We start from the raw sequence: 72,089 nt of genomic DNA, 5'->3' as shown, positions 1-72,089 counted from the left end.
CATATACTCATCCATGTGAGCATGCTTAGTTGGTTCATGTGAGGTATATGTCATTTAAGAAAGTCTAGTAGTTCATGATCTCTCATGATTAGCTCCAACTTATTAATATGAGTAGCATGTCATAAATATTTGCTTGCATTGCTTTATTCATAGATAGGTATGACATTGTGGTATCCTCCTCTGAATAATTCTCTTGAATCAACTTGGCACATGCTCACGCATGCATATGACTGAACAAAATGTCAATTAAGCCTCGATGATTTACTTTACCTTAGAGTTCTTGTATCACTTTTATGCCTCGGTTAATTTATTTTGTCGCAAGCATGATTATGATAGTTATTGCTCTCTTGATTGTCGCTTCCCAGTCTATTGCTAGCATTCACTTGTACTGAGCGGGAACGCTGCTTGTGCTTCCAAACACATGAAAACCAAGTTATTCCAGAGTGTCCACCATAAATACCTAAGCATGGCATTTCAAACCATTCCAAGTAAATTCTCATGTGCTACCTTTAAACCTTCAAAATGCTTCTCAATTTGTGTTAATGTTTCATAGCTCATGAGGAAGTATGTGGTGTTTATCTTTCAATCTTGTCATTTACTCTTGATAGACTTTCATAATGGACTAGTGGCACATCCGTTTATCCAATAATTTTGCAAAAAGAGCTGGCAACGGGGTTCCCAGCCCCAATTAATCAACTTTCATTAATAATTCTCTTCACATGTTTTGCCCAGATTCATCAATAAGCAACTTAAATCGCAAATAGACACTCCTCCATGGTATGTGATTGATGGAAGGCACCCGAGGATTCGGTTAGCCATGGCTTGTGTAAGCAAAGGTTGGGGGAGTGTCATCCATAATGAAACTAAAATACGTGTGTAAACAAAAGAGAAGAGGGATGATTTACCTTGCTGGTAGAGATAACGTCCTTCATGGGAGCCGCTCTTGAAAGTCTGGTTGACGAGGTAGTTAGAGTACCCACTATCATTCGTTGACAACAACGAACACCTCTCAAAATAACTTTACTCATGTTTTACAAATGAAAAGCTCTAGCACATGTTAATCCCTGCTTCCCTCTGCGAAGGGTCAATCTTTTACTTTTACATTGAGTCTCCATCCTTTCTTTGAGCACTTTCTTGAGAGCACAACCTGTCATTCTTAGTATAATATGCTTGTCCCAAAATGTGATTAATTGTGGTATAACTTTGATGCTTTTATCTTTGATAATCTCTATTTCCAGTCTTCTCATGAACCTCAAAGGTGCCCAAGCATTTATGTTTTGTCTGTACAATTACGGGCAAGCGAGATACCACTTTATCATATCATTCTATGAACATTGCAATCCTGCTGATAGATATGATTCATGATGCTCATTATTAATTTGTTGGTACCTTTTCCATGATTGACATAGCTATTAGATGATTTTATTTGCATGTATCTTATTATGAACTGCTTAAGTACTTGCCATATCATGAGAATATTTACATCATATGAACAAATGTGTTCGTGAAAGTTCTTTTATCGCACTCGCTTGTCAATCGAATTGCTTGAGGACAAGCAATAAGCTAAGCTTGGGGGAGTTGATACGTCCAAAACGTATCTACTTTCCCGAACACTTTTGCTATTGTTTTGCCTCTAATTTGTGTATTTTGGATGCAACTAACACGGACTAACGCTGTTTTCAGCAGAACTGCTCTGGTGTCTCGTTTTTGTGCAGAAATCCAACTTTCAGGAAAATCCTCGGAATTTATGCGGAAAGTCCTATTTTCCCAGAATATTGGCGGAGCCAGAAGGGCGAGCCAGGTGGGGGCCCGAGGGCCCCACACACTAGGCCGGCGCGGCCCAGGAGGGGGGCGCGCGGCCCTAGTGTGTGGCGGCCTCGGCTGGCCCCCGACGCCCTCCTTCGGACTACTTATTGCCTTCGACCTAAAAACGCACGGGGAGAAGTTGGAAATCGCCAGAAGCCATCCAGTACGCCGCCACCGTCGCGAAACTCCGTCTCGGGACTAGAAACTCCGTTCTGGCACTCCGCCGGGACGGGGAATTGGAGGAGATCATCGCCATCATCATCACCGACGCCTCTCCATCGACCAGCCATGTTTCCCCCATCCATGTGTGAGTAATTCCCCCGCTGTAGGATGAGGGGGATGGTAGGGATTGGATGAGATTGGTCATGTAATAGCATAAGATTGTTAGGGCATAGTGCCTAGTGTCCGTAATTGGTACTTTTATGATATTGTTGCAATTTGTTATGCTTAATGCTTGTCACTAGGGCCCGAGTGCCATGATCTCAGATCTGAACATGTTATCGATTCATTATGATATTCATTGCTTTATGATCTTACCTGCAAGTTGTATACACGTGTTTCTGTCCGGAACCCGAGGCCCCAAAGTGACAGAAATTGGGACAACCGAAGGGGATGGCGGTGATATGAGGATCACATGTGTTCACGGAGTGTTAATGCTTTGCTCCAGTGCTCTATTAAAAGGAGTGCCTTAATTTCCGAGTAGATTCCCTAGAGGCCCGGCTGCCACCGGCTGGTAGGACAAAAGATGTTGTGCAAGTTTCTCATTGCGAGCACGTACGACTATATATGGAACACATGCCTATTGATTGATTAGTACTTGGACACCGTTTTATTATTATCTCGCAAATGCCCTCGCTTTGATTGTTACATGAGTTTCTCTCATCCATGCAACGCCCGTTCATCCATCCCCTGTGCCTACGATATTTTAATCCTGCTGTTTACTATAATCACTACTGCTGTCTTTGTTACTCTGTTCGTTGTTATTTCACTATCGCTACTGCTATAAAGCTGTTACTAATGATAAACTCTTGCGAGCAAGTCTTTTTCCAGGTGCAGCTGAATTGACAACTTCGCTGTTAAGGCTTTCAAGTATTCTTTGTCTCCCCTTGTGTCGAATCAATAAATTGGGTTTTACTTCCCGCGAAGACTGTTGCGATCCCCTATACTTGTGGGTTATCAAAGACCAGGCGTTGCTTCGTGACTGTAGGGGGACGACCAAGTAGATCGCCGTGAGTGCGGAAGGCTTGTTCATCCATAGGAGGCATGTACATATCTTGGCTGTAGGCGCCAGTGTTGATGTAGGCATCGATGTCATCATCATCAGCTACATCGTTGCCATCAAGTGGCGCCATGTCCTGGACCTTAGGTGGTGGTGGTTGCGATGCCGCCGCTTGGCGTACCCTGTGTCTAGTTGACGGTCGTTGCGGTAGCGCTCCCAACAACTGTTTGTGGTGTGTGGTGGTGGCGGCGATCGTCGGTTCCTTCCGGGTGGCGGCGGCGACCGCCGGTTCCTTCAGGGTAGTGGGGGCGGCGACCGCTGTTTCCTTAAGGGTGTCGTCGGCGCTGGCGATCTTGGGCCGGATGATAGGGGAGGTGGCGCCGGTGCTTCTTAGCACTCGGAAGACCCCCCCCCCCAGACGAATCTGGTTCTTCGGCCATTTCATAAGCCATGAGGTGCAATCCCCAAGGGCCAAAACGTCGCCCTCATCTGTGCCCGGAGGTTGAAAGGTGGGGATGGCGTAGCGGTACTCCGACACTACCATTACCAACTTGACCTTCGCCACGTCTTCCGCCAATCTAGCGTCGTGCATAACGCGGGAAGCCATGACAAGGCCGCTAGCAACTTCCACCAACTTGCCGCCGGGCTCCACCGTTTGCAGAAGTATGCACTGTTCATCCTGAGTCAGGGGCGCCATGTTGGGCATCGTGAGATGGCAGTCACGAAAGGCATATATAGTTAAAGAAGATGACGCGAAGGAGTAACTAATGAGTCTACCTCCTTGATGGCGTCGATCTCACCTACTGTCGATACAAGGGCGGCGGTTGGGGGCGTCGATGCGACCAGGTGGAGCTGCGGCGTCGGGTGGAGCGGTGGCGTCAGGTGGAGCCCCGACGCCGGCGTCGGGTGGAGCGGCACCGTCGGCGACACGTGGAAGCTTGAGTTGCTGCCGCTGATGCTGGGCACATGTATCGGCCCCACTTGACCTCCCGCATTCCAAGCAGCTAACCCCTCCATCAACCCAGGGGGGATGATCTGCCGGATCTTCTTGTCCAATAACTTGTTCATCATCTCCGTGTTCTCCACAGGCTTTTTGGCCACCAGCTTCTCTAGTGACTCCACCTTCTTCTTCAGCTCCTGAACCTCGGATTTATCCTTACCCGATGACCTCCTCTCCAGCTTTCTCGTCTTGGCATCCGATCCGTAGTACTCGGATAGCTTCATACTTGTGCCAAAGCCGGACACACGGCCACCCGACGTCGGTGGCTTGTCCAGCTCCCTATCCTTGTATTTGTTCGTCGCACTGTTGAAAGGCGTGTCCCACGGTTCCGTCTACCCCTGGGACGACGGGCCAGCCGTACAACTAGCCTTCGTCAACTCTTCATCCTTCAGATAAAGGAACTTAAGGTTAGCCCATTTGGCTTCATTGCCTAATAAGATGAGCGAAATAATATAGACTATCCTTACCAGGTACTTATCGAAATCCCTCACGTCTTTGTAATCCGTAATAAATTCCCCCGTCTTCCAGTCTAAGTAGTAGCGGGACCGGACAAAGTTCCTAGCCTGTACATCCTCGATTTTGTGCCAGGGGTTTTCTTTCTCCAGACGTACCATCTCGGCATCCTCCTTGTCCCAAGTGGGCTGTTTTCCTCGGTAACCGCCGCTTCCGCAATGGTGGGTCCCTAAGTTCAATTCCCGCATTTTCTTCCCCCAGGCGGTCCATTTTTTAACACTCGTCGATCCGTAAGTAAGACATGAATGCATTAAAGTCTTCTAAGGAGATCGACGGGTCTTTGCTACTTATCCTCTCCCAGATTTCACCGGCCTCGATCTTTCTCTTCAGCCGGTTCTTCCAGCTGCTCAAGGCGGTGCTCATCTTCGTGAGAGCTAAAGAGTCCACCTTCTTATTGAACGACTCCGGGAACGTGTATCGTTGGTGAAGCTTCTGGAGGAGGGATTGGGCGATAGCCGCGTTCTCCTTGCTTCTGAGGTCCTGAGTTAGGATCGGCACGGTTTCACGGACGATGCACCCTAGTTGCATGCCGTACCCTTTGGCAACCCACGAAGGCTCCATCGGTAGGCCACTTTCGGAGACTACCGTGACAGCATTGGTGACGTTGGGGAGCACTTGCGGCCTCCGATCCCTCCTTGTCCTCCTCGCCGTCCTCTTCTTCTTACCCTCCTGAGGGTTGCCGCCGCTATCACCTTCCGTGCGGTTGGCCGCGTTCTCTTCACCGGTCTCTTCACCGGTCTCGGCGGCGTCGTCCCAGGTATCGTCATCGTCGCCGGTGTCGGCGGTTGTCCCCCGGCCCTCTCCCTCGGAGGCGGCGTCCCGGTCCTCGTCGGTGTCGTCGGCGGCCCCCCGGCCCTCTCCCTCGGAGGCGGCGTCCCGGCCCTCTTCCTCATCGCCGGGCGACTCGGCGGCGGCCTTCCGGGGCCGCTCGTAGCCGTCCGAGAAGTCCTTGTTGGCCTCTCTCGCTTCTTCGTTCTGGCTCCTGGGCTTAGAAGTGCTGCCCGACATGTTTATTTGCACTTCATTAAAAAGAGGCAAAAAGTTAGTACCAAAGTCAACCAAAAAATTCGGCATGACCTTTGCTTATTTTTCTACGTAGGAGTGCCCATTTCTCAACCGAAACGTAAGTTAATCGACGCTTCGGGAGAAATGGGCAACTCAATGAAATCCCTGCAAAAATATCCACCATATACACCATATATCCAACATAACCACCATATATCCACCATACAAAGTTGCCCACCATCTACAATACATCAAACAAAAGCCAACATAAACCTGGAGCATCTATTTCAGCATATTTTTTAACCTGGAGGAGTACAACAACAATGACCTTCTTAACCTGGAGCATCTATTTCAGCTTATTCACCATATATCCAACATATCCACTACAACCTGGAGCACTACACAACCTGGAGTACATTAAAAACATTATGAAAGCTAGCACTTCAAACCAGAGAACTGCACTTCAAGTTTTTAACTAACATGAATTCATTATATATGGGCAGTAGCATTGGTACAGCATATAGAGAACTGCACAAAAGCATATACAAGATAATGAGCATGATCATTTCATAAATGAATTCAAACAGTAGCATACAAGCATAAACAAGCATACAGGCTTATAGAGCAAGCCAACCAGTAGCTACTGCCAACATGTGACCATGAGCATCATTTATTTCCTAGCATCTGCATAGAAGCATCACATAAACCCTTTTATTCATCATTGCATGGAAGCATTACATCAACCCTTACATTACATCATTATTCAGACAAACTGCATAAATTAGTCACTTAACTAAATTAGCCACTGCATAAATTAGCCACTTAACTAAATTAGCCACTGCATAAATTAGCCACTTTATTCATGAAAGCATCATCCACTGCATTATTTTGGTGAAGCAAAATTGGGCTGCTATAGGATCATAGGCATTCATAGGTTTGGGAAGTGGCCCCTAGCATCACCAAGCTATTAAACCACAACCAAAGCATCAATCATCATAATCTTCTAAGATTCAGATTATAATGGATATTTACCAACAATTGCTTGGCTTCCATTCATTCTATGCAAACAAATTGAATCATTATGAATACACAGTTCATCAATAAATAGTTCCAGTAATTCATACTGACTCTCTATTAACCCTCTTTTAAACATTGTCAAAATTCTTATCATCTGTCTAAATCAAAATTCATACTGACCATCAAATTTCTATTTGACTAACACATCAAAATTCATAAATTTAATGTCCACACAAGCTACAGCAGCACTACATCAAAATTCATACTGACCATCAAAATTCTATTTGACTATATGTATATGCAACATTGGCAATTGCTTAATCAAAATTAACTACATCACCAGCAAGAAGTTAAGCAAATTGAGAACCAAATTGAGAGGCATAGGGGAGAGGGAGGGAGGCATAGGGGAGAGGGAGGGGCCGGGGCACAGGGGAGAGGGAGGGAGGCACAGGGGAGAGGGAGTGATCTCACCGAAGGTGGCGCTAGGCGGTGATGGCGAGCGCAGGCGATGGTCCTCCTCCTCCTGCTGCTCGCGGCGCGGGCGGGGTGGTCCTCCTCCTCCTTCTCGCGGCGTGGGCGGGGTGGTCCTCCTCCTCCTGCTCGCGGCGTGGGCGGGGTGGTCCTCCTCCTCCTCTTCCTCCTGCTCGGCGGTGCTAGGCGGCGGTGGCGAGTGCAGGGAAGCGACGACGGCGAGCGCTGGGAAGATCGAGCTAGGGTTCGTCACGCGATACGAATGGGGAAGAGAGAGATGGGGGGAAGAGCGAACCGCTCATTTCACCAAGTCAGTAAATTCTGTGGCGCACCTAGTGGCGCATGCGCCATAGAATTCCTTAATTCTGTGGCGCACCACGTGGGACATGCGCCACAGAATTAAGGAATTCTATGGCGCATGCACAACTAGGTGCGCCACAGAATTTACTGACTTAGTAAACAAATTGGGCTAATGCTGTGTTCTGTCAGAAACACAACATTAGCCCAGTGGTTAAGCCCAGTGTTAGGCTTGGGTAACCCAGGTTCGAACCCTGGTTGCCCCTACTTTTTCCCTTTTTAAAAATGTTTTTGTTACATTTTCAAGAAACAACACAACATTTAATAATAATTACTAGAGATTTTCAATTACAAATTACTTGTCTCACACACACATGTTCTTGTCTCTCTCACACACACATGCATGTACTTGTCAAACACACATACACCAAAAAAGATCTTCGTCCCGACTCCGAGCTCTAGCATCTGTTCGCAATGTTCTTGCCCATTCCACACACACATGCATGTACTTTTCTCATTCAAACATTATTTAGTAATTAGTAGAGAATTATAAATTACTTGTCTCTTACAAACATGTTCTTGTTTCTCTCACACACACATGCATGTACTTGTCTAACACACACACTCACACACATCTGATAGACCAAAAAAAGATCTTCTTCGTCCTGGCTCCGAGCTCTAGCGTCTCTTCGCAATCTTCTTGCCCTTTCGGTTGTTGGAGGTTGAATACTTTATGCCGGCCACCTTGAGATTTCTTCGCGTGAACGGACAACCTTTATAGGGTAGGGAGGTCTTCCTTCTTACTTTACTAGTAGTAGGCATGTCGAAGTGCCTGTCGAATTCCTCCTCGATCTTCGGGTCACCGTTCTTGTCCAAGTCTTCCTCGTTGGCGTCTCCTTGCATTCCTATGATGCTCCTCTTGCCTCTCCTCAAGACAACACGGCTAGGTCTCGACGGATCGGTGATGAAGAAGCATTGGTCAACTTGGCTACCGAGTACCCATGGCTCTTTTTTCGCAGATGCGTTCTTCGATTTTGCATCGGGTATAACCATGGTTGTGAAATATCGGCCTTCTTTTTCGAACTTCTTGGCCCATCTCACACGAAACATTGGCACCGTCTCTCCACAGTAATTGAGCTCCCATATCTCCTCGATCCTTCCAAAAAATATTTCCTTGACATTAGTCTCGTCATCGGCGTATGATAGCATAGTTACTCCTGAGTTTTGATTTTCACTATTTCTCTCCTTTTCCTCGGTGTAGAATCTGAAACCGTTGATGTCGTACCCCTGATAGGTCCTTACGTTATGCCCGGGGCCATGTGATAAGGTGTATATGAGTTTTTCATCTTCGGTAAGAGGCCTTTTTCTCTGTGCTTCAACCAGTTGAGTTTGCTTGAACCAACGCGTGAAGCTGGAGTTGTGCTTTTTGGTTACGTCTCCCATCTTCCTCGGCCAGCCCATATCGATGTAATTCTGCTCGACCATGCTTTTGTGCTCTTGCACGAAAGGTTCGATCAGTTTTAAGTGTTGTAGCACGACCCGGTGAGCCCTGTGAAAGTCGTCGCGTCGATTGTCAATGCTGACCTGGACTGAGCGGTAGCCCTCGCGGTGACCGACTCCAGCGAGCCTGCCGAGGTGCGTCCTGGGGGGTAGACCAACATGATCCTCGTCGTCCTCGGTGCTTAGATAATTCTGGCAGAAGGAGATGCACTCGTAGGTTAGAAACCCCTTGGCCATGCTTGCGTCTGGATGTGCCCTATTGCGAACGTATCCTTTCATGACACCGTTCTGCCTTTCGAAAGGCATCATGTTGTGGAGGAACGTCGGGCCGAGCTGCTTGATGTCTTCAATGACATGGAGAAGGAGATCGACGCATATATCACAGAATGCGGGCGGGAAGTAAATCTCGAGCTCACATAGTATCACCACGATCTCATCCTGTAGCATCTTGAGCTGCCTCACGCCGATCGACTTCCTGGTGATAACGTCAAAAAAGTTGCAAAGGCCAAACAACGTATCACGGATGTGCTCGTCCATTATGCCTCGGATCGCAACGAGAAGTATCTGCGTCATGAGCACGTGGCAATCGTGAGACTTCATCCCTGTGAACCTCTTCTTCGCTACGTCCAGATATCTGCTTATATTCCCCGAGTAACCGTGAGGAACATTCACTCCTAGGAGGCACCTGAAAAACTGCTCGAGCTCCTCCGGACTCGTTGTGAAGCAAGGCAGCGGGAAGCGACACCGCGTTCTTCTTAGCCCTTTTGCGGAGACGTTGAGTCCCTTCCGTCGATCATCATCATCATCATCATCATCGTCGTCGGTATCGGGGCTTGAAGATCTTTCCCGATGCCAAAATGTTTCGGATCGTATCTTGCTTTCGGTCCATCCTTGGACTTTTCCGAGTTGCAAAGAGTGCCAAGCGGACTCTCGGTAACGTTCTTCGTAATGTGCATGACATCGAGGTTGTGGGGCGTGTGGAGGACCATCCGAGTACTCAAAGTCGTGGAAAACAGACCTCGCTTTCCATACACCGAGCAGCGGCTCGGCTTCGGTCGCTTCTTTCCCGGCGCTAGGCACTCCTTCCAATTTTTCAGAAGATCATCGATTTCTGCGCCGCTCCTCGGGCGTGGGGGTCCATCGGGCTCATCTTTACCATTGAATAGATCACCGCATTTTCTCCACGGGTGATCCAAGCGAAGTCACCTTCGAACACCTGGGTACACGGTTTTCGAGGACCCGGGATCCCTTGGTAGCTGTAGATGCGGGGTCTCGTCCATGCACTTCTGTTGACGTGGGAGTTGAAAATCTTTGTGGTGTAACTTTTCTTCGTTCCCTGGCAACAGCGCTAGAAAAAGTCTTGCTGGCGTGTAGTTGACACACGTCTGTTGGGAACCCCAAGAGGAAGGTGTGATGCGTACAGCAGCAAGTTTTCACTCAGTAAGAAACCAAGGTTATCGAACCAGTAGGAGTCAAGGAACACGTGAAGGTTGTTGGTGGCGGAGTGTAGTGCGGCGCAACACCAGAGATTCCGGCGCCAACGTGGAACCTGCACAACACAATCACAATACTTTGCCCCAACTTAACATTGAGGTTGTCAATCTCACCGGCTTGCTGTAAACAAAGGATTAAATGTATAGCGTGGAAGATGATGTTTGTTTGCGAAGAACAGTAAAGAACAGAGTTTGCAGTAGATTGTATTTCAGATGTAAAGAATGGACCGGGGTCCACAGTTCACTAGTGGTGTCTCTCCGATAAGAAATAGCATGTTGGGTGAACAAATTACAGTTGGGCAATTGACAAATAGAGAGGACATAACAATGCACATACATATCACGATGACTACTATGAGATTTAATCAGGGCATTACGACAAAGTACATAGACCGCTATCCAGCATGCATCTATGCCTAAAAAGTCCACCTTCAGGTTAGCATCCGCACCCCTTCCAGTATTAAGTTGCAAACAACAGACAATGGCATTAAGTATGGTGTGTAATGTAATCAACACAAATATCCTTAGACAAAGCATTGATGTTTTATCCCTAGTGGCAATAGCACATCCACAACCTTAGAACTTTCTGTCACTGTCCCAGATTCAATGGAGGCATGAACCCACTATCGAGCATAAATACTCCCTCTTGGAGTCACAAGTATCAACTTGGCCAGAGCCTCTACTAGCAATGGAGAGCATGCAAGAACATAAACAACATATATGATAGATTGATAATCAACTTGACATAGTATTTCATATTCATCGGATCCCAACAAACACAACATGTAGCATTACAAATAGATGATCCTGATCATGATAGGAAGCTCACAAGATCTAACATGATAGCACAATGAGGAGAAGACAACCATCTAGCTACTGCTATGGACCCATAGTCCAGGGGTGAACTACTCACACATCAATCCGGAGGCGATCATGGTGATGAAGAGTCCTCCGGGAGATGATTCCCCTCTCGCGGCAGGGTGCCGGAGGCGATCTCCTGAATCCCCCGAGATGGGATTGGCGGCGGCGTCTCTGGAAGGTTTTCCGTATCGTGGCTCTCGGTACTGGGGTTTTCGCGACGAAGGCTTTAAGTAGGCGGAAGGGCAGCGTTGGAGGGCTGACGTGGAGCCCACACCATAGGGCGGCGCAGGCCCCCCTCTGGCCGCGCGACCCTATGGTGGCGGCGCCTCGTCGCCCAACTTCGTATCCCTTTCGGTCTTCTGGAAGCTTCGTGGAAAAATAAGACCCTGGGCGTTGATTTCGTCCAATTCTGAGAATATTTCCTTTGTAGGATTTCTGAAACCAAAAACAGCAGAACGAAGCTGGCTCTTCGGCATCTCGTCAATAGGTTAGTGCCGGAAAATGCATAATAATGACATAAAGTGCGTATAAAACATGTGAGTAATATCATAAAAGTAGCATGGAACATAAGAAATTATAGATATGTTTGGGACGTATCAAGCATCCCCAAGCTTAGTTCCTACTCGCCCTCGAGTAGGTAAACGATAACAAGGATAATTTCTGAAGTGACATGCTATCATAATCTTGATCAATACTATTGTAAAGCATATGAGATGAATGCAGCGATTCGAAGCAATGGTAAAGACAATGAATAAAAAACTGAATCATATAGCAAAGACTTTTCATGAATAGTACTTTCAAGACAAGCATCAATAAGACTTGCATAAGAGTTGACTCATAAAGCAATAAATTCTTAGTAGAAAGCTTTGAAGCAACACAAAGGAAGATATAAGTTTCAGTAGTTGCTTTCCACTTCAACATGTTTATCTCATGGATAATTGTCAACACAAAGTAATATAACAAGTGCAATAGGTAAACATGTAAGAATCAATGCACACAGTTCACACAAGTGTTTGCTTCTAAGATAGAAAGAAGTAGGTAAACTAACTCAACATAAAGTAAAAGATAGGCCCTTTGCAGAGGGAAGCATGGATTACTATTTTTGTGCTAGAGCTTTTCATTTTGAAAACATAGAAACAATTTTGTCAACGGTAGTAATAAATCATATGTGTTATGCATAAGATATCTTATAAGTTGCAAGCCTCATGCATAGATTACCAATAGTGCTCGCACCTTGTCCTAATTAGCTTGGATTTACATGGATTATCGTTGCATAACATATGTTTCAACCAAGTGTCACAAAGGGGTACCTCTATGTCGCCTGTACAAAGGTCTAAGGAGAAAGATCGCATTTGATTTCTCGTTTTTGATTATTCTCAACTTAGACATCCATATCGGGACAACATAGATAACAGATAATGGACTCATCTTTAATGCATAAGCATTCAACAAAAGATAATATTCTCATAAGAGATTGATGATTAATTGTCCAAACTGAAACTTCCACCATGATTCATGGCTTTAGTTAGCAGCCCAATGTTCTTCTCTAACAATATGGATACTCAAACCATTTGATCATGATAAATCACCCTTACTTCAGACAAGACGAACATGCATAGCAACTCACATGATATTCAACAAAGGTGTAATAGTTGGTGGCGTCCCCAGAAGCATGGTTACCGCTCAACAAGCAACTTATAAGAAATAAGATACATAGCTACATATTCTTTAGCACAATAGTTTTTAAGGCTATTTTCCCATGAGCTATATATTGCAAAGACAAGGAATGGAGTTTTAAAGGTAGCACTCAAGTAATTTACTTTGGAATGGCAGAGAAATACCATGTAGTAGGTAGGTATGGTGGACACAAATGGCATAGTTTTTGGCTCAAGGATTTGGATGCACGAGAAGTAATCCCTCTCAATACAAGGTTTAGGCTAGCAAGGTTGTTTGAAGCAAACTCAAGTATAAAACGGTACAACAAAACTTACATAAGAACATATTGCAAGCATTATAAGACTCCACATCGTCTTCCTTGTTGTTCAAACACCTTAACCAGAAAATATCTAGACTCTAGAGAGACCAATCATGCAAACCAAATTTTAACAAGCTCTATGTAATTCTTCATTAATAGGTACAAAGTACATGATGCAAGAGCTTAAACATGATCTATATGGGCACAACAATTTCCAAGTATCAAATTATTCAAGACATTATACCAATTACCACATGAAGCATTTTCTGTTTCCAACCATATAACAATGAACGAAGTAGTTTCAACTTTCGCCATGAACATTAAAAGTAAAGCTAAGAACACATGTGTTCATACGAAACAGCGGAGCGTGTCTCTCTCCCAAACAAGGAATACTAGGATCCGATTTTATTCAAACAAAAACAAAAACAAACAGACGCTCCAAGTAAAGCACATAAGATGTGATGGAATAAAAATATAGTTTCACTAGAGGTGACCTGATAAGTTGTCGATGAAGAAGGGATGCCTTGGGCATCCCCAAGCTTAGATGCTTCAGTCTTCTTAAAATATGCAGGGATGAACCACGTGGGCATCCCCAAGCTTAGACTTTTCACTCTTCTTGATCATATTGTATCATCCTCCTCTCTTGACCCTTGAAAACTTCCTCCACACCAAACTCAAAACAAACTCATTAGAGGGTTACTGCATAATCGAAAATTCACATATTCAGAGGTTACATAATCATTCTTAACATTTCTGGACATTGCACAAAGCTACTGAAAGTTAATGGAACAAAGAAATCCATCAAACATAGCAAAACAGGCAATGCGAAATAAAAGGCAGAATCTGTCAAAACAGAACGATCCGTAAAGACGAATTTTTCTGGGGCACTTAACTTGCTCAGATCAAAATACTCAAATTGAATGAAAGTTGCGTACACATCTGAGAATCACGCACGTAAATTGGCAGATTTTTCGAGTTACCTACGAAGGGGCTGCTCAATTTCGTGACGAGTAAGAAATCTGTTTACTGCGCGATAATCCAAATCTAGTATTGACTTTACTATCAAAGACTTTACTTGGCACAACAATGCAATAAAATAAAGATCAGGAGAGGTTGCTACAGTAGTAACAACTTCCAAGACTCAAATATAAAACAAAAGTGCAGAAGTAAAATAATGGGTTGTCTCCCATAAGCGCTTTTCTTTAACGCCTTTCAGCCTAGGCGCGAAAGTGTGAATCAAGTATTATCGAGAGATGAAGCATCAACATCATAATTTGTTCTAATAATAGAATCATAAGATAACTTCATTCTCTTTCTAGGGAAGTGTTCCATACCTTTCTTGAGAGGAAATTGATACTTAATATTCCCTTCCTTCATATCAATAATAGCACCAACGAGTTCGAAGAAAAGGTCTTCCCAATATAATGGGACAAGATGCATTGCATTCAATATCCAAGACAACAAAATCAACGGGGACAAGGTTATTGTTAACCATAATGCGAACATTATCAATCCTCCCCAAAGGTTTCTTTATAGCATTATCGAGCAAGATTAACATCCAAATAACAATTTTTCAATGGTGGCAAGTCAAGCATATCATAGATTTTCTTAGGCATAACAGAAATACTTGCACCAAGATCACATAAAGCATTACAATCAAAATCATTGACCTTCATCTTAATGATGGGCTCCCAACCATATTCTAACTTCCTAGAAATAGAAGTTTCAAGTTTTAGTTTCTCCTCTCTAGCTTTTATGAGAGCATTTGTAATATGTTTTAAAAAGGCCAAATTTATAGCACTAGCATTGGGACTTTTAGCAAGTTTTTGTAAGAACTTTATAACTTCAGAGATATGAAAATCATCAAAATCTAAACCATTATGATCTACAGAAATGGGATCATTGTCCCCAATATTTTGAAAAATTTCAGCAGTTTTATCACAAACAGTTTCAGCGAGTTTAGCAGTTTCAGGCAATTTTGCACGCTTTGCACTAGGAGTAGAAACATTGCCAACACCAATTATTTTATCATTGATAGTATGAGGTTTAGCAACATGTGAAGCATTAACATTTCTAGTGGTGGTAATAGTCCAAACTTTAGCTACATTATTCTCTTTAGCAAGTTTTTCGTTTTCTTTTCTTTCCCACCTAGCATGCAATTCAACCATCAATCTAATATTTTCATTAATTCAAACTTGGATGGCGTTTGCTGTAGCAAATGACTTAATATCTTTATCTTCATTAGGCATAACTTTCAATTTTAAAAGATCAACATCAGAGGCAAGACTATCAACCTTAGAAGCAAGAACATCAATTTTATCAAGCTTTTCTTCAACAGATTTGTTAAAAGCAGTTTGTGTACTAATAAATTCTTTAAGCATGGCTTCAAGACCAGGGGGTACACTCCTATTATTGTTGTAAGAATTACCATAAGAATTACCATAACAATTACCATTAGCAGAAGGATATGGCCTATAGTTGTTACCAGAATTATTCCTATAAGCATTGTTGTTGAAATTATTATTTTTAATGAAGTTCACATCAACATGCTCTTCTTGAGCAACCAATGAAGCTAAAGGAACATTATTAGGATCAATATTAGATCTACCATTCACAAGCATAGACATAATAGCATCAATCTTATCGCTCAAGGAGGAGGTTTCTTCAACAGAATTTACCTTCTTACCTTGTGGAGCCCTTTCCGTGTGCCATTCAGAGTAATTTATCATCATATTATCAAGAATCTTTGTTTCCGCGCCTAAGGTGATGGACATAAAAGTACCTCCAGCAGCTGAATCCAATAGGTTCCGCGAAGAAAAATTCAGTCCTGCATAGAAGGTTTGGATGATCATCCAAGTAGTCAGTTCATGGGTAGGGCAATTCTTCACCAAAGATTTCATTCTTTCCCATGCTTGAGCAACATGCTCATTATCCAATTGCTTAAAATTCATTATGCTACTTCTCAAAGATATAATTTTAGCGGGAGGATAATATCTACCAATGAAAGCATCCTTACATTTAGTCCATGAATCAATACTATTTTTAGGCAAAGATAGCAACCAATCTTTAGCTCTTCCTCTTAAGGAGAAAGGAAACAATTTTAATTTTATAATGTCACCATCTACATCCTTATACTTTTGCATTTCACAAAGTTCAACAAAATTATTAAGATGGGCAGCAGCATCATCGGAACTAACACCGAGAAAATTGCTCTCTCATAACAAGATTTAGTAAAGCGGGTTTAATTTCAAAAAATTCTGTCTGTAGTAGCAGGTGGAGCAATAGGTGTGCATAGGAAATCATTATTATTTGTGCTAGTGAAGTCACACAACTTAGTATTCTCAGGGGTATTCATTTTAGCAGTAGTAAATAAAGCAAACTAAATAAAGTAAATGCAAGTAACTAATTTTTTTGTGTTTTTAATATAGAGAATGCAAACAAGACAGTAAATAAAGTAAATCTAGCAACTAATTTTTTTGTATTTTTTATATAGAGAACAAACAAAGCAGTAAATAAAGTAAAGTAAAGCAAGACAAAAACAAAGTAAAGAGATTGGATGTGGGAGAGTCCCCTTGCAGCGTGTCTTGATCTCCCCGGCAACGCGGCGCCAGAAAAAGTGATGTTGACATGGGAGTTGAAAATCTTTGTGGTGTAACTTTTCTTCGTTCCCCGGCAACGGCGCCAGAAAAAGTCTTGCTGGCGTGTAGTTGACACACGTCTGTTGGGAACCCCAAGAGGAAGGTGTGATGCGTACAGCAGCAAGTTTTCCCTCAGTAAGAAACCAAGGTTATCGAACCAGTAGGAGTCAAGGAACACGTGAAGGTTGTTGGTGGCGGAGTGTAGTGCGGCGTAACACCGGGGATTCGGCGCCAACGTGGAACCTGCACAACACAATCACAATACTTTGCCCCAACTTAACGGTGAGGTTGTCAATCTCACCGGCTTGCTGTAAACAAAGGATTAAATGTATAGTGTGGAAGATGATGTTTGTTTGCGAAGAACGAGTAAAGAACGAGTTTGCGATGGATTGTATTTCAGATGTAAAGAATGGACCGGGGTCCACAGTTCACTAGTGGTGTCTCTCCGATAAGAAATAGCATGTTGGGTGAACAAATTACAGTTGGGCAATTGACAAATACAGAGGGCATAACAATGCACATACATATCACGATGACTAATATGAGATTTAATCGGGGCATTACGACAAAGTACATAGACCGCTATCCGAGCATGCATCTATGCCTAAAAAGTCCACCTTCGGGTTAGCATCCACACCCCTTCCGGTATTAAGTTACAAACAACGAGACAATTGCATTAAGTATGGTGCGTAATGTAATCAACACAAATATCCTTAGACAAAGCATTGATGTTTTATCCCTAGTGGCAACAGCACATCCACAACCTTAGAACTTTCTGTCACTGTCCTAGATTCAATGGAGGCATGAACCCACTATCGAGCATAAATACTCCCTCTTGGAGTCACAAGTATCAACTTGGACAAAGCCTCTACTAGCAACGGAGAGCATGCAAGAACATAAACAACATATATGATAGATTGATAATCAAATTGACATAGTATTCCATATTCATCGGATACCAACAAACACAACATGTAGCATTACAAATAGATGATCCTGATCATGATAGGCAGCTCACAAAATCTAACATGATAGCACAATGAGGAGAAGACAACCATCTAGCTACTGCTATGGACCCATAGTCCAGGGGTGAACTACTCACACATCAATCCGGAGGCGATCATGGTGATGAAGAGTCCTCCGGGAGATGATTCCCCTCTCCGGCAGGGTGCCGGAGGCGATCTCCTGAATCCCCCGAGATGGGATTGGCGGCGGCGGCGTCTGTGGAAGGTTTTCCGTATCGTGGCTCTCGGTGCTCGGGGTTTTCGCGACGAAGGCTTTAAGTAGGCGGAAGGGCAGCTTTGGAGGGCTGACGAGGGGCCCACACCATAGGGCGGCGCGGGCCCCCCTCTGGCTGCGCGGCCCTATGGTGGCGGCGCCTCGTCGCCCCACTTCGTATCCCTTTCGGTCTTCTGGAAGCTTCGTGGAAAAATAAGACCCTGGGCGTTGATTTCGTCCAATTCCGAGAATATTTCCTTTGTAGGATTTCTGAAACCAAAAACAGTAGAAAACAACAACTGGCTCTTCGGCATCTCGTCAATAGGTTAGTGCCGGAAAAATGCATAATAATGACATAAAGTGCGTATAAAACATGTGAGTATCATCATAAAAGTAGCATGGAACATAAGAAATTATAGATACGTTTGGGACGTATCAACTTCACACAGCCGTTGAATCCGTGGCCGACCTGGGCAGATACATATGCGTAACCAGGATAGTCCGTGACCGTCGTGATCAACGCGGCTCTCATATCGAAATAAGTTCTAGTGTAGGCGTCCCACGTACGGGGTGGCGTCTTCCACAACGTGTCTAACTCCTCTTTCAGCAGCCCGAGATACAAATGCATGTCGACACCTGGTTGTTTCGGCCCTTGAATGAGAATACTCAGGTGTATGTACCTTTGCTTGGTGCACAGCCACGGGGGTAGGTTGTAAGGCCATACAAACACAGGCCAGGTGCTATGCGTGCTACTCTGGTTGCCGAACGGATTGAGTCCATCGGTGCTCATACCAAGCCTGATGTTCCTTGCGTCGCCCCCGAACCTAGGGAAGGCGATGTCCAATGCTTGCCCCTGTCCAGCGTCTGATGGGTGTGTCAGCATATATCCCATCTCCCGATCTTCTTCGGGCTTCTGCCTTTCCGTGTGCCATTACATGAGCTTTGCTTCCTTAGGGTCCACGAAATACCGCTGCAGACGGGGAGTGATAGGAAAGTACCATACCACTTTTCGAGGTACCTTCTTGTTCCCAACCTTGTACCATCCGTGGCCGCACACCGGACATGTGGTTCTGTCCTTGTACTCGCACCTATAAATCACACAATCATTAATGCAGGCGTGGTATTTTTCGTGCGGTAGGTCAAGGGGGCACACGACTTTCTTGGCCTCCTCGATACTACTCGTGCGGTACGATCGTGCCAGAATTTCAAGTTCTTGTTGAAGCTGGAATCGGTCCACTTGTTCTGCATCTTCATCTGCAGGTAATCAAGCGTTACATGCAAGCGCGTATCCTGCGGACGGCACCCAGGAAAGATCGGAGTCATCCCGTCTTTCTCCATTTGCGACAGCTTGGCTCTCTCTCTAGCTGCAACTCTATCGTTGCTCGTCTCCTGGAGGAGAAGATCTTGAACATGAGAGTCCCGCAAGGCCGAAATTAGCGGGGTCGTGCCGGAATTTTCTTCTTCATCATGATGATCTTCTCCGCCGGCATCTTCTTCTTCATGATGATCTTCTCCGCCGACTTCTTCTTCATGATGATAGTCCCCGTTGGCATGATTATAGTCTTCTTCATGATGATAGTCATCTCGCTCGACATGGTCTTCATGCGCACCATTTGATGGGGCCGGCCACGCCTGGTTGTCTTGCATGAAACCGCGCCTCGGCGAGTGCTCCTCCGGTTGTCCGGAATCGGGGTTGATCCAGCGCTCGAGTTTGCATGATCGACACGGACATCTTATCTGGCGCCTATTGTTCCGAATCATGTCCTCCTTCGCGTCTATCTTGTATCTAGAGATTCGAGCGGAACTCATCGAGTGGACCATGCTTGCCTGCAAATGGTATACATAGAACAGGAAATTAGAACCGCAACAAATGCACACACATGCATGGGCCGTACCTCTCCTCAAGGTATTACATGGAGCGGAAAAATTCGGCATGACCTCTCCTCAAGGTAGGACATATGGGTAGTGCAAAATTTGCCGAAACGGAAATGAATCAACATTTCGGCAAACATCCATGCACCACACCGGCACACACACAAGCGCTTCACCCGCAACAAGCATCCATACACACGACGGCCACACAAGATCTACAAGCATATGCATGTCTCCTCCAAGCATATGTATGTCTCCTCCAACTACTCACCTTGTAGATTCGATACCGAGACGAGACCGCGATCGATGAGTTCGAGAGGAGGAGAGAGTATGGAGAGCCTTCTCCTCAACTCCAATTATGTATCAACCAAAGTAAGTGCAATAAATACCCAAGCAAGTGAAAAGTATAGCCAAAATGGTATGAGAGAGAAGGGGGGACGAGCTAGATGGAGGAAGAAGAATGGCTTGGGTAGTGTGGTAGGTGGGAGGTTGGCTCTACTTTTGTATATCTGGTTCGCTAATTCTGTGGCGCACCGAGAACAGTGTGCCACAGAATACGTTATTTTTGTGGCGCACCAGACACAGTGCGCCACAGAATAACTTATTTTTGTGGCGCACTGCGGTGCTGCGCCACAGAATAACTTATTTCTGTGGCGCACCAGGAGAAGTGCGCCATAGGAATAGTGAAACCAATGATTGGGGGTGGCAGGGTGTGGGCCCCACCATGTTTTTGTGGCGCATTGGTACCCGGTGCGCCATAAAATTAAGCTATTTCTGTGGCGCACCTAGCATGGTGCGCCACCAAATAACATTCTGTGGCGGATTTTTAGGGGTGCGCCACAGAACTAAGCTCCGCCTATAAGCGTTTTCCTACTAGTGCGTGGCTCTCGCCGTCGCAGTGGCGAGCTCCTGTGCGTGTGGAGGAGGAGACGAAGACGAAGACGTTCGTCTCGTCTTTATCCAAGCGAAGAGGTACGGGCTTGTTTTGGGCTGCGGTTTGGAGTTGGGCCTTGGGCTGCTCGGTGGGCTGCAGCGTGGGCTGTCTGGCCAGGTGAGGTAGGTAAGGTTTTTCTCTCTTTTTCTTTTCTGTTTTTATTTTCTGTTTTCAATTTTCTATTTTGTATTTCTCTCCAATTTGAATCTGATTTGAATTCAAATTTTATTTGCAGGTTTCTGATTGTGTTCATTTCATTAAGTTGTAGAACAATGATTATTACACCATTCTTTCTGTTTAGAACAAGTATTTTATTTTTGAGTATATTGCATACTTTTGGGCTTATTCAAAATATCAATTAAGCATGAATTATATTTTCACTTTGATTTCCTTTTTATTATGAATTCAATTTAATTTAGGAGTATAAGAGTTGATACTTTACTCTCAAGGTATTTGTGAAGTTGTTGTTATGTCTTAGTTCCTATTTGAGGAATTAATCACTTGCATGTTATTTCATGTGAGCAACATTTTATTAGTGCTTTGTAGGTTTGAAGATAACCCATATCAAAATTAACATTAGTGTTATGGTCTATTAACACTTTGAAATACCTAGAGTAGATATTACTCTCCTCAAGGTTGGGTCTTAATTATATAGATAAGTGGTTGATAATCACACTTATGGTTTTAATTATAAGGTGTATCACAAGAGTTTTCCGTTCTAATGATATTTACCTAATGGCAATTGGTTTGAATCTCAATTATGGCCTAGGTTTATATTATGATCACCATAGTGATGCATAATCTAGGGTTGAGATAAACTTCTAGTTTGTAGAGTTGAGATGACATCATATTGTACTTGCTAGTTTTTAATTTCCCCTAACCAAGGTAATATGATTACTTGCTTAATTGTTCATGTTCTCCTTTAATTATCAAGGACTTGAGAATTGGTTTTATCTTATACCAATAGATTTCTATTATATCCTTAATCTATTGTTAAAGTAACTAAAGTAACTATATTTCTTTTTATAGTTAACTTTGGTTATAATGCTGAAGGTTTTCTCACCATATAAATTATGGGCTTTAACTCGAAGCTTTTCTTATGTGTTTATATCCTCTACTTCAAGTTCTTAGGGTTTATGATCACTACCCAATTTATAATGATCAAGGTTTGGCTTCCTAAGTTATCTCTCAAGAATTAGGTTTCTCACTCCCAAGATTAAGTATTGTCTTGATCAACTAGATATAACACTTCTATTATACTTTCTAGGATAGGCATACTATGGTTGTCTCAATAATTTATATCCCAGGAGAATGCATGAGATATTCACTTAGAGTTCTTCTCATGAATGATGATATAAGCATCTAGGTATATGGATAGTTCTCTCCCTCAAGTCCAAGTGTTGTCTCACTAAATTGAGTGTAACACCATAACTTGAGCTCCCTCATAAATGAATAGTTATTCTAGGGTTTAGGGTGTACTCTTAATATCTCCTTAGGTATCTAGGCTTAGACTCCACTTGGCTATCTTGGTTGAATTAATCTCCTCTTTACTTTATCAATTCATGGATATGGTATTATTCCATGTGATATTAGGTTATCTCACCACTACAAGGGAAATGGTTTACAACCTAATACCCTAGTTCAAAGGTTGTCCTTTATTCTTAAATAGGTAAAACTAGAATTGGTATGAATTGTCTCTCTCTCAATTGGGAATGACTTGAATACTATCCCAAGGTTAAGTTCTTAAGATGATGTTTTGATTACATGGATGTATATCCAGGGTTTAGCTCAAGGTTTGTTATTGCTTTTCTAATAAACAATATAGAACTCTCATCTCTCTAGGTTTGATGTATAATATATTTAGAATAGAGAGAATATATATTTCTTGAGTTGATCTTCTTGTCATGTTTCCAAGAATTAAGGGGAATGAATACAATGAGGTTCATGGTAGGAACATGGATTAGTTTAAGACATGAAAAAGATAAGTTAGGAATAGTTTCTCCAACTATTGTTACTTGATTTCCAATTAAATGGATGTTCATATGTTATGGCAAAGAATACCATGTTATGATCTTTAATAAGATCAAATAGTTGATCCTTGATCCATATGTTCTTGTGTTGGTTTTAATTCCATTTGATCTAACCCCTTAGATCAAATCATCTCTACCCAAAACAAGGTTTTAACAAAGTCACATTGAGGTATGTAGCACTGAACTTGATGAGCTACTTCAGTTCCACCAAGGTCAAGTGAAACTTCAGTTACTGTGACTGTTTTACTTTAAAGCGCGAAAATTCCCCGGATTTTCTATGCATGAATGCAATGCACACATTTGTTTCCTCTATTTTTGTAACCCCAAATACTGGGATAATACAGGGGACGAAGAGGCACACCAGGGCGCCCAGACCACCCGTAGGCGCAGCCTAGGCCTGGCCCGCGCCTAGGGTAGGTGTGTGGCCACCATGCGCCCCACCGACCTAATTCCTCCGCCTATTTATACATCTTCTCGGGAAAACCCTGGATACCCGAGCCTCCATCCACGAAAAGTTCCGTTGCGGCTGCCATCGCCAAACCCATCTCAGGGGGTTTTGAAGCTCTTCCCGGCACCCTGCCGGAGGGGGAAATCATCGCCGTAGGCATCTACATCGCCATGCCCGCCTCCAAAGTGATGCGTGAGTAGTTCATCCATGGACTATGGGTCCATAGCAGTAGCTAGATGGTTGTATTCTCCACTTTGTGCTTCATGTATCTATCTTGTGAGCTGCCCTACATGATCAAGATTATCTTTATGTAATCCTATATGTTTGGTTTGCTAGGATCCGATGAATATTGAATACTATGTTGAGATTGATTATATATTCATGTCATATGTTATTTGTAATCTTGCATGCTCTTCGTTGCTAGTATAAACTCTAGCAAGGTGGATACTTGTGACTCCAAGAGGGGGTATTTATGTTCAATAGTTGGTTCATGCCTCTAGTTTTCTGGGAGAGTGACTTTATAACTTCTAAGATTGTAGATGTGATGTTGCTATTATGGAGAAACAACAATGTTTGATCCGAGGGTAATTCTGTTGTTTACTTTACACACATTGCTTAATGTGTTAGTCTGTTGCTTGCAACTAGGGTGTGGACGCTAACCTGAAGGTAGATTATTATCCATAGATGCAGTTCGATTACGGTCTATGTATTATGTTGTAATGCCCAATACCAAATATCATAGTAATCATCTTGTCATGTATGGTCGATATTCTGTCAATTGCCCAGCTGTAATTTGTTCACCCAACATGCTATTTCTTTATGGAGAGACACCTCTACTGAACTGTGGACCCTGGTCCTATTTCCTTTACTGATAAATTCAACTGCAATCTTCTTCTGTTTACTTTCTGCAAACATCTCCTTCCATTCGATACGTCTAATCCTTCGTGTTCAGCAAACCGGTGAGTTGATAACCTCACTGTAAGTTGGCGCAAAGTACTTTGGTTGAGTTATGTGCAGGTTCCACGTTGTTGCTGACGCTGGTAGTGCGCCCTGCCACTAGTCAACCAGCAACACCTTCAGAAGTCACGCATTTCTCCTACTTGTCGATTAAACCGTGGTTTCGTACTGAGAGAAAACTTGCTGCTGTGCTCATCACACCTTCCTCTTGGGGTTCCCCAACAACGTGTCTGCGTACGACGAGCACACGCCATCAAGCTGTTTTCTGGCGCCATTGTCGGGGAGAAAGAGGATTTCTGCAAGGGGAGTCTCTCATCTCCAATCTCTTTACTTTGTTATAGTTTGCTTAGTTTACTTTATTTTTGTTTTGTTTGCTTTCATTATATTAAAAACACAAAAAAATTAGTTTACTTTTATAGTTGTCTTTATATCAAAAACACACAAAAAATTAGTTTCTATTATAGCTCTTATTTCCGTTGCTTAGTTTTAATTTCGGTAAAATGGGTTCCGCTGAAAATAATAAGTTGTGTGACATTACTATCACCAACAATAATGATTTTTATTTGTACACCTATTGCTCCACCTTCTCCCGAAGCAGCCTTCTATGAAATTAAACCTGCTTTATTAAATCTTGTCATGAAAAAGTAACTTTCTGGTATTAGTACTGAAGATGCCGCTTCTCACCTTAATAATTTTGTTGAACTTTATGAGATGCAAAAATATAAGGATATAGGTGGTGATATTATAAAACAGAAATTGTTTCATTTCTCTTTGAGAGGGAGAGCTAAAGATTGATTGCTATCTTTGCCTAGAAATAGTATTGATTCATGGGTTAAATGCAATGATGTTTTTATTGGAAAATATTATCCTCCTGCTAAGATTATATCTTTGAGATGCGACATAATGAAATTTAGATAGTTTGATAATGAACATGTTGCTCAATTTTGGGAAAAATGAAATCTTTGATAAAGAATTGTCCCACTCATGGACTGACTACTTGGATGATCATCCAAACTTTTTATGCAGGACTAAATTTTTCTTCAAAAAATCTCCTGAATTCAGCTGCTGGAGGTACCTTTATGTCCATTACTTTGGGGGCTGCAACTAAATTACTTGATGATATGATGATAAATTATTCTGAATGGCACACCGAGAGAGCTCCACAAGGTAAGAAGGTAAATTCGGTCGAAGAATCCTCCTCCTTGAGTGATAAGATTGATACTATTATGTCTATGCTTATTAATGGTAAAGCACATGTTGATCCAAATAATATTCTGTTAGCTTCTTTGGTTGCACAAGAAGAGCATGTTGATGTGGATTTTGTTAAAAGCAACAATCTTCTCTTTCTTAATAGATGGCCCCATTTTGCTGGTCTCACAGCGAGCCACGTCACCTGATTAATAATTTTCACATTTATCTCATTGTTCCTAGCCGTAGGTCATGTTTTTTATGCCCAGACCAACACGGCGGGAGCCGAACGACAGCAGCTTTATTATAAAAAAACGGAAGCAGCCGCAGAACCGCTGTTCATCTTCCAATCACCACGACCGCCCGTCCTCTTTCCCATGGATGTTCCAGCCATGACCTAAGGCCTCCTCCTCACAAATTCTCATGAAAACACCTAATTAATCCCAACATTCAATCGCTGCAAACTGCTGTAGATGGAACTCATCCGCCGCTTCGAGGTTATAAGAATGGCCATGCCGCCATCCGCATCAGGCCATCAACCACGCAAGCCTGCTCGAGGCTACACCACTGATGGCGGCCACCACGCTGGTACCTCGCCGCTCCCGTTTCTAATCCGGCCACCATGCTGGTACGTCGTCGCTCCCCATTCTAATCCCTCTGTTTTTTTCAATCTCTAAATATGTATTCCTAATCTGTATTCCTAATCTACTAGGTTGACCTCCGGCCGGATATCCACTTCACGATTTGATCTTGGATCTGATTATATTAGTTTCTGCGAGCTGCTGCCTCAGACCCCCTCAAATTCTTTGAATATTTTGGTTTCTCACTCTGGTCGCTCAAGCTGGAAGACGCTGGCCATCAGCTCCTGACCCCCCTCAATTTATTTGGATATTTCGGAGCTAGAAGACGCTAGCCATCATCTCCTATCACTAGTAGAAACAAGGGCTTTGGTTTTTTGCCCCAGATGTCATTTGCACCGGATTTGGCACGAACCGGTGCTAAAAGGGGTCATTAGCACCGGTTCGAGGGGAGCAGCCGGCCAAGGGACCTTTTGCACCGGTTCGTGTTACGAACCGGTGCAAATGATCTATCTTTGCACCGGTTCGTAACACAAACCGGTGCAAAAGGTTCGTGGCCGAGCACGTGTCAGCCGAGGAACCTTTAGCACCGGTTCGTGTTACGAACCGGTGCAAAGATAGATCATTTGCACCGGTTCGTAACACGAACCGGTGCTAAAGGTCCCCAGCCCTATTTCAGCTCAGCTACATCGCCAAACAGCCCACTCACTTCATTTTTGCTAGGAGAAGGTGTGTGTGTTGAGTGCTAAGTTGCTTCTCTTTGGCATGCACATAAGGTGCTCGATGAAATGTGTGAGAGAGTGATGCCGCTTGATTTTACACCCAACAAAAATGAGATGAGGTGCCTGAGCGACACTTAAGCTTTCTCCTCTTTCTTTCCTCCTCGATCAAGGTTTAAGCAACAACTTAACCCTTTCATTTGTACGGTGCTAATTTCCACTATTTATAAATATTATGATGTTTTGTAATTGTTTATTGATAAACTTAATTAATTATTTGATGTAGATGAACCGGCGGCAATGGATGTACGTTGACCGACGTCTACCCGAGTTCGGATCGGGCTCGGAAGAATTTATCCGTGTGGCTCGGAAAACCCACGGACGGATGGTTTTATGTGTTGTCCATGTGTTGATTGCCATAACTTGAAGCAATACCCTGAATGGCAAGTCATTCACTCACACCTGCTTTGGAAAGGTTTCATGCCCAGCTATAATTGTTGGACCAAGCATGGAGAAAGAGGGTTATGATGGAAGACGACGAAGAAGAAGAAGAGGATGATGATATGTACCCTAACTACGGTGATACGCAACAGGGCATGATGAAGATGAAGATGCGGGAGGAGGTGATCAAGACGAAGAGGCATCGGATGAGCCCGTTGATGATGATCTTCGTCGGGCCATCGCCGATGCACACGAGAGATGCGAAAACGGAAAACGAGAAGCGAAAGTTAAAGGGCATGTTAGATGATCACAAAAAGAAGTTATACCCAAATTGCGAAGATGGCAACACAAAGCTCGGTGCCACCCCGGAGTTGCTTGCAATGGAAGGCAGAGGCTGGTATATGTGACAAGCCATTTGAGAAGTTACTGAAAATAATGAAGAGGAGGTTTCCAAAGAATAACGAATTGCTCGACAAGTACGTACGAAGCAAAGAAGGTTCTCTCGCCCTCTAGGATTAGAGGTGCTGAAGATACATGCATGCATTAATGACTGCATCCTCTACCGCGCTGAGTACGAAAATTTGGAAAAATGCCCGTATGCACTGCACTACGGTATAAGATCGAGCGAGATGACCCCGGTGATGTTGAGGGCGAGCCCCCTAGGAAGAGGGTTCCTGCCAAGGTTATGTGGTATGCTCCTATAATACCACGGTTGAAACGTTTGTTCAGAAATAAAGAGCATGCCGGGTTGTTGCGATGGCACAAAGAAGACCGTAAGAAAGACGAGATCGCTGAGACACCCCGCCGATGGGTCGCAGTGGAGGAAAATCGATAGAGAGTTCCCGGACTTTGCGAGATGACGCAAGGAACTTAAGGTTTGGTCTAAGTACGAGATGGAATGAATCCTTTTGGGGAGCAGAGCTGCAGCTCATAGCACCTGGCCTATAACTCTATGTATCTATAACCTTCCGCCTTGGTTGTGCATGAAGCGGAAGTTCATTATGATGCCAGTGCTCATCCAAGGCCCAAAGCAACCCGGCAACGACATTGATGTGTACCTACATCCATTATTTGAAGAACTCTTACAGTTGTGGAGCAAACCAGGTGTACATGCATGGGATGAGTACAAACGAGAGTCATTTAACCTACGAGCGTTGCTTTTCGTGACCATCAATGATTGGCTCGCTCTTAGTAACCTTTCGAGACGAGACAAACAAGGGATACAATGCATGCACGCACTGTTTAGATGAGACCGAAGGTGTCTATTTGCATAAATGTAAGAAGGTTGTGTACACGGGGCATCGTCGATTTCTTCCAAAGAGGCACCCCGTCGAAAGAAAGGCAATCATTTCGGAGGTGAGGCGGATCACCGGGTGAAGCTCGAACTCCGTACCGGTGATGCTTTACTTGATATGGTCAAGGACCTAAAAGTAATCTTTGGAAAGGGTCTCGGCGGTCAATCTGTTCCGAATGACGACGTTACCGGACACGCACCCATGTGGAAGAAAAAATCTATATTTTGGGATCTACCCTATTGGAAAGTCCTAGAGGTCCGCTCTTCAATCGACGTGATGCACGTGACGAAGAATCTTTGCGTGAACCTGCTAGGTTTCTTAGGCATGTATGGGAAGACAAAAGATACACCGAAGCACGGGAGGACCAGTATCGTATGAAAGTCCCAAAAGACAAGCAAGAACGAGGATTACAAGGATACATGGAGTCGCTTAAGTCCTGCCGGCTACGCTCTTACCAAAGCGAGAGAAGGATATCTTTTTTGAAGTCCTTTACGGTATCAAGGTCCCGTCCGGCTTCTCCTCCAATATAAAGGGAATTATAAATATGGAGAAGAAAACATTCCAGAACTCGAAGTCGCATGATCGCCACATTATTATGACGCAAGTTGCTTCCGGTTGCACCGAGGGGGCTTCGCCGGAAAATGTTCGAATACCCATTGTGAAGCTATGTGCATTCCTTAATGCGATATCTCAGAAGGTAATCGATCCAGCTAGTCTTCCAAGGTTACAGAAGGAGGTGGTGCAATGTCTTGTTAGCTTTGAGTTGGTGTTTCCACCATCTTACTTCAATATTATGACACATCTCCTAGTTCACCTTGTCGAAGAGATTGCCATCCTCGGTCCTGTCTTTCTACACAATATGTTCCCCTTCGAGAGGTTCATGGGGGTCTTAAAGAAATATGTTCATAACCGTGCTAGGCCGAAGGAAGCATCTCCAAGGGCTATGGAACGAGAGGAGGTCATCGAGTTACGTGTTGACTTCATTCCCGACCTTAAGTCGATTGGTGTTCTCGAATCGCGACATGAGGGGCGACTAAGAGGAAAAGGCACGCTAGGAAGGAAATCAATGATATGTAGGGACGGCATTTCTTTCACTCAAGCACACTACACGGTTCTACAAAGTTCCACCTTGGTGGCCCCGTATATCACCGATCACAAGAATATTCGCGCTCGTAACATACAGGGCGATCCGAAGACTGGATTACGCATAAACATATGCGGACATTCGGCGGTTGGCTCCGAGAACATCTCATTAATAACAACAATATTGTAGATCGAGTTGTACATGTTGGCTGGGTCACCATCTTCGACTATAGTGACTTTCCGAGAGTACGAGATAAATGGAAATACCTTCTACACGTTCGCCCAAGATAAAAAGAGCACCAACCAAAACAGTGGTGTCCGCATTGATGCAACAAACACTAGCAGTGGCAAAAGGACACATATTATGGTTACATAGAGGAGATATGGGAACTTGACTATGGACCTTCTTTTAAGGTCCCTTTATTTCGGTGCAAATGGTTCAAGCTGGATGGAAAAGGGGTAAAGGTAGACCAGCTGTACGGAATGACAACAGTGGATACCAACAATCTTGGTTACAGAGACGAACCATTCGTCCTAGCCAATGATGTGGCTCAGGTTTTCTATGTGAAGGACATGTCCTCTAGACCGAATAAAAGAAAACATAAGGAAACGAGCTCATCCGATGAGCCAAAGCGTCACATAGTTCTTTCGGGAAAAGAACCATCGTGGGAGTCGAGGACAAGACAGACATGTCGGAAGATTATAATAAGTTTGCTGAAATTCCGCCCTTCACAGTGAACATTGATCCAACCATCGCGTTAAATGCTGAAGATACTCCATGGTTACGGTCGAAGCGATCATAATGTATTAATTATTATCATGTACCTTGAGCTCATATTGTGAAGCGTTTGTTGTGATATGTATCTGTAACATTGGTCGTTTTAACTAAATGCAATTATCGATCCAAGTTTATTATTTTTCTAGATACACATGTTTGGAAATTTATCCTCACCTACTGGTTGTTGGGTGTATAGTAGCAGCTTCCGAGCGGGACTTGCGGGAAGAGTTACTCGGGCGGAGCTTCCGAAGATGTCTAAGACGGCCGTCCATCTAAGACATCTTCGAGAAACTCCGCCGGAGAGGCTCTTTCCTTCGAGGTCGCCGTCGTCGGGTTATATACCAGCTCCCTGGAAGCTCTCTATGCTCTCCCCTCCTTACCCTGAGCTACTGTGTTTGTTGGGTGTGTACTAGCAGCTTGCGGGAAGAGTTCTCGGGCGAAGTTTCGAAGATGTCTAAGACGGCCAGCCATCTAAGACATCTTCGAGAAACTTCGCCGGAGAGGCTCTTTCCTTCTTGGTCGTTGCATATCTTCTCTCTTTGTTCTCTCTACTCTCCCCGGAGGGGCTTCATATATAGCGGTGTGTGCCTCCAGATAATCCCCTCCCCCCAGATGAAACCACCCCAGATAAGGCAAATAACAGATAAGCCTCCCCCAGATTTAGCCCCCCCATCTTTAGCACCGGTTCCAGCCGGGAACCGGGATAAAAGGGGTATATAAACTAATCCACCATCTTTATCACCGGTTCCAGCCGATGACTAGGGATAAAAGGGTATATAAACTAATCAACCGTCTTTAGCATTGGTTCCAGCCATTAACCGGGATAAAACGACAACGACTTTATTGAAATTTAACAAGATACGTTAACTAAACTTAAACTAAAACAACGACAACACTGCTTTATTGAAATTCAACAATAACAACTTCTACTAGTTCTTCCGCGCATCTGCTGCTGCCCTCCTGGCTGTCGCCTCCTGCCGCAACTCCTCCTCACGACGACGCTTATGCATCTCCTCACTATCCAGATCCGCCACACGCGGCCGCTTATGCAGCTCCTGGAGACTCTGCCTCTCAAACGCTTCTATGGTAGCCGCTAGCGCCGCCTCCTCCCACTCCTCTATCTCTGCGAGCTGCGGGTCCACCTCATCCGCTGCTGCCCTCCTGGCTGCCGCCTCCTGCCGCAGGCTGCTGCCGCAGCTCCTCCCACTCCTCTATCTCCGCGAGCTGCGGGTCCACCTCCACCGGCGGTGGGTGCGGCTTTGGAGGCATTGTGCAATGGGCTAGGGTTCAGTGATGAGTGAAATGGGAGACACGGGGGAGTACTATTTATAGAGGGCGTTTAGGCGGGAAATCTCCGCGCTGCGCGTCGTGGTGGGAACATATCCCGCGCAGCGTCGTGGCGGGAAAATATCCCGCGCGGCGTCTTGGCGGAAACCCGCGCAGCGTCGTGGCGGGAAATGTCCAGCGCGGCGTCGTGGCGGGAACATATCCCGCGCGGCGTCGTGGCGGAAACCCGCGCAGCGTCGTGGCGGAACTCGATCCGCGCGAAACGAGAGAAAAAGGCGGGAAGAACGCAAAATTTTCAGCCTAAATTTGGGTCTTTTGCACCGGTTCGTGGTCGGAACCGGTGCAAAGAGTCTTTGCACCGGTTCCAGCCCACGAACCGGTGCAAAAGACCCTGCTACTTAACTGCCCGCGCCCTCCTTCTTCCCCATTCGCGCGAGGAGATTTCGGACGCTGGCGAGGCTGCCAAATTTTTGCGCGCCTACCGCCATCGCCCGCCGCCTCGCACCGTCGCTCGCCAGCCGTCGCCCGCCGTCGCCACGCGCCCGCTCGCCGTCGCCCGCGCCCGCCCGCCGCCGCCCGCCGCGCCGTCGCCCGCCACCGTCCGCGTCGTCGCCCGCGCCCAGCGCCGTCGCCCGCCGTCGCCCGCGCCCGCTCGCCGTCGCCCGCCCGCGCCCGCCGCCCGCCCGCGCCGCGCCCTGCTCCTCCTCTTCCTCCTCCACACCGCGCCGCGCCGGCCTGCTCCTCTTCCTCTCGTCCGCGTCGTCGCCCGCGCGCCGCCGCCCGCCCGCGCCGCCCTGCTCCTCCCTCCACGCCGGCCGCCGCGCCGCACACGCGCCCTCGAGGTGAGTTGCGCCGCCCGCCCCTGCCCCCTCCTTTTTTTTGTTTTAGTTAGTTTTTAGTTAGGAAATTTTAGTTAGAAATTTTAGTTAGAAATTGTTAGAAATTTTAGTTAGAAATTGTTAGAAATTTTAGTTAGAAATTGTTAGAAATTTTAGTTAGAAATTGTTAGAAATTTTAGTTAGGAAATTGTTAGAAAGTTTAGTTAGTAAATTGTTAGAAATTTTAGTTAGGAAATTGTTAGAAATTTTAGTTAGAAAAAATTAAGTGTGTTAGAAAAAAGTTAGTGGTGTTACATGTGTTAGGAAATTTTAGTTAGAAAAAATTTAGTGTGTTAGATGTGTTAGAAATTTTAGTATGTGTTAGATTTTAAATAGTATGTGTTAGAAAAAATTAGATGAAATATGTAAGTACTTTATTTTTGTTAGTTTGCATAAGTACTTTATTCATAAGTTTGCATACGATATTTGTTAGTTTGCATAAGTATTCAAAAATTTAGTATGTGTTAGATCATATTCATAAGTACTTTATTCAAATTCAATATTATATTTGTTAGTTTGCATACGATGCCGCGGCCTCCGCGTCCCGGAGCTAGGACAGTTTTAGAGGAGATGCAGCAGATGGGGGAAGTCCGGGACCGGGCTCCGCCGGGTGGCACTCGGGAGGTGTTATCTTCCGGGCGCGCACCTTGGTGCGGAATCCGGGTCCCGTCGTCGACCCGGATATTCTCTCGGTGGACGTCTTATGGGCCACGTTCGTTTCGAGAGGAGCCGGCCCCGCCGGAGGAGGTAGCTCAGCGCATTGAAGCGGAGGACCAGCACGTTCGCCGTTACATGTATGCGTTAGACAACATGTATAGGACCGGATGGAGCGTTATGCAGGGATCTCATGTTACCTATGCTCCCGTTGTTGTTCCGTGGCTTTGGGGGTACACCCGACGCGGCTCGGGACCCGGTCGGCGCCCTCTAGGACCCGGTCCGCGCGGTTGAGTGGTTGAGTGTTTGTAGTAGTGATTGATGTATTATCGATCTATGTATGCATGTAATCGCACTATCTGCTTTCAGCACTATTATTGATCATGTATTGAGCATTATTCTTAATTACTTGTAAGTCTTTGCAGAAACTTGTAAGTCTTTGCAGAATCTAGCTTCGTTGTGTTTATAGCATTAGAATAACTTGTAAGTCTTTGCAGAAACTATGGAAAGAGACCTAGAACAAGAATACCTCGTCGAGGAGATTATCCGTGATGATGACGATATCACCTCTCTTTACCTAAACCAATCCGGCGAGGGAGACGAGCGAACCCGAGGAGACGGCTCCGATGAGGAAGATGATCAAGACCACCGTGGAGACGGCTCCGGTGAGGGAGAAGGTGACGACTGCGAGGGAGAAGCTCACCACGTCGAGGTGTATATATATTAATTAACCAAGCCTACAGATATGTGCATGTGCATATATGAACAGCACAAGCAACAAATGTTGAAACTTAAAAAGCGCCAGCTTGAGCCGGAGCCAGCTATATCTCTGGAAAAGAAGTTGAAACTGCTGAAGAACCTTCATCAACCTGAGCCAAGTCTTTCATCGAACTATGACCGGTCTATTCGCAAGTCAAATGTGTTAGCAAAAGAGCGGTGGGAAAAAGTAAGGTAGATGGGAAACCAGTTCCCCGGCTTGGAGCCCGTAAAAACTCGTGCCCCCCGCTCCAAGTGTATCCCGATGTCCTAGCGTGCCTTGATCCAACGATGGTAAAACTATACAAAGATGAGGCAGATGCGGCCGGTATGAGTATTCCCGAGTACTTAAGCCGCATCGAATTCATGGCCACGGACGATGTCCAATTAGCATACCATTACACATACGGGGAACCTCTTGTCGAGCTGCGGAGTTGCCTAATCTATCAACACAGCTGCGAAGACTACATAATTGGTACTTGGATGCATGTAAGGACGGCCGAACTGGATCATGGTGGCAATAAGAGATGAGCACTACGGGCGAACCGACGTGATGAACATCGAATTTTGTGAATTATTTCAGTTATTCAACCAAGACGCCCTCGACAAATCTCTGCTGAGTGCATACCGCCTCGTAAGTATTATTTATGTAATTAAGTCTCTACCGCGGCTCGTCCATTATTGCATGCATATAACCATACTCTCACTGTATTATGCAGAATGAAGATTCGCGAATGCCGCAAGGGGCAAATCTATGATCTTGGGTTCGTTGACCCATACACCGTGAATGGGTATACTGTCGACAACTCTCCCAAGGACACAGAGAATAACTTGGTACATGTCTTAAGGAAAAACTCATACAAAAGGGCAATACTATTTCCTTACAACTTCGCGTGAGTGTTACTCTCTTCACACATTAAATCTTTTTCGCTTACTCCATGTGTTAAGTGTAATTGATGAGTTATGCATATATATATATATATATGTGTGTCCGCAGGTTTCACTATATCCTGCTAGTCATTGAACCCGACACCGGGATAGTAGAAGTCATGGACTCGAAGAGTAAACCCCTTGAGGCGTGGGGGAACATGGGTGATATCCTCCACAAGGCTTGGAAACGGTTCACCAACAAAGCTCCGGGTTTAAAGAATAAAGAACTTCGAATAAAACATGTACCTGTAAGTACTAATGGCTAGGCCGCGCATCTCTTTGATTCTAGTTTCAATACAATTATTATCATCCTTGATTATATATATATTATTTTGATTGAACTTTGTTCTCGTAAAGTGCTTGAGGCAAGAGGACGGGAATAATTTATGCGGGTTCTACGTTTGCGAGTTCATCCGCCGGAATACCCATCATGTGAGGGACATTTTGGAACAACTTGATGTAAGTAATTAAACAACATTCGTGGCTTTATTTTATCACCTTGTGTTTCATTCACATACACACACATATATATATTGACCACCGTAGCTTCTTCAAATTATTAGATCCAACGGTTGCGGAACGGTCTTCTAGCAACGGAGCGTGTACGAGCAATTCAAGAAGAAGCGGCGGGGTTCTTACTTGAGCAAGTCATAGCTCCAGGATGGAGAACACTATGTGGACAACCGCCAATATCAAAGTTGATGTAAACATATATATATATGCATGAACGTGTGTCACTTTGATCGATATATGTAATACAATGGTTTCCTATATATATATTTGAATTGTTTGCATTAATATTATACCGTGTTTCGAATGGAGGCAGAGTCTGCCGCGGCAGCGTTTTAGTGAAAATTCCTGCCGCGGCAGAGTCTTCCGCGGCAGGGAATGGCACCAAAACCCTGCCGCGGCACAACCCTTTTGCACCGGTTCGTATTACGAACCGGTGCAAAAGGTCCCCGCCGGACTCTCCACAGACGGCCACGTGGTGCCCCCTTTAGCACCGGTTTGTAACAGAACCGGTGCAAAAGGGGGGGGCCTTTTGCACCGGATGGTTTGCTCCGGTTGGCCATCCGGTGCATATGGGCCTTTTGAACCGGTGCAAAAGAGCAGTTTTCCACTAGTGTATACTGCCTGACTCTGCACTACACCTACTTCTGTTGGTAACACAATCCTCGAATCTAATCCTCTTAAATTTTAGTTTGCATTGCGTAAGCACACGTACCCTCTCCTCAATTAATTAATTTGTTACATCCTAATTTGCTCTCCAACAATCTTCCGTCAGTGCATGTGTTCAGAAAATTTGGCTACAGACCACAACAACAGCTGGTAGGCATTGTGTGCGTTTTAAAGATGGATATCTCTGAAGATTCTACAAGCCATCCTGGTAGGCATTACGAGCATTCCGTCTCACGCTTATTAAGTATTTGCTTCTTTGTGGTGCATAGGTGGTACGTGAAGTTGAGAAACATCTAAAGGTGTATATGATGCCCCCCATAGGGGGCCTCACAGCGCTTTGGATTTTGGGCCGTTAGATCGAGCTGATGTGGCGCGATCTCGGCCGGCCGTTGGTCCAGGGCAGCGAGGCCCTCCCGCAGACCCGCATTTTATCCACGGGTCAGGGGAAGCCCGCCCCGGCCCGGCGTCTCGCAGCTCCCCATTGCCCGTCTCCTCCACCCCTTCCTCCTCTGTGTCACCGCCGCCACCCGGCCTCCTCCTCTGCGCGGGATCCGCCTCCACCTCGCCTCCTCCCGTGCTCCTCCTCGCCTTGCTCGTGCTCTCCTCTTCCCGCCGCCCCTCCCTCCTCTGGAACTGGAGAAGAAACCGGCCGCGGCCCCAAGGCATCGTGAAGGACCATGGCCTCCGCTCGACGGGAGGTCTTCGGGCGCTGAGAGGAGCACATGAGGGGCCGTCGGGAGAGGGCGTACCTCAGGGAGATGACGACGGCAACCACCCGTCGCTCCACCCTGCTCCTCCTATACTCCCTCTCCCTCCTTTTCTACAATTCCTTGAGATTGAGGCCTCCACATCACAACAGGTTGGGGGAGAGCAGCCTGCGTCTACCACAAACTCCTGGGATCCCATCATCTGCAAAGGTAGATCCCATGACCCCAAACAAGTAATTTTCCATTACCTTTTTATTTGGTACTACTCGCACAATCTGTTCGATGAAATGGCAGAAGGTTCCAGGTAGAAATTTTGTTTGCTGGTATGGTGTTTGATAAAATGCCAAAACCAACAGCATGCTCTTCATGGTAGGAATGGTTTGAAGTAGAACAAGTGACACATATTCTTTATATTTTTATGATGATTCACTTCGCTTTCTCTTTTTGAACAACAAGTAAACTTTCAGCTGATGTTAATTTACATCTTATTTGCAGATTTATTTGCCTCATCTAATACATAGACATATATACATGGACTCCTCTTGTTATATCCAGATAGCAAATTGTATCCTCACCCTTTCACCGAAATATGCAATCTTCTTCCCTGGTTTATTGGCGTAACATGATTATGGCACACAGGGTTAATCTATACTTCTGTTTTAAAGGTATTTTCAACTCTGTGCGTCGCTAAGATTGCTGAATGTCATCTCACTCTTTTACAGGGTTTATAGGTTTTCTTATTTGCTTCATTTATTTGACAGTTACAGGCTTACCTCTCTGAAATAACTTCCTTCATATTAATTTGCACCTGCAATGGATGGCATGAATTTTGCTTTCATCGTCGAGCCGAAGAGAGCCGCTGCCGCAAGCTTTATTGGAGACCATCAGGTTCTCTCTCTTTCTAAAAAGGAACAATGAAAATATCATCCTTTCTTGTGCAGATCCATTTTTACCGGTCCTAACTAAGATTACTGTGTACGCTATTTAAGGAGAAGCAAATGGAGCAGGCAGTGAACTTTCGACGGCGAAAAAATACGGGTTGGATGCCACAAGATTTGTTGCTGTTTGTGGTTACAAATGTCAATTTGGTCATGTTTCTTGACTTTTGATTTTTTACAGTTTGTTGTGTCACCCCGTCTAAAGATGCCCGTCACTGCCGTCCACCTCATGTGAGGTGGACAAGCACTTTGTCCACGTTTTTCTATTTCTCCCCAATGAAGCATAAGAACTGTCATATATAGTTGTTCTCATAAGCTCTAAAAAAGGCAATGAGCAACAAAAACACATATTCTGATTCCAAATTTAGCTTAGTAATATAGCTGGTTGCAAGATAATATATATGGTGTTTTTCAATAATTCAAGTGCAAACCTTTTATGTGCTAGGAATTATAGTAGCTAGCAATAAGCCAGATGTCCTTGCAATCTTACCTTATTTGTATTTCATATCAGATGCAACCATCAGGTTTATCTTGGCTCTACTATGCTTAATTAAGTGGCTTAGGTTCTCATGATTATTGGGCCTTCTACGGGATCATGTTGCCATTTCATTGAGGTACCCGGCCGCCCGTATCAACTTTACAACCGCGGGGTTGCCGTGGCAGAAAAAATCCCCACCGGTAAGATCCCCTTTTGTTTCCATGTGCGCCTTCTGCCGCATTTTTTCTCCTGGGCTTTTAACTCCCGCCCGTCGTCGATAGCTTCCTTGGACGCGTGAGCATGTCCGCTCACTGCAGCCACTCCACCACCGGCAGATCCCATCGCATCGCGCAAGAACTGTAGCAACACTGCACCGGCTGGGACTGAATCCAAAACTGTTTTCGCTATACTATGATTTGCCGATGTAGTATGAGAATATGTGATTTGCCCATGTAGTATGAGAATATGTGACTTGCCCAGGTTGTATGATTAGCTTTATTTTTATTATGAAGAATTAGATTCACCTAAGACTGAATCAAAAACAGTTGTTCGCTATTACTGTGAACGATTTGATATGCTTATGTGATTTGCACAGCCAGTATGAGAATATGTCCCCATTACTATAGCATGTGTGCTCTGCTCATTATCTTGCTTGTTGAATATGTTCCCATGGACTGCACGTCTCTGAAGGATCTTTCTCGGAATTCCTACCGATGAAAGATTATGGTACGATTCGCCAGGATCTGCGAGTTTAGGAGCCCAGATAAAAGAACTCTCTACTCGCTTGACTTCGTTGTTGTTGATCAACAGGTTAGATCTATTCACTCTGATATTGTATCCATCTAATTGTTGAACCACATTGCTCTGATTTGCAATTTTGTCCTATTTCACATGTGTGTACCTACTTCTTTTCTCATCTGTTTTCTAGCTGAGTCACCTGCTGCACATTGTAAACAATTTTTAGGTCATGCTAGGTTTAATGCTTCCCTGTTTTCTTATACTTCTGTTGATACACACTGTTAATATGTCCTAATTCGGATGAATTTTAAAGTATTCATCTATTTTTACAGAATTACTAACATATACTGTAATTACTTAGCTATGTGGTTCCTCCAGTTTCTTCACCTTACTCTGTTCTTTGATGTTTTGCTCTGCATGTGCTTAGTTATATCATTTCTTTTCTATTCTCGCGTTTTTCAATCTTCTTGTTAGCATGTATTGTCAACATATCTTTTCCAATACTCTATTTAGAAATGGTTCACCCTTTTAGAATTTGCCTCTACATTTTTTTGATCTTAGACCATTCCATCCATGCCCAGTCATCTAAACTGAGGTTGCACACATACATTTTATTTATCCTAAAAAACAGATAATTCGAGAACATGTTTCAGTATCTATGAGTGCAAATTGATAAATTACAGTTTGCTTGGTTGACAGATAAATGCATCCGTATATTTCTGAATGTGAGAATTTGGAGGAACTTTGGGTAGTGTTCTGAATTTTATTTTTCTTGTTAATGCAAATTGATAAATTACAGTTTTGCTTGGTTGACAGATAAATGCATCCGTATATTTCTGAATGTGAGAATTTGGAGGAACTTTGGGTAGTGTTCTGAATTTTATTTTTCTTGTTAATGCAGATCCAGGCTTTTTTTTGTACATGAATAGATTCTCCTTTGTATGCTACAGGTAATGCTCTGAACTTATGGTATTGCTGCTAAATAGATTCTCTTTACTATGTCTCTCTGATCTGATCTACTGTACTATAACTTGTTCTAATGCATAGTAGAATGATCAGTGTAATGAAAGAAAAATGTATTCGATGTTATTTCTTGGTTTGTGATCTGGAATAAGTTTTGTTTTAATTCTCCATTTTGGCATTTGGTTCAGATAGGTAAATTACACACATGATCAGGGTATCAATCCTGATTTATTTGACTTGACTTTTTGTTTCTCGGGTTTTTTGTGTACTCGTTGCATAGATGTTTTTCTTCATCATGTATAAATTAAGCTCTATTTTTTTTCAGGCACACATATGCATACATATATGTGCACTGGTCTGAATCTATTATCTTACTGTGAACAATATGTGCATACATATATCCATAGGAAATAGTAGAACACCACCTACCATCGTGACCTTCTCATGAATTTGATGTAGATTTGGCACAGGCACCTCCAGCAGAACAACGATCTCATTTTGACTCCAGTTTCGTGAAATGCACACTGATGTTAATGTGAAACAGGGACCTGGCATCGTGAAGATTACCTGCTGACGGTAACGCTGCAGGGGTGGGAGAAGAGGATGAACCAGTTGAACCCGCCCTCAAGCGTGGTGTGCACCCTGTCGGCAGAGTTTGGCAACCAGCCGTGCCAAGCCGGCTGCATCAGGTTTAAGTGGATACTGAAAACCTTGTTGTGCTGCAGTCTACTGAATATTCTGGTAGTGTCTGAAGTTGACGTGGTTTTATCCTTCCTCAGCGGGTTTTTCTCCGGTGAGCTGCCCGTCATCGTCATCATCCTTTCACTATTTTTCTCTCGCGTTTCTCATGCAACCGAATGATTTCAGCATTTGAATAGTTTCAGTTTCAGGTGACATCTACATTCCTCTTACAAAGATCAGGGAAAATATTCTCCTGTTTGCCAGCACTTAGCGTAGAATTATTCATCGGAATTACTTCAACGACCTATTATACTAGGTATCTTATGCATTTAATTCTTGCCCTTTCTATTTTTGGCCACGGATCTCATAGGAATCATGTTCGCTGATGCTGGCCATTTTCAGGCTGCAGAGATGAGTTTGTACAATATGAGACACTCGTGGCGAAATGTGGCAACCTTGTGCAAACCTCTTAGCACTAAATATGGCCAAGATGCATCATCATTTAGGCTTAATTTCATATTTATTGTCACCTTCTTTAGTATGATTTTGTTGTTCTGGTTGGTTCACACCGATATGCTCTATTATTTGTTCAGCAACCGAGATGATTGAATGTGTCAGCTCATGGCCGATATATCCTAGCAATTAAGGGGGATGCCTCTACATTTTTTTGATCTTAGACCATTCCATCCATGCCCAGTCATCTAAACTGAGGTTGCACACATACATTTTATTTATCCTAAAAAACTGATAATTCGAGAACTTCTAGCTTGCACGTGTAGTGTTCATTTCTGAAGAACTTAAATCAGGATTTAGTGTCTCACTTCTAAGCTAAATGATAGAAAGTGTTGCCGGTTATATAATTGTTTAAAGTAAACTTAGGTAGACAATGATATACTTTAGCTTTAACTTATCCATGGAAGGGTAATAGTTTTTTTTCATGAGCTTGCAACATCGGCAATCAAAACTTTTGAACCTTCCATTTTGAGCTCGTGAACTAAGAACGCGTCATGTTTGGAGTGCATGCTCCTCGTCTTTTTTATCATCTAAATTTTTTATCAATTTTCTTTTGGTTTTGGTGCTTACTAAATAGAGAGGGATGTGGGTAATGGGGTCAGCGATGTCAGAGTTGGGCCAGTCACCATCGTTTCCCAAGACACCACTAGCTGCTCCATCCCTTGGTCGACCTTGCCACCTCAATATCCTGCCCGGCCACGAGGAGTTCGTGCCGGAAGATTTTCGCTATGCCTTAGCCTTGCTCAACTATACGGATGTCACGCGGCCACTACTTTTTCGGTACGCCACTTCCCTGCTCTCTGTTTGATGTAGCTATTGTTCAAGTGATGGATGTATGCTTCTCTAAAGGAGTGTATACGGTGTACATATTTGGAGTATTCTTACACTTTTCATAGTCAACTTCTTTAGCAACAACTGTTCCTATGCATCTAGCTGACATTCTTAATCAGATAAAATTGGTTTCTGTTGAAATTAATATAAATCTTTCATCTAAATGTCGACGAGCGGGTCAAATCAGGACTTTATTATTATGGTTTTCTCGGTTAACATTTATCCGAATAGCTTGTGTTAGGAAAGATAGTTATATAGATGAAGGCAAATGTACTAATATGTGCCAAACCTAATATCTACAACATGTTGCTTCTATCCTTATTAAAAATAGATATCCCGATGTCAAAGTTGGAACGGCTTTTGGTTGATATGGCTGTTCTGTTCTTTCCTTTTTCTTTCCTGGTGGTCGTCTTGATGGAGATTGATGCCCGGGGGATTGCTGGTGAGATTGATTATCAAATAGATATAAATTGTAAAGTATGTCTTTACAGCATGGATCTCTGTCATATTAGTGGAATCCCCTTTACTTCTTGTCCTTTGCAACATTCACATCTATTTTGATGGCTTCTTTTCCTGTATGCACATAATAATGGTAATTGTTCTCATTTTCCGGACTTGATTGGCCCGGCATCATGCTGTCACAAGTCCTAGGATAAGATTGTTTCACGGAGTAGTTATGTACCACTGGCCTTAGGTTCGCCATGTTCCCCCCACACTGGATTATTTCAAGGTCAAATAACTTCAGTTGTAGCTTTCTGAATTTGATGGAACAATTATTTAGCCTTTGCATGAAAAGAAATACTATGGTATGGATTGGTTTGATGTTCATGTAGTAGTCATTGTTTTCTCTTTGGACTTCACACTGGCCGTTATGCTTATAATGTTTATAGTCATTTCCTTAGCAGCCTAAATGGATGCTATATATTTAAAATGGTGATTCTTGCTGCTTGCCGATACTTAAATGATATACTGTCGATTGGTGCATATCTCTTTACGGCCTATTTTTATATACCATTATCATTTCATGGATTATGTATGAAAGATTTAGATGTCATTTATGTTTAGGAGTCAAGCTGTAGCAGTCGGCAACCTAGCAGCCTCCATATGCGAGCTGCAAGGCGTCGAACTGCTCCGCCTCCAAAGGACCAAGGTGAGTGGCGATGTATAAATTGGTGGAGTAAGGTTTTGTCAAGGAGGTTGTTCTGTTGTAAGTACCAGTAAACTCGGTAATACCATTTGTCTTAAGAAAATGGTAGAATTTTTTGAGAGGACAGTCTTGCAGATGTTTATAATATATTTGTAACTTATGAAGGACCATGTTCTTACATCTACCTAGCCTGATTGTTATATTTGTTCAGACATTCCATAGTATCTCCTTTACTCTGATGGCTAATTTCCGTATTCAGTTGATTAGTACAATGGTACGTACAACAATGATGGTACATTCTACAAGTGCAGTGTCCCCAACAGATAAGTATGCCCTATGTCTTTGATGCCAAATTATTGATATGAAACTATGTTGTTTCTAATATCTCTCTAGCCTACGATGGTGCACCAATGAAACATTGTGATATGAAGCTTATTCAAATAATGAATCTCAAAAATGTTTTTTAGGAAACGGAAAGATTTAACAAAATCTATACCTGAGTAGATCTAAGAGTTTACTCCACAAGCCTGTTTTTCTGGTTAGATGTATCACTTACTGCCATGGTGCATCAGTGCAGTTGGGTTGGTACTATTCTCCCGGATTTTATTTTAGAAAACAATCTATTTGTAGCTGTGTAGCATCCCTTTTGGTGGTGCTTTGGTGTTGCCTATTCAGAGTGTTCATGAGAAATATGTAGGTCATTCTTCTTTGGTTAGAAATGTTCCTTTTCCTCAACGCATTTGTTTCTTGAAATGCCATTACCATGTTCATATGTATAAATAGCTTTGGTACCAACTTGGATGACCGCATGGTACATCCACCAATCAGAGAAATGACGATGTAAACTTGTTTTGTCCTATAGAGGTAGTAGCTGATTCTATATGAAGATAACCATGTCACCTCTTTTTCTGTAGGACTTTGGACTGGCAACCTGCAGTACCGCTTATCCTTCACACATTTACTTGTTTTTCCCTATGTTGTACTACTAAATTATGATGTGTCTTCTCTATGTTTTTATAGATATCATACTATTGCTTGACATAGCTATGTACATACTTTGTTTGTAATTAAGGTTGCTTTATCTAAACTTCATTCTATTTACTTCGTTTGTGAAACCTAAGAATCATATTATCATTTCTCAACCTAATTTTTATTTATCTTATATACATTGTTCATCGGTATGAGTTACACGGGGTCGTGCGCCAAGGCGCACATCTAAATGTAGTACTAAATTGTTTGCTCCATACCTTCACTATCATTTTAAGCTATCAAAGTTGTTCAACACATTAAGGTATCACTTCAGCAATAAAAGTACCTTTCGTACTATCTTAAGAAAACCCATAACAGTCCGACCACTATTTTTCTATCTGCAGTCGTGAACAATCCAAATAACAATTTATGTGCTTCTTTAGATCATGCTTTTAGAAATTTTCGTTTTTACGAATTGGCCATTCATAATCCAGTGCAACATTTGGTCAGGTTGGCTACTTCTTTGTATCCATTTATTCAGATCCGCTAAATCATCATCTTATTTTATTTGATAATTCAACATAGTTTCATCTATAACAGGCTAATGAGATGTAATGGGCTGCCGCATACATTCCAAGTCTACGTGGTGAATTAACTTATCTATTGCAGAACTCTCATTTAAAGTGGCATTTGAAATCCTTTTTAGATTTTATGTTAACTATGCTCTTTTCTTTACCCATTCTTTAAATACTTTTGATTGCTTGACAACTCTTTATCCATCCAGCAAATACTATCAGTTTTTTTTTGTTCAAGAGCTTTGGAAAGATTACGGTGTTGTGAAATTTTCTGATGAGAGACATTCAAATTTCGGTGTACCTGAAGTCTGTCAATGTGCAATCCTTGCAATACTTCAGAGTTCAGACGCTACTTAGTTAACTTGACATATAAATCTGTAGCTGATGTTATTTCATTATAAGAGTACCACTTACGAGTTAACTATTCCATGTTTGTCCATGGTAATCATTGCCACCTAATCCCAGCGAAAAATTGCATGTTATATATAATTTTCTATTTAGCCATAGGCTGTGTATATTCTCAGAGTAATTCTCATGAGGTTCAGCGTTAAACTTGGAATTAATTTTAAAAACAAACTACAACTCCCGCAGCAACGCGCGGGGTATCATCTAGTTTCAATAACAATGCTTATAGGAATAATTTTGGTAGCAACAATTATATGCCATATCCTCCTAATAGTGGCAATGGTTATTATGGCAGATCTATTCCTAGTGAGGAAAAGATTTTAAAAGTTGAAAAGGCCATTAAGAACTTTATGAAAATGCAATATGAGAAAAATAAAGTGTTTACTAAAACCATGGAAGAACAATCTGGTATGTTGAAAAATAATAGTCATCAACTTGAGAATTTAAATAGGGAAATTTCTTGTTTGCAAGTCAAGATTTTAAATGATGAAACTAGTATTTCCTCTTTGTCATAAGCACAAACTTCTTTGATTAATAAAATGGCTGTTAAACCTATAACTACGGATGAAAATCCTTTTGCTACTACAAATGCCATTCAAGTTAGAAATGATGAAAATGTTAGGATGTTGGCGGAATTGCATACTAGGTGGGAAAGAGAAGATGCAATTGCTAGAAATAATAATTTGACTAAAGTCTACACTATCACCACCACCAGTAGTCATGAAGTTTCAAATGCTAGTCACCCTCCTACTACTAATAATAAAGTAAATGGTGTAGGAAAAGTCCCCGCTTATTCTACAAAATTGTCTAAAACCACTGAAACTGCTCCTGATAAATATGCTGAAATTTTTCGGAGTATGGGAGACAAGGTTTCTTTTACGTTTGATAAAATTAATTTTATTTTGATGATTGCAATATCTCTGAAGTAATTAAGTTCTTGCAAAATCTTGCTAGAAGTCCTAATGCTAGTGCTATAATTATGGTTTTTACAAAGCACATTACAAATGCTATTATGCAAATGAGAGAGGACAAATTAAAACACAAAGCCTATATTCCTAAAAAGTTAGAAGATGAATGGGAGCCCATCATTAATATGAAAATAGATGTCTTTGATTTTAATGCTTTATATGATCTTGGTGCAAGTATTTCTGTTATACCTGAAAAAATCTATGATATGCTTGAATTGCCACCATTGGAAAAATGTTATTTGGATGTTCATCTTATTGATATTGCTGCAAAGAAACCTTTGGAGAAAGTTGATAATGTTCTTATTATGGTTAACAATAACCTGGTCCCCGTTGATTTTGTTGTTTTGGATATTGAATGCAACGCTTCTTGTTCGATTATATTGGGAAGACCGTTCCTTAGAATAGTTGGTGATGCTATTGATATGAGAGATGAGATTATGAAATATCAATTCCCACTCAAGAAATGTATGGAACACTTCCATAGAAAAGGAAAGAAGTCATCTTATGACTCTATCATTAGAACAAATAATGATTTTGATGCTTCTTTACTCGATAATACTTGATGCTCGTATTTTTACTGCGTCTAGCTGAAAGGCGTTAAAGAAAAGCGCTCATGGGAGACAACCCATATTTTATGTACAGTAATTTTTCTTTTTGTTGAGTCTTGGAAGTTATTACTACTGTAATGACATCTCCTCATCATTTTTATTTCGTTTTTGTGCCTAGAATAGCCTCTAATAAGAAGAAAGTAATGTTTGGGGAAGTCGCTGTCCTGAAAACAAATTCCGTGTTGTTTCCATAAAAAATCGTAAAAATAGCCAGTGCGGAATTTTGATCTATCATTTTTATGCATACGCCCCAGGTTATTATCTAACTTTATTTTGTTGACCACTTTTTGAGATAAGAAACAGAAGATTTTCAAAAAAATTGATCTTTATCCGCTGTTCTGTTTTGATAGATTTATGCACTATTTGCATTTGCCTCCTACATCTCTTTCGTTTTTAGTTCTTTTGATAAAAGAGTGTTTTGAAAGGTTACTACAGTAGCTTATGATTTAATAGATGTTTGATATATGTTAGTACTGAACATAAGTGGATTTTTTATTTTGATTGTACTAATGCTGCTAATAAAAAATTGTGTGAAGTTTTTGTATGAAGGAAGTTTTCAAGTGTAGGGAGAGCAGAATGATGTGATGAGATGAAGAATGAAAAAAATCTCAAACTTGGGAATTCCCCTGCACCCCAAAACATATTCAATAGGTACAAGCGTCAAAGCTTGGGGATGCCCAAGGCATCCCCTCTTCAGCAACAAAGCAACATGTCATCTCTCTATTTCTATATTTTTATCATACGCTATGTGTTGTTCTTGGAGCGTCTTTTTTTTGTCTAGTTTTGTTTTGTTTGCTGTAGCATATGTTGGATCCCGACACATTTGTTTTGGAGAAAGACCCGCTCCTTTTTAATTGCATAGAACGCTCTAGTTTTCGTTGTTATTGTTCTGCGAGTGCTCTAGTTTTCTGGTACTGCGTTTAGCTCTTGTTCTTTCACTTGAATTTTCTTCAGAGCATGTTAGTATTCATTATTTGTGTATGATTAGCTCTCTGGTCCATAATAAATTTCATCTCCGAGAGTTATTTTTAATAAGTTGATTGGTGTTGGATACGAGTAAAATATTTCATGACTATAGTGATGCAAATGGAAGCTTGTCTAGACTGTGGCATAGATTTTGGCATGTCATGTTGGATGTTATTCTTGTCATATTCTTAGTATTTATTGTTTTAGCATGACTTATTTCAAATGGATGAGAGTGCATAATGTGTCATTAAAAGAATCATGTGTTGTTTCTATCAGAAAAGCATGATATTGTGGTATTCTCCTTTGATGCTTTATTGGGTTGACTTGGCACTTGCATATACCATGTTATGACTATAACCAGTCAACTAAAGCCTCTATGATCATTTAGTTTTTGATTTGTAGTATCACTTTATGCTTTGATTGATAATGTTTTGTCGTTATGCATGATTATGGCCATTATTGCTCTCTTAGTTGATCGCTTCCAGTCTTTTTGCTAGCCTTCACCTGTACTGAGTATGAGCTCTACTGTGCATCCAACCTTCCAAAAACCAAAGTTGTCAATTGTGTCCACCATATCTACCTATATGTGGTATTTCACCGCCACTCCAAAGTAAATTTCTTGTGTGCTACATTTAAACCTTCAAAATATAATCACATGTTTTGTGTAAATTATAGCTCATGGGAAAGTAGTCTAAAAAATATTGTGGAAAGTGTTATGTCCTATGCAGTTTTAGTTCTTATAAGTTGCTTGTTGTGTGAAAACCATGCTGTCATGGGGAACACCATCAATATGCTTTTGTTGAATATCATGTGAAATACTATGCATGCTCATCTTGTTTGAAGTAAGGGAGATTTACCATGAATTGCAAAGATTTTAGTGTGCATATTGTTAGAGAGGAACATTGGGCTGCCAACTAAAGCCATGCGCACATGGTGGAAGTTTCAGCTGGGCAAAAGTACAAATATCTGTTGTTCTTGCTTTCCCGGTATGGATGTCCAAAATGTTGAGATTCATCAAAATTGAGAAATCAAATGAGATTCATCTCCTAGGACCTTTGTACATGAGGCAAGGAGATACCCCTTTGTGACACTTGGTTAAAACATATGTATGTGATGAAAATCCATGGAAGTCCAAGCTAATTAGGATAAGGTGTGAGCACTATCAGTATAAGCCATACTGTTGATATGAGTAGCACCTCTCAAAATAAATATTTTCAACACTCCTATTGCTTTCAAAATAAAAAGCTCTAGCACATGAGTGATCCCTGCTTCCCTCTGCGAAGGGCCTTTCTTTTACTTTCATGTTGAGTCTTCATCTTCTACCTTATGCCCAATTAAGAGAGCATAGTTGTCATTCTTAGTGCAATGTGCATAGTCCAGAAATTATTATTGATTGATTCATGATTGTGCTATTACTTGCTCTCAAATTACTTGTATCTAATCACCCTTTGAACTTTGAAGGTGTCCTTGCATTTTTGTTTTGCTATTCCATAAGGACATGTTGAGTACCACTTTGTTATGTTTACTCTATGCTCATAAATACACAGTTGCTTTTAATGCACTATTATTCTTGATCCTTTGTTTGAGTTACTCTTCATGTTATAACATAGTTGCTAAGTTCATATGAATCATATCTATCATGCCTATGTTAGAGTACTTAGATCCCAGCTCACAATGCTTTACATGCTTGATCAAGATTGTGTTGGCTTCATGTCACCACAAAAATTATTTTGTTATCACTTACCTACTCGAGGATGAGCAGGAGTTAAGCTTGGGGATGCTGATACGTCTCAAACGTATCTATAATTTTTGATGCTCCATGCTTGTTTTACACCAATTCATATATGTTTTGTTTACACTTTGTTGCACTTTTACATGAATTCCGACACTAAGCTATTAACAAGATGCCAGAGTGCCAATTCCCTGTTTTCTGTTGTTTTTGTACTTTAGAAAAGTTGTACAGGAAATATTCTCGGAATTGGAAGAAACAAAAGCCGAAGTAAATATTTTACCGAAACGAAGACGAAGTCCGGAGGGGGGGACGAAGAGGCGCACCAGGGCGCCCAGACCACCCCTAGGCGCGGCCTAGGCCTGGCCCATGCCTAGGGTAGGTGTGGGGCCACCAGGCGCCCCACCGATCTAATTCCTCCGCCTATTTATACATCACCTCCTCCTACTGATCACATGTCGCCACCATCACCCCATGGGTACGACGTCGACCACGACATCTGTAGTCCATCTCCAGCGCCGCCGCCTCCGCCCACTAAGACTCGGAATGCACCCAGCCGGAAGCGTTTTAAGAGTCCTGTCCGCAAGATGTCGCCCCTCCAAAAAGTACCAAAGGTTCCTCCCCCCCGTCCTTACGATCGTACTGCAGAGGAAAATGAGGCCATTGTTGCGAAATAAAATTATGATTTTTTTTCATAAGCCGAAACCTCCAGCGCCAGAGCCATACACCGAGAAGCAAATAGCATATGCTACTTATTTTCTGAACACACCATCGCAATATGACTTACACGAGAAGAAGGATGACTATACACGCCACCTTGCGAGGGTAATTGATGACAAGGCGAATGAAAATGCTAAGAAGAACAAGGATGACAAGGCTAAGAAGAAGGATATTGCTAGCACGAGCAAATCATCAGCTAGAAGTGCAGCCGAGAAGAAGTCAAGTTCAACAAGTGCACCCCTCAAGGCCAAGCAAACGACAAAAGGCAAAAAGAGAAAGGAAGTTCCCCTCCTCGGAGATCAGCCCAAACAATCGATTCCGAGCACTCAAAGTGTTTAATGTTCCCAAGGTGTACCAGCCGGAACATGGTGATTTCGATATGGAAGAAGCTGCAAGGCTAGCGGCTGCCTGTGACGTTACCGTGGAGGAATTGATGTATGCAGCAGATGCTGCACTACACACTGCTGATATAGCTCCTAAATTTGTCTACGGGGCCGTCTTGGTCAACACAGAGCAGCTGCATAAACTGCCAACACATATGCGGAATTTGCATCAGTGGTACCTTGATGCATGCAAGGAGAACATAATGTACATCGTGGCGACTATACCATGGGAATATTACTACCGAAAGGAGGAGATCCATATTGAGATGAATGAACTCGCGAGTTATTCAATTTAGAAGCCCTCGACAAATCTCTCATGAGTTGCTATTGCTTGTAAGTTGTTAACTACATATAAGTTCATTTTCATTCAGTTCATGTTCGTTTTTATTGCATATACTCATTATATCTTATGTGTTCTCTATTATGCGATCGAAGATCAGTGAATGCAAAAGTAATAATATTATCAATATTGGGTTTGTTGACCCAGATAAAATATATGTTCAAACGGTAAAGCATAACGGCCAAGAAACGGGGGGAAACCTACTAAGGTTTTTGGGGAGCAATATTTCTGTGATTCAATATTGTTTCCTTACAACTACGAGTGAGAGTCTTAATGATCTTTTATGCACATTCAATTTTTCTTACTCGATGTTAAGTGTAATTCCCGACGTATATACATAACATGTGCAGCTTCCACTGGATTCTACTAGACATTCAACCTCGATAAGGGAATAGTTGAAGTAAGAGACCCATCGAGTAGAGGCGTGGACGGGTTCCACGACTTGCGGAAGTTGCTCCAAGTGTAATTTCCTTCATCGCCGCGCAATATCTTTCGTGAGATATCAATTAATTATCCACTCATTCAATAATTCTTTTGCACCGGCAGGGCTTGGACCGCTTTCAAGAGACATCGTAAGGACGGTACTCGGGCGAGAAGCTAACATTTACTCCTGTACCGTGCCCTCAGCAGACACAAGGGACGAATCTATGTGGATACTACGTTTGCGAGTCCATTCGCATGTTAACCACTGAGAAGCAGAACAAAAATAAATTCAACGTAAGCAATAACACTCACAACTTATTTATTATCGTCAATATTTCGTTATCAAGATTGATATAGTCATACTCATCTCATTTTCGTATATAGGTCGACTACATGCGGGACAGACTCCAACCAAAGGAACACCTACTAGGAATTGCGGAGGAACTGGCGGGACTTTTGGTTAGAGAAGTACTAAACAACAAAGGCTTGTTTAGTCCAAATAGATGCTCTACCTCCAAATAGACGGTCGTTAGTACCGCTTGTCGATCGTGAGCTAAATGTATATATATATGTAAGGGGAATCTACATGTAAGGGGAATCGACTTTTGCTTCCAATATTTGTTTGATCGATCTATATATATATAATGAATGAACGTGTATCACTTCTAGTAGCGTACAAATATATCCAACTTTTATTTTCGAATGGCGGGGGGTGGCGGGGGGGGGGGTGCTGCACCTCTCAAACCCTAAAGCAGCAGCGTTGTGCGCCCGCCACGTAGAGGGCCTTTTGTCGCGGGTGGTAATACCGCCCGCGACAAAAGGGCCTGTCCCCTGCGCGACCCGCGGCTGCCACGTGGTGGACCTTATGTCGCGGGTTGTAAGAGACCCGCGACAAAAGGGGACCTTTTGTCGCGCCTCACTTGTCGCGGCTGGCCGCCCGCGACAAAAGAGTCGTACGACCCGCGGCATTAGGCCTGTTTTCCACTAGTGAGCACGTATCATGCCTCGTAAATATTTCTTATTGCTTTTACTTTTTTCGGTGGTTACCACCGATACGTATTAAGGCATGTACAATGAGGTGACATCATCCTTCCCTTACGATTGTCATGTAGAATTTTGCTTAGTTGACAGAGAGAGCTTAAAGAAAAAGAATGCGGTCTTTCCTTTTTTTTAAATATGGGAGCATCTTCCTAGCCTCTACATCAATAGATGCACACGGCTAGCTTTATTTAAACAAAGTATCAGTTTACATAGAATCCAGTATTACAATCAAGGAAATGCTCAGGTCGATACATGAATCAATCATAAGAAAATGCAACACATAGAAAGCCTATCAATTTGCTATTCTATTAACTAGCACAGTGGCCCTCGCAAATGCGAGGGCATCATCTTAAGTCTATAATTTTTATTAGAAAGATATTAGTTGTTCGGGCATCATCTTTAGTTCGTTTAACTTTTGATGAAAAATGTATGTTTTTTCAAAGAAAACAACAGATATTTATTTTGATGGCATAAGTAGGAATATTACTTTTCTTAACATTAGACCAATTAAACAATGAGAATTTTTTATGCAAAATTTGTCTAGAACTTCTTCCTCTAGTTTGCTTAGCTCGTTTAAAATACATGGCCTTTCTTATAATATGTTCCATTCCAAATATGGAGACGTACTGCAACTTCCAATTGGTGCATTTGTTTGTATATGAATATGTTTCTTAAAATAAAAAATCACGTATTGAAAATAACTTGAATTCAATTATTTACATTTGCTCTAGCAACTTTCAATGATAAAATTGTATATCAATAGACAATATTTAAAAGCCAGAAAATTGAGATGTGATTGAGGATAAAAGGAGTATTCTCGAGTGTCGACATACTACTTTTTTCTTGTTGCTTGAAACTATGAAGTAGTTGGCTAGTTTTGTATGGAAAAAATCTACTGTAACCACGACCAGATTAATATTGATCTGATCATCGTTACCTCAAAGCACCTTGTAAAAAAAATCACACCCGATTTATGGTGCCATGTTAAAGTAGTACCAGGCCGTGATTGCTTGTGTCTATGTAGTGCTCCGGTCTCGAATTACGTTGTTTTTATTTCACTTGGCTGAAGTGGATCATTTTCTACATATGAAAAAAGGAGACGGATATTTTTCATGGGAGTGTAGAAAAATCAATGCCCATGCATTATTTGTCTAAATCCGAGTACATACTACCTCCGTTTGTCAAAGGATATCTTAATTTTATCTAAATTTAAATATATGTATATATTTTAAATTTATATAAATCTAAGACCTTTTTTATGGCCAGAGAAAGTATATTTTATTTATAATAAGAATTTTGTGAAAAGTTTTAACTGATGAGAGTAATATTTTGTAACCACGACCAGAGTAATATTGATCTGATCATCGTTACCTCAAAGCACCTTGTAAAAAAATCACACCCAATTTATGGTGCCATGTTAAAGTAGTACCAGGCCGTGATTGCTTGTGCCTATGTAGTGCTCCGGTCTTGAATTACGGTATTATTTTTATTTCGCTTTGGCTGAAGTGTGGATCGTTTTCTACATATGAAAAAAGGAGACGGATGTTTTTCATGGGAGTGTAGAAAAATCAATGCCCGTGCATTGTTTGTCTAAATCCGAATATGTACTTCCTCCGTTTATTAAAGGATATCTTAATTTTATCTAAATTTTAATATATGTATATATTTTAAATTTATATAAATCTAAGACATTTTTATGGCCAGAGGAAGTATATTTTATTTATAATAAGAATTTTGTGCAAAGTTTTAACTGATGAGAGTAATTATTTTGTGGATACAAAACGCTGGGGATGGACACCAGATGGACGCATATGAAGCAGCTCACACTTTTCCTTGATTAATCTCCTAGTAGCTAACAAATAAATCTTACGCGGACAGATGAGATTAATTAACGTGCACGTGACGCATGCATGCTATGCAGCCACGCGTCTTCTAGCTGCTTGGCCTCACGAAGTTTCATACTTCCATGTGATTAGGTTGGGCAAGTTTAGATTAAAAAAAATCGATCAAGGTGTGCTGGCTCTATAAAGTAAAAGGAGCAGCGTGCGATACCAGACCTTCTTAATCGAGAAAACGTATGTGATCAGGGCGTACGTCCGAAGTCGGGCGCACCTGGCCGTTTGACGAATCTCTTCCGTACTTCTTTGGAACGAAACACAGTCCGGCTATTATATCCATCTACGTGGGTCAAAACTCATCTCCTTCCTTTATTTAATCTACCGGGTCTATATCTCATAAACAAACGTATATTAACGTGTCTCTTGAAGTTTAGTAGCATCGTGTACAACAATAGGTGTTGTGTAACGTGACAGAATTTTGCGTAACATTTTCCGTTTTAAATCTTGGCCATTGTAATAAAAATTAACGGTGCATGTAATTTTGGCTTATGTGGTTTAACGTGGTGGCTTTATTCTTGAAGTTTAGTAGCATCGTGTACAACAATAGGTGTTGTGTAACGTGACAGAATTTTGCGTAACATTTTCCGTTTTAAATCTTGGCCATTGTAATAAAAATTAACGGTGCATGTAATTTTGGCTTATGTGGTTTAACGTGGTGGCTTTATTAAACATCTTTATTTTGCTTTTAGTATATAATAGATATGTCGCCATCCAGTAGCCTGGAAAAAGAAGTCTTGAGCAACCACCAGCATCCGGTTGCATCCAGTAACCATATCCTCCAGTTGTACCTACGGGAGAAGGAAAACCCATTGTTCAATCCAATGAGCAGCGCGTCGAATAACTTACAAAAATTAGTTCCACTATGTTTGTTAAAGATGATATCATTCCTAGTTCTCCAAATGGACCAACATAGAGCGGAAACACCAATACAAATCTTATGTTTATCATTCTTGCGTACACCATTAAGCCATTTACCAACCATATTAGTAATATTAGCTGATGGGGGAATATATAAGAAAGAAAAGCATGCACCAAATAATTTTTGCAAAAGTAATTTTTGCCTTTCCTTACCTAAGGGATGATCTTTCATGAAATAAGAGAAGGCTATTTTATTCATTGTACCATTTGTCTTCCGTTAGCAATTTAATTTCTTTTTAAAATTGAATTAATTATCATTTATTGCTAAAAAAAATGCATTGTATCACTTATATTTAGTGTCTTCTCTAAATAAGGATTGCTAAAAAATACGTGCTTTCCCTACCATTGTATATGCCCTTACCTAACTAGGAAATCAAAGCCGATTCAAGATAAACCTTCCTATTCTAGTAGTACTAGGACACGATTGATGCAACTAGTATAAGTAGGACATGGACAAACTAAAGGCATGCAAGCCGACAACTTGGAAACCAAAAAGTAACAAGCCAACTTTTACTAATTTGGATTACCCAACAATCACCTTCTAATCTAAACTTTCGACACGTTGAATCTAACCAACATATAAATCATCCGGATTATCAGTCCACGCTTCCATCTTGACCGATGCGCATCCATCTTTATGTTGGTATTCATCTTCTCGTTGAGACACAAAAAACGACCCTAACACTAAAAATAAAGACACGATTGTTAACCTTGTTATCACCGCTCCATCTTCAAAAAAATCTCGGGTCAACATCATTGTTGCACACAGCTAGGTGAAGAGCCCCATTCTCCTTCTTTGGTTCCTTCCGCGGATTAGGACACTCTCGGGAGAAGTGCCCCAACAACTCCCGATAGTTATAGCATCGAATTTTTGATATGTGAAATTATTGTACTTTAACATCAATTGCTCTTGTTCCTTATCACATGCACGTCTCTTTAACATCAACTCATAGGTCTTCAGTCATCTGATCACTTCCATCATCGACATTGTCTCCACATCGTCCCACTGCTCAATCGTGCCAACGATAGGTAGAAACATGTCGGGGACCGCATGTAGTAATTTTTCCACAACTGTGATGTCATGTATGTTTTATCCAAGATATCTCATCTCATTAACCATGGAAGTTGGTTTTAACGTGAACTCAACAACCCCTTTGTTATCTTTCATGCTCATCCAGTCAAGCTCGCTCCAAAGAGCTTGTACATGGGTCTTCTTGACGCGGTTATCATCGGCATGCGTCTCCTTGACATAGTATGATATTCTCATGAAAACAACATCGGGCACAGCTTGGGCTACGATGGAGAAAGCTTCTTCGTCCTTTGTCTCGTCGATCTTTGGGTTGCCTTCTATTGCCGTCCGAACTACTTGTGCACACATGAAAACATCATCTTCGCGGCCCACACTCCATAGTTGTCACCTTCTAGCATTGGGTAACAGATGGTCATACCACCATCTCTTGCCCTTGAAGTTGACATGATCATCTTCTTCGATTTTCCTTCGTCCGTGATACAACTTGACAGCGGCAAAGGATCCTCCAGATCCATCATGATGCAACTTATGGTGAATTCTCACACCTTGGCTCTGATACCAATTGCTAGCTTTGCCTAGGATCGAATGCATGAACTTGCGGCAACTCAACGGGTCCGGTGGCAACTCAAATCGTCGTATACGCGTAACGCTACTCTCCGTATACCACTACACTGAAAATTCGATCGAGAGACAGAAACGCAAGGATGCGGTTTCCTTTATCCATTCTGATATCTCGCGACCAAACCACAACGAACGCATCAACAGGATTATTGCCATCGTGCCTCGTAAATACTTCATTGCCTTTCGTTTTTCTGGACGTTTACACCAGGCTTGTTACCCCTGTTTATACAGCACACAAGTGCCTCACGATCCGCTCGACTCTTACACCGGTACGAGTTACCTTTTAGACAAAGAGTATATATTAATATCGGAGATACCAATTACACTCAGCCTCTGCAACAACGCATTTCCCTAGCGGTATTACGGATGCACACAGCTAAAAAAAGAAAGAAGAATTACAGAAAAAGAAAAGTCCCGCTACGGTGGTTTAATCCTTGAAACAGCGGCACTAACACCACCAAGACATCACCATAAGTCCAACTTCTACAAAAGTGGCGCCTGCAAGAAGGGAACAACGCACAAGCGTTGTCGTCGCCGATCAAAAGATCTGGATTTTCACCTTGAAGAAGGTCATCGCTCTCAAAATAATGCCTTCAACAAGGCCATTGCTAGGCACAACCAATTAAGACCAGACCTTGGATTTTCACCTTGAAAGGTAAGACTTCGGTCTTTTCATGTGCAGTCGCCCCCACTTGCATGCCACTGCTCCAAGTTATGAAACACCAAGCCAACTCCTCCTCGCCCCAAAGTTTGGAACCTCCATTGCTAGTCCTCGGATCCGGGCCTTCATGACATTCTCTCGCCAGCACCATGGAACGAGAACATGCCCCATGATATTGACAACCAGCAGAACTTCGAAGCGCTCCCTCCGAAACCAAATAGCCGAGTAAAACACGGGTGCGCATGACCGAATCCCACCCGATCCAGCAGTCTCCCGGCGTGAATCGCCCATGGAAGATCGCCGGCGGCGCCTTCCGGAACCCTTCACTCTAGCCAGATCAATGGGACACACCTCCGGCAGATCATCATCTTGACGCAAGTTGGAATCCTAGGACCGCCGCCTTTATTCAGGTTGCACCCCCACGCCGGCGACCATCCAGGCCGGCCAAGGCTGCCGTCGGAGACACCAAGCGCAGATCGCGAAGTCCGGAGACACCGCACATGCCTGGGCCCTGCCGCAGCCGAGAGCCAGCCCTCCATCGCCGGCCGACAGGGCACACCACCGCCTCATCATCCGTCATGCAACCACCGAGCTGAGGCCAGACGCCGCCACCAAGGTCCCCGACGATAGGGCCGTGCCCTGGCCCGAGGAGGCCGACCCGCGCGCGACCCCCGCGCGCGAGAGGACGAGGAAATCCCCGCCGGCGCCGGCGCCAGCCAGGCTTTGACTGACCGCACCCTCGGCGGCGGCGAGGGAGGGGAGTGGGAGAGGGGGAGGCGGTGGCGGCGGTGGCGGCTGTGGTAGGGTCCCCTCCGGCCGCCACGCGGGGCGGCACGGGAGGGTTACGATCTGTTTCTGGAGTTTCCTGATATTTTCTTACTACATGGGGGTGGCACGGGAGGGTTACTACGTGTTATCTAACTAGTAAATGAAAGCGGACTCAAGCTAAACCTTCCTATCCTACTAGTACTAGGACACGTTTGATGCGACTAGTATAAGTAGGTCACGGACAAACTTATGGCATGGAAGCCGACCACTTGGAGACCCAAAAGTAACAAACCGACTCTTACTAATTTGGATTTTACCCAACAGCCCCGTTCCCGGAACGGGAAATTATTCATTACCAGTATACATGGTCTTACTGTGCTCGACGAACATGAAGTTCACATACACTCTGGTAAGCCTCCGTTTCAACCTGGTGTTCCCTGGTCTAGGTGATCGAGTTCTTTCTTTAGCCTATTTCCTTGATAAGAAAGTATCCCTAGCTAAGCACGAAACCGTGTCCCGGTCAAAATTCTCACTCCCACACCTCGTGCTCACCCAGTCTCAGTAGCGCGTTGCCATACCATATGCACTCACACTGTGAAACGGACGCCTCACTCGTTCTTTAAACTCAACAAGGTACGCATCACCGTGCAACGTTCTGAAAAGGTGCACATCAACTTCGCTCCTAGTATATATAACTGGCACGAGCTTGCGAGAAGCGTGTGACCCCTAGACTGAGAAAGCAAAATCGATTCCAAAGCATATGGTTCATAGCGAACATGGTGCCGAGATCGAGGCGCTGCTGCGGCAGCAGCAGGAGCTCGTGACCCAGCTCCGGGCGCTCATCCTTCCACAACTCCACAGCGTCGATAGTGGATCGGCCGAGCTCGCCCTCCAGCTCTTCGACGATGTGATCGGCTGCAACACCAGCTTAGTATCAAAGCTCTTCAGTGTTCGTGGTGGAGCGGCCGCTGAGCCTGTCGACGACAAGTCCTTGGTGAGGAAGAACAGTGCTAGCACTACTGCTAATGATGATGGCATCCATGAAAGAATGGAGAAACAGGGGATGCCTAGTAGGAGTGCTGGTGGAAAGAGAAGGTGTGTCTGTGCGCATATATCGTTTCAAATTAATCTTATGCATAGAACATGTTCACAAAAGCTAATTAAGTCCATGTTTATCTGTGATATACTGTATATATTATCTTCAATTTGCATGATCAAGATCACACTGCTGACGAATACCTGGCATCTTGTAGGAGGAACGATGGTAAGCGATCAAGATCACTCGTCACAAATGTCCCGGATTATGATGGTCACCAGTGGAGAAAATATGGGCAGAAGAACATCAACGGAAGCCAACATGCTAGGTAACAAATTACTAAACAAAGCACACATGGACGACCATATTTAAGTCCATACTAATTATAAAAGTGCCCAGAGATGATTATAGATGATTAATCATGCACTATGCATAAACTTGTGATTAAGTAGGAGCTACTACAGATGCACCTACACAGAACGGAACTGTTCGGCAACCAAGACAATCCAGCAGCAGGATAAAGACAGCGGCAGTGCTAATTATTCCACAGATGCCAATGGGGATGAAGCTGCAAAATACACTGTGGTGTACTACGGTGATCACACCTGCAAGGCCAGCGACATCATAAGCAACAACAACACTAGCGACTGTCTGCCCGATCTTGTAGATACTGGCTGTCCCAGCAGTGGGAAAACAGCACGATTATCGGCAGATATCACAGAGTGGGAGACGGAATTGGATGTACCGGCTCTGCTAGAGGTGTTCAACAATTCTCTTCTTAATTGGGAGATGATATGATAGGTAGCAGTAATGTTAGTTCCGATCAGGCATTTCTTTGCCCGTGCATGGTGGATTTTAATTTTAATAATTCTTAGGTTTTCCATGTATGTAGATTGCAAATTTGCCCTAATGGTAGCAGATTTTTCAATAAATAAACAAATACATATCTGCAGAAGTGAATATTCACTAAGTAGTACTCCCTCCATGAAGATGTGCGATGCTCCCAAGTACTCCCTCCGTCCTAAAATGTAATATGCCCTTAATTTTTCGCTGGTCATCAACTTAAAATTTTGACTATAATTTGTACTTATAATATGTCTATAAAATTAGTAGAAATATATAAAATAAATATTTTTTGAAGACAGATGCAACATACCATTTACCATTCTCAATCAATATAATTTGGTGTATATCGGTGATCAAAGTCATGCATTAAAGACCGTGCAAAAAAACATGCCTTACATTCTAGAACGGAGGGACTATTTTATAAATCCACAATTTGACCTAGAAAACGTGTTATATGCCACAAAATTAAGGTACATATCACCGGATTCATATTCCGAAACAATTATTATTCAGACACTAACTTCAGTCTGCGACCAAAGATGGGTTGCATGAGACTCCCAATATAGCCCTAACTCCGTTTCACATGAATTTGGGCATTTCACAGTTGAAGAAGATTTTATCTACGGCGTATGGTTTGCCAGAAAGGGAAAATTCATATTTGAAGGCCCCCAACGCTTGTACATTTTGTCATTGGACGACAAACAAACCTATGGATATGAAACCCAATAGACGAGAAAGAACTTTGGCTAGCTTCCAGAGGAAAAGCTTGATCTTCAACAAGATCGGAAGATTCCAAATGTCCTTGGCAAATGCGCCAACCGTGCCCTGGCTAAGTTTATGATATAAGGAGTGTGTGGAAAAATGACCCAATGAATCTAGATATTAGGACATTCTGCCTTGTTCATCCAAAGGTTTGGAGTCCTTAAGTTCAGCATACATACAATGCCATTGGTTAATTTCAGCAGGTCCTAAAGATCTGTGGAAAGATAAGCTACTCATGACAGCGATGAACTTGGCTAATAGAGATCTTCACTGAAGAACAAATATGAAACAACTGAGGGTTATATGGATTTAAGGTTGCCCTCCCCATTCACCAGTCAGAGCAGAACAGAATATGGCAGCCATTTCCTAAAATAAACTTAGTACCTAGATTAAACAGATTTTTTATCTGATAAATATTGTTCAATAATTGGGAGCCGGCTTGAGGATTGTAAGCAAATATGTTCGTGGATCACGGACATTTTGCCATGATCAGTTGCGTCCACATGCATTGATCATCATATGGGTTGAAAAATTGACGGGTCCATTTATTCATAAGTGCAATACTTAGAGCATGTCTAACAGGCCCCGTATAACCCGCCCACCCCGTAAAATTCCGGCGGGATACGGGGCAGGCGCGATTTGGGGCGTCTAGTGTAGGATAACGTTGCATAGAAAATAAAAAATTTCCTACCGCGAACACGCAATCCAAGCCAAGATGCAATCTAGAAGACGGTAGCAACGAGGTGATTATCGAGTCTCACCCTTGAAGAGATTTCAAAGCCTACAAGATGAGGCTCTTGTTGCTGCGGTAGACGTTCACTTGCCGCTTGCAAAGCGCGTAGAAGATCTTGATCACGGCGCCACGAACGGGCAGCACCTCCGTACTCGGTCACACGTTCGGTTGTTGATGAAGACGACGTCCACCTCCCCGTTCCAGCGGGCAGCGGAAGTAGTAGCTCCTCCTTGACTCCGGAAGCACGACGGCGTGGTGGCGGTGGCGATGGAGAACTCCGGCGGAGCTTCGCTAAGCGTGCGGGAGAGGTGGAGGAGAGGGGGCGGCTAGGGTTTGGGAGAGGGGGTGGCCGGCCTCTATGGGTGCGGCCAGCTTGGTGGCTTGTGGTGGCCGGCCCCCTCCCCTATGCCCCTCATTATATAGGTGGAACCCCAAGTGTTGGACTACAAGTCTTCGAATAAGACCCGAACCCAAAACCTTCCATGTAGTAGGGAAACCTACCCAAGGTGGGACTCCCACCCAAGTGGGATTCCCACCCTTCCATGTGGGTGGGTGGCCGGCCCCTATGGTGGAGTCCACTTGGGACTCCACCCCTTTTAGGGTTGGCCGGCCATGGTGGTGGAGTCCCTCCGGGACTCCGCCTTCCAAAGTGATTTCTTCCGGACTTTTCTAGAACCTTCTACAACCTTCCATAAATGCACCAGATCATTTTCAAACACATAAAATGACTTCCTATATATGAATCTTATTCTCCGGACCATTCCGGAACTCCTCGTGATGCCCGGGATCTCATCCGGGACTCCGAACAAATATTCGAACTCCATTCCATATTCAAGTTCTACCATTTCAACATCCAACTTTATGTGTGTCACCCTACGGTTCGCGAACTATGCGGACATGGTTGAGTACTCACTCCGACCAATAACCAATAGCGGGATCTCGGAGATCCATAATGGCTCCCACATATTCAACGATGACTTTAGTGATCGAATGAACCATTCACATACAATACCAATTCCCTTTGTCACGCGATATTTTACTTGTCCGAGGTTTGATCTTCGGTATCACTCTATACCTTGTTCAACCTCGTCTCCGACAAGTACTCTTTACTCGTACCGTGGTATGTGGTCTCTTATGAACTTATTCATATGCTTGCAAGACATTAGACGACATTCCACCGAGAGGGCCCAGAGTATATCTATCCGTCATCGGGATGGACAAATCCCACTGTTGATCCATATGCCTCAACTCATACTTTCCGGATACTTAATCCCACCTTTAGAACCACCCATTTAAGCAGTGGCGTTTGGTGTAATCAAAGTACCTTTCCGGTGTAAGTGATTTACATGATCTCATGGTCATAAGGACTAGGTAACTATGTATTGAAAGCTTAATTGAGTGTGTCCATTACATCATTCATATAATGATATAACCTTGTTATTAATAACATCCAATGTTCATGATTATGAAACTAATCATCCATTAATCAACAAGCTAGTTTAAGAGGCATACTAGGGACTTCTTGTTGTCTACATATCACACATGTACCAATGTTTCGGTTAATACAATTATAGCATGGTATGTAAACATTATCATAAACACAAATATATATAATAACCATTTTATTATTGCCTCTTGGGCATACCTCCAACATCTAGCAGGCCCCGTATTCGGGCCGGCCCGTTTCGGCGGAATACGGGGCCCAGGAAATCGGCCCCGTCGCCCCGTACTTATACTAGGCGCAGGTGCGAGTGAGGGGTTAACCCCTCACTCGCAACCCTAGCTCCGCCGTGCGCCGCCGCCGCCTCCACCCTGCTCCGGCGAGCAATTCCTCCCTCCCCGCGCCGCATTCGACCCCAGCCCCGGCATGGACGCCCTCCGCCGCAGTAGCGCCTCGCCGGCGAGCGGTCGAAGCGATCCCGCTCGCCGGACAACGTGGAGGACGCGTGGCGCTTGAAATGCAAGCGCTCCGCCGCGGGGAGCCGCCGTGCGGCCTGCAAGTACGGCGGCGCGTATTACATGCCGGACTCGCTCCGGGAGTTCGCCGCCGGTGGGCGGTGGTACCGACAAGATCCGCCGCTCAAGCCGATGAGCGGCGCCGCCTTCGAGAAGTGGCGCGCTGAGTGGGAGCGTGAGCGCGCGGCGAAGGCGGCATGGGCGGCGCGCATCGGCAGCACCAGCAGCGGAGGAGGCGGAGGCGAGGAGGAAGCGGAGGCCGGCGAGGAGGAAGTGAAGGAGGCAGAGGAGGACGCGGCATACTTGCAGGCGGTGGCCGAATCCGAGGCGGAGGCCGCCGAGAAGGCGCGGGCGGAGGCAGACGAACAGGCGGCGGCCATCGCCGCCGTGGCGGAATTCCAGGCGAAGGAGGCTGCCGCCAGGGGGCCTTTCGTGCCATTCATCATCCTCGAGTAGCTAGGATCGCAGTAGATCGCTATGCATATGTATGATCCAGTGTATGATCAATGAAGATGAACTATGGTTTAATTTTCCCGGGGTTTTAATTTTTAAAAATACAGGGCGAAATACGGGGTCTGCTAGACGGAATGGTTCAGCAAGACGCACTTTTGGGATACGGGGCGAAAAACTCGCGTTATACGGGGCAGAGAAATAAGGGGCCTGTTAGACATGCTCTTAAGTTTCTTGAGTTGGTAATACAGGCCTAAACACCACCTCTGGCCAGCTAACATTATGGTACTGTTTTTTTCTCCTGGATATTCACAAAAAGATATTGATCTATGTTTGTCAAAACCTGCATGAGAGCCATCTGCAAGAAGTAATTCATACCCTCTTGACTGCTGAACAAGTGAGAAACACTCTAGTTTGCTCGAGAAGGGCGAGCCCATCACTATGACCTCGCTTTTGTGGGCATATTTATATAAACTTGTATTGTTCGAGAAACCTTCTATGATGAAGTTTTTTACATCATGTTCGCCCCTGATAATTTCTGTACTAGTAACCCCAGGTTCTTTTGCCTTTAGGATGCGCAGAGAGAGATAATTTCGCAAACGTCACATGACATGAGTTGTTCTTTAAGTGTCACCGATCATTGAGGCGGCACTAACCTTTAGTGCTAAATATGCTAATTTAGGCCTGGTGGTATTGTGAACGTCAGCACATAATTAAGGGGAATACAGTATATGTAGCATATATATTTCTAGCTGTCTGTCTTAGCTATTGAACCACTGCCGGCCATTAGGTGATCAGGATGCATGCCACTCCCTTTCTATTTATTGATGCAGGTTCCTTCCTGAAAATAGGGCCAAAATCAGATATAGTTGACTAGTCCCGGTGCGTTGGACTATATGCTTAAGCAGGCTGCAATTCGTTGTCGTGCATTTTGTCATTGCATGTGCAAGGGGCAGCGTCGACTCAGCACAGGAATCTACCTATCATGTATCTGCTGCAGCTAGCATAAACTCAGGCTCGATAAATATCATTATCCGTGGCAATACAGGACAACGTTGTGGCGGCCAGGCGGCGGGCCCACTTCAAAAGAAATGGTAGCTTAGGCAGGGTGGTTAACCTGTGGAAGGAACACGCCATTGTGATGCAACAGCCGGAAGGGAATACTGAGCATAATAAACCGTAGACAGCCGAGGTGCTGCTTTTCTTTTCGGACGTTCCAAGTGTCTGTAATATTGTAGAACGTAATTTAGCGAACTGCTGGTGTGTAGGGAACTGTAGTAATGTACTAATATGATTCTTGGTTGTTGCATTGTTATCAGCATTTTTCAGTATGGGCTTGTAAGTTGTAATACCCGAACGGAAGAAAAGTGCGACCTAGGATAAAATAAAATTATGAAATCTGAATATTTTTCAAAGGAATTCAAGTTGCAGTTTTGGAGTACAATATTACATTAACAGTTAGTAGTGTCTTTTGATAAAAGTTGCAGTTAATTTTTTTTTAATGGAGGCAAAGGCTTTGTCTCATTTTATTAATTAAGGAGTTTTACAGGATAGAAAAGGAAAATATTACAACTCGGCCTACTCTCGCAGCCTCAAATCACTCACACGATTGGCGCCCGCAGCAACGCAATGTTTTAAATCTTTCTTGATATTCCCAAAAATCACCGTTGGTAGCACATGCTTATGCCCAAAAACTCTAGCATTGCGCTCGTTCCAACTTCCCAAAAGGTGAGGAGAACAATGGACACAATGGCTTTTCGGTTCGCTGTGGAAGCACATGTTGTATGAATCCACCACTTGTGAAGAGTCATCGTGTGCCATATGTGGTGGTCGAGGAAATATAGACCGAGCCACACCTTGAGGAGGCAACAAATTCTTTTGGTGTATCGACAATGGACAAGTAGGTGGTCAATAGATCCCGCGCTCCTCTTGCAAAGAGGGCAAGTGCCACAATTAGGGCGACCTCATTTTTTCAAGCAATCCGCTGTCCAAAGCCTATTTTGAAAAGCAAGCCAACTCCACTTTGGGCGGTGCTCAAATCTTCCAAACGGTCCTCTTCATCTCGAGGCGGTGGCTCCAAAAAATTGGGCTAAGTAAGCCGAAGCCGCCGTGTATTGGCCATCATCCGTGAGCGTCCAAGAAATAGTATCCTCCACATCCTCATCAAAATGGAGCATAATATTACGATTAACAGTTAGCAGTCTCAGCAAAAGGCCGTCACAATGAAGAGCCAAAGGAGGGATGTGGCGAGGAACGAAGGTAATCTTTTTCGACGGTGATTGCTTGTTCATTGTTTTACAAAGTCTATGGGCTTAGGTTCGATCTCGACGACAAAAAGGGTACCATACCACTGAGCTCAGACTCTCGCTTTTTCTGACCATCTGATCGACGGGAAGAAACAAAGAAGGGGTAGATAAACGTGTTGCTGGTTGCATTACACTCCAAAATACAATTCCAATCATCCCATCACACACGCTTGCAGACTGAGCTCGGGAATGAAAACGAAATGAATTTGCAGACGACCCGAGAGAGTCATAATTTACCAATTTTACCTCAGTCTCGGGCTCTCGTCCACATATGAGGAGGTGACGAGATTGTGGTGACATTATCTTGCTTCTCACAGGCTGACGCGATTATCGTGCGTATGTGTTTCTTGATGAAGTATACAATTAGGCTACAACCGGACAGAAGCATACAATTAAGCTACCTGAAGTCCTGAACAGCATATGTTTCTTCATGGGAAATGGCAATATATATATAGACGATTAACTGTCTTGGTCGAACACGACGGATTACTGGCCAGACCTGTTTAATTTGATCGTGGGATGGAAACTGCTGAACACAAACGACATTGACCATTCATTGATGCAGATGAAATTAAAATCATGCTACCGATGTATGCGTCAGTTTAGTTTGGTAATCATCTGAATGATCCCACGTGCTGGAATCCTACACTACACATGCATGCATGGAGCCGATTAGGGCAAATTTATGTGCAAGTTGGCAGGCCCCCCCTAGTTTACGCGGTTCTATCACCATAAATACTACTAAACCGCACACACAGTTAGCTTCGTAGTCTGACTCCGAATTATCACATGTGCTTGATCGATCCCCCTCCTGCCTACACACGCATATGGAGCTTAATTAGGGAATAATTTTATGGGCAAGTTGGCAGAGGGCTTATAGTTTACGTGGTTCCATCACCATATATATACACTAAGCAGCGGGCACACAATTAACTTCCTAATCTGACTCTTAGATCCAGGTGAGGGGAATTGGTTGTTGAGAGTTGAGACTTGAGAGAGATGAGGCAAAGCAAGGACAGCACCAGCAGCTCGAGGCTTGTCTGCGACAACGACCATGATCGGTCGGCGGCGGTGTTGAGGGAGATGGCTAGAGAGCAGTCTCTGGTGACGCAGCTGCGCGCTCTTGTGCTGCCGGCGCTCCAACTTGCCGGCGGCGAACAGGCCGAGGTGGTCGCCCATATGTTTGAGAGCATACTGGACTGCTCAGCCAAGGCTATAAGCGAGCTGAAGCTTCTTCGGCTCGATCGTTCTAAATGCGACGATGTGCCACCGCTGACGTGGGTGGACGACAAAAGGAGAGTCAGGAAGATCCTCTCTGGCGGGGGCAACAGCGACAGTGCCAAGCCCAATCGCCAACAGCACAAGAGAAGGTGAGTTGTGTAGAGCACAACATAATTTGTCGAGAAATACTAATTGATGGATCCATTACAATCATTGCATGCTTAATTGATGATTTTATTGGTTTAATCAAGCAGGAGATTAGCTAGTGACTCTGTGACGCTTGAAACGCCTGTTCCTCACTACGACGGCCACCAGTGGAGGAAGTATGGGCAGAAGCTCATCAACAACGCAAACCACCCAAGGTACATAGTACAATATATACTACGCACGTCAATCAATCGAACTGCAAAAGGTTGACCTTAATTTGTACGGCCAATAATATGGATTTGAATTAAGCAGGAGTTACTACAAATGCACCTACAAGCAAGAGCAGGACTGCGGAGCAACAAAGACAGTGCAGCAGTACCAACAGGACGGCGGCACCGATGACCCTGCCATGTACACCGTCGTCTACTTCGGGCAACACACCTGCAAGCCGGCCGGTAACGACACCGATGCCGCAGTCGTCAAGACAGAGAGCACAGGCCGTAGCAGTGGCGGCGGCGCTGCCAAGCTGTCACCGAGCGACAGCCAGTGCAGCAACATTTCGGTGACCTGCACTTCGGTTGTAGTTGACCATCACCAACGGACGGCATCCATCGCGAGCAACTGCGAGCTGCTGGACATGGCGGCAGAGCTGGAAAATACAGAGGTGAACACATACGATCAGATATATGACGAGGCTGGATTTTCACCCTTCGATTTGGACACCGATTGGGCCATACATACGCATGGGCATGACCTCCTAAAGTATGGTTGGTAAGAACAAAACTCGAAGGTGTGCTCCGGTATCCCCCGTACCCCATTAACCACCAAAGTTGAAAGGATAAATTTCCGCTTGGTTTCCCCGTGTTTTAGTAAAACCGTAGGTAACGGACTTATCCAGTCCACGCTGAAAATCCTGCATGCTCTCTGTATTATCCAGCTCCGCCGGGTATTAAAAACAACATTTCGAACGGGCCCTAAGTTAACCCACGAAGAGGTATTGAGAGATCCTGAGCGTCTACAAGGACCAAAATTCAGAGAGGGAGGGAACACCAAAGTTGAAGCCAAACTCCAATCATGTGAGGGGTGATATTTAAGCTTCACTATGAGAGGACCAAAGTTATGGAATCATCTTAAATTATCTATGAGCAATGCTTGATTGCGATATTATGGATCCATTTTTTTATGGACATTATTATATTAAAACTGCGTAATTGGTTATCTGGTGCATAACCATATATATTTAATTATAAATTTCATGAACCGAGACTCAGTCAGAAGTTTGAACTAGTGGAGAACTGAATGCAACAGTTCCCTTCACAGCCAGGCTCTAAAAGGCTTTACACGTCGCATCAATATAGGCCGCTCATATTTTTATTGGTTCTGGGTTGGTTCTTTTGTTTTGCAAGAGATTCGCTCCAGCCTCTGCATCGATTGATTCATGCCGTTTTTATTATTACTATATTCAATAAAGGTCTTACAAAGATCCTATATTAAAAAACATGAATCCACAACGCAACACCTACAAACTCTTTAACTAGAGATCTCTATCTTACCTCTGATATCGTACGGGTCGTGATAGTTTTAAACACCGAGACATACGCCTAGAAGGCGCGATCGCGTTGAGGCGGAAAATAAAAGCCGCCAGGAGTAACTACATCGAGAAAAGTGCATACATGGTTTTAGAAGGATCTGGAACATCGGGAAAAGTTTCGGAAGGGACATGGGCAATGGCCTCATGTGCCCTCCTTGACCATTTCATAAATGGAGGGAATGGTCCACGTGGACTACAACTCCCCCTAATAAGTTGGTTCGGGAGGGAGGACTCCACGTGGACGCCTGGAGATCTTACGGTCTTCCATACCAATAAGTCTTCATAGAATATGAGAAGAAAGTCATCTATAAAGCATATTATGATCATTGGTTTAACTATATGAGAGAGAGAAAAATTAGAAAAAGAAAATTATTGTGAAAGAACTTTCATGCTAGCAAATTATTTATGAAAGGAGAAAAAAATAAGATAAAAAAGAGTCGCTCATAGTTCTCATATAAAACCTAAGCTTCATGATCTTATAATTCGTGAAGAAAATAGTTTGCATGTATACTATCGAGTATGAAAGGTGTAGAGATCTTTAAGTCATTTGAGTATGAGAATAATATGGTATGGTTCATCTTCTAGTTCTATATTCGATGTTATAATCATTGTTCTTAAAAATGCCTCATTTATTTAACGACTCAGGTTTCATGAACGAAGATGACTCTGTCTATTAAGCTTATGTCTTGCTCGGGGACAAGCAAGAGTCTAGTTTGGAGAAGCTAATGAGTGTATTTTTAGCATGTTTTTACGCCGTTATTTCATACAGATATCTCTGAGTAGCAATAGGATTTTTTTTCTATTTTACCGCGCTACCGCGCCCTCTTATGCTTGTCTACGCAGGATATTGAAATATTACGACAATAATGAAATATCAATAAAAACTATCAATTTTATGGTATTTTGATGTGATAAAAATCATTTAAGCACTTAGCCATGCACATGAGCGAAAGGGAAATGGGAGGATAAGTTTTAGTAAGTTTAGCGGGCATCGGTATGGGGGAACCGCTCGTCCGCCCGTACACAGTATCAGGAGCACCGTCTCGTCAAATACTTTCGTCTCGCACAAAAGGCAAAGAGATCGGAGACACACAGCTTCAAAAATCACAGAAACACCGCCTCTGGGATAGACCTGGAGGAGAAATTTGGGGAAGGCATCATCAGGGCTGCTACACGGATCATCAGAGGACAAGGAAACATCCCCTACATCATCAACCGCTACATCTCCATCACCATCACCGATCCCGTTCTCCTTCAACCATAGTTGTAATCCCGATTTCTATTGTAGATTTGTATTCAAATTCATACCATTACTTTCATCCCATTCATAAGAGTATGACGTTCTTGATTGTTTCCATGTGTTAGTAGTTCCTTTTGTTCTTGGGGAGATGGATAAACCTTAGCATGGATATGAGATGAATCTAACATGATCAATGGTTCTAAGTTATTAATGTGTGTTAGTTCTCTCCGTTGATATTATATGTTGTGCACCATGTAATATGTGTCTTATGGTCTCGAGCGGAACTATCCTTCGAAGTGTGGTAAAGTGTACGACGAGAAGTGATATTACTGTATCGAAACTTTAACACGTCGAAGAGTGGGATAAAGGGAGACTTACCAAGCTCATATCGATAACCATGGGGTAAAACGCTTAATTACGATGGTGAATATGTGGCTTGCAGAAGGCTAGCCACATCGGTTAGTTAGAGATGCGGTGACCGATGGCTTTCTAGGCGCATCTTGTTATGGAGCTCTCTCCACACACAATATGATTAAAAGCATATTTTATCTTGATTAACATGAATCCTAATGCTAGAGATGGATCCAATAATCCTTGAGAACTCTGTATCTTATTAAGTTTCAACCCATTTCTCACTACGCTTTTACTTATTACTTTGTTTACTTTCTTATAACCAATTACAACAACCTTTTAAACACCTTTATTTGATATTAAAGAATAATTTATAAGTAGCCTTTAATATATAGAAGAAATGGGCATTAATACCTTAACTAGTAGCTCCTCGTTGTTGGATACACTTATTTTGAAACTAGCTACAATCGATCTATGTAATTGCAATCATCAACGTGGGTCCCCCCTCCCCCTCAAAGTTGCTTTGGAGGGAGGAGTCCTAGTCTTGGACTCCTCCACCCCTTGGCCGACCACCCCCTATATAAGGAGAGGCAAGGGAGAGGGGCGGCACATCTTTTGTTTGCACGCTACCCTCTCCCCAAAACTGTAACATCCCAAAATTTCAATAAATAAAAGAAGGAGTTTCCCAAATTCAAAATTTACAACCAACAAAAACTTTTATTAACTTGTGTGCCATGCATAGTGCTCTTTTTCCAATTCTTGTGTTATAGCCATGATGTTTGCTTGTGTGCTCACCAATGATACTCAAACCCTCACAAAGAAGAACAAAAAAGAACAAATAAGAAGAAAAGAAAGAAAATAGAAAATCACAAAAACCTTCACATATGCTTATGGCCATTTTGCAAAACCTTGACCTAGGCCAATTTGGCTTGTGCCATTGGTTGGAAAATGTCACTAAACATTTAAGAACACTTTTTGAATCAAAGAAACTCCAATCAAATCAAATTTGAAATAAAATGGAGCTCACATGAGATAATGGTCAAATCTGCCACTTATCTCATGATGCCCACTTTGAGCCTCTGGTTTAAGAGTTTTCTAAACTAAAACCTCCCAACTCTTTGCACCTCATCCAAGACTTCATCAAGGTGAACAACTTTGGTAAAACACACCCCTGCAAATTCTTTCCCAATTTCAAACTCATCAAGCCAAGTGACAACATTGAAACAAAAACAAGATCATACACATTTTGAAATTTCACAAACCAACTCAACTTTGCACACCACCACCACCATTGTGTGCCAAATATTATTCAAATCAACTCCACCAAAATTCATTTCAAATGTTGGAAATTTCTTTCTTGCGGCCATTGTGTCGAACACTTGGTGGGTAGAAACCAAATAAAACACAAACC

The 72,089-nt window shown here is 43.2% G+C and overlaps 2 protein-coding genes and 2 long non-coding RNA genes across 7 annotated transcripts; all 4 read left to right on the top strand.

The window, feature by feature from the left end:
* The first annotated feature begins 36,895 nt into the window (after nucleotides 1–36,895).
* LOC124654798 lies at nucleotides 36,896–38,947 on the top strand. Of its 2 annotated transcripts, XR_006988460.1 has the most exons (5): nucleotides 36,896–36,937; nucleotides 37,223–37,392; nucleotides 37,489–37,615; nucleotides 37,717–37,765; nucleotides 38,177–38,947. It is a non-coding gene; the product is annotated as an uncharacterized LOC124654798 (long non-coding RNA). The 2 variants fall into 2 exon arrangements; XR_006988459.1 differs by having other exon boundaries at nucleotides 37,717–38,947.
* Nucleotides 38,948–39,771: 824 nt separating this feature from the next.
* Nucleotides 39,772–41,054, top strand: LOC124657942. Of its 3 annotated transcripts, XR_006988943.1 has the most exons (4): nucleotides 39,772–39,831; nucleotides 40,389–40,637; nucleotides 40,729–40,841; nucleotides 40,928–41,054. It is a non-coding gene; the product is annotated as an uncharacterized LOC124657942 (long non-coding RNA). The 3 variants fall into 3 exon arrangements; XR_006988942.1 differs by having other exon boundaries at nucleotides 40,729–41,054; XR_006988944.1 differs by having other exon boundaries at nucleotides 40,723–41,054.
* Nucleotides 41,055–58,427: 17,373 nt separating this feature from the next.
* LOC124656415 (probable WRKY transcription factor 34) lies at nucleotides 58,428–59,873 on the top strand. The gene is made up of 4 exons (XM_047195166.1): nucleotides 58,428–58,448; nucleotides 58,770–59,134; nucleotides 59,293–59,403; nucleotides 59,528–59,873. The coding sequence occupies exons 1-4, from the start codon at nucleotides 58,428–58,430 to the stop codon at nucleotides 59,871–59,873; spliced, it is 843 nt and encodes a 280-aa protein (XP_047051122.1).
* Nucleotides 59,874–67,307: 7,434 nt separating this feature from the next.
* On the top strand, nucleotides 67,308–68,271 carry LOC124656414 (transcription factor WRKY45-2-like). Its single transcript, XM_047195165.1, has 3 exons — nucleotides 67,308–67,498; nucleotides 67,604–67,711; nucleotides 67,809–68,271. The coding sequence occupies exons 1-3, from the start codon at nucleotides 67,308–67,310 to the stop codon at nucleotides 68,269–68,271; spliced, it is 762 nt and encodes a 253-aa protein (XP_047051121.1).
* Nucleotides 68,272–72,089: the final 3,818 nt, after the last annotated feature.

This window comes from Lolium rigidum, chromosome 5 (assembly GCF_022539505.1).
Source record: "Lolium rigidum isolate FL_2022 chromosome 5, APGP_CSIRO_Lrig_0.1, whole genome shotgun sequence".
NCBI lineage: Eukaryota > Viridiplantae > Streptophyta > Magnoliopsida > Poales > Poaceae > Lolium > Lolium rigidum.
The sequence above is the reverse complement of the archived record's forward strand: the minus strand, read 5'-3'. Positions and strand labels throughout refer to the sequence as shown.

Coding starts and splice junctions, on each gene's coding strand:
- LOC124656415 (XM_047195166.1), top strand. CDS start 58,428: ATGAAGTTCACATACACTCTG. Junction 59,135..59,292: donor AGTGCTGGTGGAAAGAGAAG/GTGTGTCTGTGC, acceptor GGCATCTTGTAG/GAGGAACGATGGTAAGCGAT. Junction 59,404..59,527: donor AACGGAAGCCAACATGCTAG/GTAACAAATTAC, acceptor GTGATTAAGTAG/GAGCTACTACAGATGCACCT.
- LOC124656414 (XM_047195165.1), top strand. CDS start 67,308: ATGTTTGAGAGCATACTGGACTGCTCAGCCAAGGCTATAAGCGAGCTG. Junction 67,499..67,603: donor CGCCAACAGCACAAGAGAAG/GTGAGTTGTGTA, acceptor TTAATCAAGCAG/GAGATTAGCTAGTGACTCTG. Junction 67,712..67,808: donor AACAACGCAAACCACCCAAG/GTACATAGTACA, acceptor TGAATTAAGCAG/GAGTTACTACAAATGCACCT.